The 72089-nt window shown below is 30.8% G+C and overlaps 8 protein-coding genes and 1 non-coding gene across 10 annotated transcripts in view; 3 read left to right on the top strand and 6 right to left on the bottom strand.

The window, feature by feature from the left end:
• Positions 1-1887, bottom strand: part of LOC114176916 (homeobox protein SBH1) — a 4961-nt gene extending 3074 nt beyond the window's left edge. Inside the window, exons 1-2 of the mRNA XM_028062118.1 lie at positions 537-1887; positions 1-169 (exon numbers count right to left, since the gene is read on the bottom strand). The exon at positions 1-169 is cut by the window's left edge and continues 75 nt beyond it. Coding sequence (XP_027917919.1) covers positions 1-169; positions 537-968 — 601 coding nt within the window. The 5' untranslated portion in view covers positions 969-1887. The remainder of the gene's footprint in view (positions 170-536) is intronic.
• Positions 1888-12860: 10973 nt separating this feature from the next.
• Positions 12861-14199, bottom strand: LOC114177155 (uncharacterized ENTR1 family protein-like). Its single transcript, XM_028062410.1, has one exon. It carries the CDS (start codon positions 14069-14071, stop codon positions 13190-13192), a length of 882 nt encoding a protein of 293 aa, XP_027918211.1. The 5' UTR covers positions 14072-14199; the 3' UTR covers positions 12861-13189.
• Positions 14200-24320: 10121 nt separating this feature from the next.
• LOC114178219 (pyrophosphate--fructose 6-phosphate 1-phosphotransferase subunit beta-like) lies at positions 24321-30751 on the bottom strand. Its single transcript, XM_028064002.1, has 16 exons — positions 30453-30751; positions 30198-30359; positions 29974-30095; positions 29435-29488; positions 29232-29338; positions 28839-28944; positions 28333-28396; positions 27288-27376; positions 27059-27190; positions 26763-26933; positions 26552-26667; positions 26228-26339; positions 26000-26084; positions 25392-25436; positions 25006-25074; positions 24321-24822 (listed from the first exon to the last, which is right to left on the bottom strand). The coding sequence occupies exons 1-16, from the start codon at positions 30646-30648 to the stop codon at positions 24746-24748; spliced, it is 1707 nt and encodes a 568-aa protein (XP_027919803.1). The 5' UTR covers positions 30649-30751; the 3' UTR covers positions 24321-24745.
• Positions 30752-39325: 8574 nt separating this feature from the next.
• LOC114179108 (baculoviral IAP repeat-containing protein 8-like) lies at positions 39326-40275 on the top strand. The gene has a single exon (XM_028065326.1). It carries the CDS (start codon positions 39465-39467, stop codon positions 40053-40055), a length of 591 nt encoding a protein of 196 aa, XP_027921127.1. The 5' UTR covers positions 39326-39464; the 3' UTR covers positions 40056-40275.
• A 9716-nt stretch (positions 40276-49991) lies between these two features.
• LOC114176120 (1-aminocyclopropane-1-carboxylate oxidase-like) lies at positions 49992-51631 on the top strand. The gene is made up of 3 exons (XM_028061057.1): positions 49992-50259; positions 50361-50921; positions 51061-51631. The coding sequence occupies exons 1-3, from the start codon at positions 50155-50157 to the stop codon at positions 51349-51351; spliced, it is 957 nt and encodes a 318-aa protein (XP_027916858.1). The 5' UTR covers positions 49992-50154; the 3' UTR covers positions 51352-51631.
• A 4566-nt stretch (positions 51632-56197) lies between these two features.
• LOC114178842 (protein CLMP1) lies at positions 56198-59217 on the bottom strand. The gene is made up of 2 exons (XM_028064962.1): positions 58945-59217; positions 56198-58820 (listed from the first exon to the last, which is right to left on the bottom strand). Exon 2 carries the CDS (start codon positions 58805-58807, stop codon positions 56483-56485), a length of 2325 nt encoding a protein of 774 aa, XP_027920763.1. The 5' UTR covers positions 58808-58820; positions 58945-59217; the 3' UTR covers positions 56198-56482.
• A 282-nt stretch (positions 59218-59499) lies between these two features.
• LOC114179992 lies at positions 59500-59626 on the top strand. Its single transcript, XR_003603572.1, has one exon. It is a non-coding gene; the product is annotated as a small nucleolar RNA snoR111 (small nucleolar RNA).
• Positions 59627-60313: 687 nt separating this feature from the next.
• On the bottom strand, positions 60314-63105 carry LOC114178843 (probable tyrosine-protein phosphatase DSP4). Its single transcript, XM_028064963.1, has 5 exons — positions 62701-63105; positions 62507-62600; positions 60945-61002; positions 60801-60844; positions 60314-60707 (listed from the first exon to the last, which is right to left on the bottom strand). Exons 1-5 carry the CDS (start codon positions 62901-62903, stop codon positions 60522-60524), a joined length of 585 nt encoding a protein of 194 aa, XP_027920764.1. The 5' UTR covers positions 62904-63105; the 3' UTR covers positions 60314-60521.
• A 6664-nt stretch (positions 63106-69769) lies between these two features.
• On the bottom strand, positions 69770-71642 carry LOC114176929 (small ribosomal subunit protein S13, mitochondrial). Of its 2 annotated transcripts, none has more exons than XM_028062133.1 (4): positions 71443-71642; positions 71116-71349; positions 70380-70532; positions 69770-70112 (listed from the first exon to the last, which is right to left on the bottom strand). In XM_028062133.1, the coding sequence occupies exons 1-3, from the start codon at positions 71500-71502 to the stop codon at positions 70380-70382; spliced, it is 447 nt and encodes a 148-aa protein (XP_027917934.1). In that variant the 5' UTR covers positions 71503-71642; the 3' UTR covers positions 69770-70112. The 2 variants fall into 2 exon arrangements, with proteins under 2 accessions (XP_027917934.1, XP_027917933.1); XM_028062132.1 differs by having other exon boundaries at positions 69781-70123; positions 71443-71640.
• Between the last annotated feature and the right edge of the window lie 447 nt (positions 71643-72089).

The raw sequence follows: 72089 nt of genomic DNA, 5'->3' as shown, positions 1-72089 counted from the left end.
AGGGTTTGGAGAGCTCTTGCTCGTACTTGATCAGCATCTCACAGTAAGCCTCCATGAACTGGTCCAGCGCCGGATCCTCACCGATTCTAGCGGTTCCACCTGCCATAGTCACTGCAGCAGATGCACATGCTTCTTCTAGCCTTGCCACCACTTCAGGTGGCGCCCCAACCTGCTAAGCAGGTTCATCAACTGTATGAGTAAACCCTTAAGACCGAATATCATGCTTATCATTAATAGTTAAGCTAGCCATCTTTAAAGGGTTTATACTTCTACAACAACTTCTTTTACTTTAAATATAATAATAATACGTAGTTTGTGACTGGTATGAATGGATTACTTACTTTAATAAAAGAATTACTTCACATGTCACAACTCAGATCCGAACTTACCAAGGAAAGAGTGAATAAATTAATTAAGCATCGTTTTCAATCACTCCGGTTGTCTATATTTAACTACTTTTGACCCGAGTGGGGAACGTTGGGTCAATGGATATCATGAGTTAAGGTTAACCTTTTGTGTTTTTTCCTTCCCCTCACCTTTTGACAATTGACGTAGGCTGCCAAGAGACGGTGATAGTGAGGATGGGCCATGATCTTGGCCTTCACAGCAGAAGAAGAAGAAGAGGAACTTCCATCGTTGTTGTTGCTGTTGTTCGTGTTGCGGTTGTGGATCTCCATGAAATACCCTAACTCAGAGGTGTTGGTGTTGTGGTTAATGTGGTGGATGCTACTGCGGTTTGGGTTTGGGTGGTGATTGTTATTAGTACTAGGCATGGGAAGGAAGAGAGTGTCTGTGTTCGTGTGTTCATTAAGATTACGATTAGGATTATTAAGATTAGGATTTAATGGATGATGACCAGCATGATGAGAAGTCACTAAAGGCATCATCATCATTGGACAAACCCCACTACTACTTGTATTCTCTCCAAAACCCATCACACTGGAAGCCTCGTTAGAACCACCCTCCATTGCCTCCTCACCAATTCACAGACACACCCATCCACACTCTTATCCGTTCACCCTACCTATTATATTCAGAAATTTACAACTCAGCTTATCACATGAAGAGGAAAAAATAAAATATTAAGCCCTTCTCTCCTTTTTCTCTCTCCCTCTACTTTTGCTCCCGAGATGAGTTGTCTTCAGGGTTCCCCCGGATTTTATGCTTCAAGTTTCAGGCCTTTTACAGAAAAATCCAAAACAGTGATCTTGTTGCTGTAGTTCTGGTCTGATGCACGAAGTGGAAGAGCTTGTTTTTTATTATCCCCTACTGTGGCTTTCCTGACAAAATCTAAGCAATTTTGCTTGGAAAACGGGTGCTGGGTCTTTCTTATAATAAACCTTTAACACCACCCATTGAAGCTCTCAGTGGAGCATGAGTAGAGAGAGAGAAAAAGAGAAAGATGCACGCATAAACTGACTGGGATTTGTTGTAGTAGAAGAAGAAAAGAAGAGAGTGGTGGATGGTGATGTAAATGGCTGAGGAAATGGTGCAACTAAAGGGTGGATTTTACCTTCCCAATGAAACTCTCCCCCTCGTTTCCTGCACTGCAAAGAAAAGCAGGAGAGAGAAACAAACAGCGCAAGCAATTCTTTCTCAAATCTCAGTTCTCAGAAGAGAGAGAGAGAGGAACGATCAAATCGAGGGAGAGGCAACAAGTAAAATACTGACGATGATGGATGACACGGAATCAGCCTTGCAACTATTTTCACAGAGACTCTTTTGATAAAATTTTGAGTGAAAAAATGAAAGAGATAAAGTAATGGACATTGTTACCTAGTTTGAAAATGGAAAGAGATAATATATGAGTTTTCTATAATTGAGAAGTTGTGTGGAAGTAGACATGATTATGGTTCCTTTTGTCTGAGTTAGAATTGAGTGAGTGTGGATAGTGTAGCATATAGCATCTAATATGAGATTATTGTTGTTGTGTTGCAGTTAAGTAAATAAAGCTGGTAAAACTTGTGGGACAGTCCGAATGTCTCTTCTTCTCTGCACTGCACTGTAATTCTCTCTCTAGTCTTCTAGCATTAGCATTATAGGTTATGTCTCTCATTAATAATCCCAAATAATAAACACATGTGCTACTCTCTACCTAAATTAAATTCTGCTTTTCTTCAGATTCTTATCCCCCATTTAATTCTTCCCAACCTACACACCCCATCCATCATTTTCTTTTTCTCCTCAAAATTACCACTCATATCTTTTAAATTATTATACTATTTTCTCTTCCTATACCTTTTAAATATGAGATGATGATTGAACCCAGATCAAATAAATTACAATAATAATTAAAAAAGAATTTACAACTATACCTATAAAATATAATTCATAAATTTCATTTTCGGTATCTTCGTTACTTTTACTTTTACGTATTCGAAATTCTTTTCAATTCAAATAGTATCTATCAAATAAACATTAAAATAATGAACTGTTATCATGCAATTAAATATAATCGAGACAAATCATTTAAATTGTATTAAATTAAATATATAAAATAAATAGAAAAAATCTTAATTAAATCAATCCACGGTTTTCTAAAATTAATAGTTTTTGCACATTTTTCAATTAATATTATATTCTGATAAGAAATATAATTGTGATAAAAAATAAGGTTTTTTTTATACATTCGACTATATTGTGACATTACATCTTTTAAATTTATCTCATATTTGTGCAAAATATTTCTTGTAAAATATTATTGTTTCCACTCTCAATACAACAATTATCTTTAGAATTGATTTTCTTTTTTTCATTCGAAAACCGTAGGTATTCTTTACTGTATATTATATTTAAGTAAGAATAATTTATTCATTTAGTTCATAAAAATGGAGAAAATTCATACATCTGAATTTTTTTTTCTGATTTTCTATCATTCTTTCGGCAAAATCTTGAATCTAAAATATAACTTTTCGTGTAATAATCCAAAATCTGTATAATTTCTTCCTAATCAAGTATCTACATTGTTTTTGGCAGCTAAAAGTTGTGGCTCCCAAAATAACTTTGGTTTCATTTGTTTTTGAAATATGACTTTTTGATTGGTGAGTGAATTTTAAGAGCAATTAGATGAATAGGGGTTTGTTAGTTATGATAGTAGGACATAATAGATCGATAGAACTGAAAAAGTTGAAATTAGGGTTTTGAAGAAGGGAGGGTGGGCGAGTAGGCGAATCTGTCAACTAGGCGTCTACCTCTATAACATAACATAAACATGCTAACGAGTACTTGCCAAAGTTTTTTTTCTTTTTTTTTCTAAATAAATTTCCTTTTGTTTTATGTCACATTCATCAACAGTTTTATGATTGAAAAAAAGAAAGCCATTTTATTTGATTTTTAATTAAAATAATAAAAGAATGAATGGACGGATGGGACGGACGGAGAAGACAGTAGGTCAGTGAGTTCGAAAATGATGCATGGATGGAGATACACAGAGCTGTAAATAAATTCTTTAAATTTATATCATACTACATAATGTAAGTAAATCAAAACGAGATCATTTATTAAAAGTTATATTTAAATATATATTTACTCTTATTATTTTTATTTTTATTTAATTTAGTTTTTTTTATTAATTTGGTATTTTTGATCGAAACTGTTTAACTAAATAGTTAATGTTTTTAAATGATACATGTCATACTGGTTTTATAATTTATTTTTTTTAATTTTTTTAATTTATAAGATTTTATCTACATGTGAAGTCACAATTTAGTTTTGATAATTGATAAGTGACATAATTATAATTTAATACGTGGATAATTTTATGATATTAAAAAATTTAAAAATTGAAAATGAAAAATAGAAACTGACATATTTGTACTATTCAAAAACATTAATAATTTAAACACAATTAATCAACATGACCAAATTAATTAAAATTTGACAAAAATAAAAATCTAATTGAACAAAAATATATATACCTAAAAACTATTTACACGAAACAATATTTATTTATTATTTATAAAAACAACTTTCTGTCCATTTTTCTCCTGTTCATATAGTCGTTCCTAGTAATATCCACTTTTTCTTTCCCATTCGTTTTAGATTACAAAACAATAATGAAAATGAGATTTCACTGCAACAAATTTCTTTCAAAATCAAAATTTGTGATACTCTAAGAATAACAAATCTACAAATTAACAATCACCATTAGCTTTTAATATTCATGTACCTATCACAGAAAAAAAAAAATACTATGTAAAAATGAATTTGAAGAAATCCGAAAGTCAAGTTTTACATCGTTTGTTTGTTTTAAGAGATTAGAAAATAAAAATAGAAATATTTAAAATAAAAATGTGTGAATAATTAAATGTGATAAATAAAAAATTAATTGATTAAAATTTTAATTTTATAATTAAAATTAATATATATATATATATATATATATTACTGTTATTATTATTATTATTTCTTTCTCTATTGTAATAATTAATATTATTATTTTATTATTATTTATTACAATAATTTTCTTTTTACGAGTTACTTCAAAGCAATTTATTTTATTCATTTGAAAGGGTGGTTATGGAAAGGTTTCTTATGTATAACATGTTATTAATTTAATGTTTGGCTTCGCATAAGTATTGTTTATATATAAAAATATAAGGTACGGAACATGTTTGGTTTAACTGATCTAGAAAATTAAGAGTTCTGAATTGCGAGTAAATTTCAAATTTTCACACTCTTTCACCTAAAGAGAAATGCAAGTAAAGTTACTTCATCACATTAAGAGCATGTTTGGGAGTGGGTTGAGAAATTGATTTTAGAATAATCAATTATGTTGACGCACAAGCTAATAATATAAGCTTATATTTGAATGTGAATTTTTCAGTTTAAAATCAATTTTAAAACCAAATCTAACATGATTTTATGTTAAAAAAGCAATTACACGTGATATCTATTGTTGAAAAACGTTAATTACTTAAATATCGTTAGTCAAAATGACTAAATTGACCAAAATTTAATAAAAATGATGACTTAATTGAAAACAAAACGAGAATGAGGACAAAAATTAAATAAAAAAATAGGAATCAAATGTATATTTAAATCTATAATTAAAATTAATTTTTTAATAATATTATTAATTATTATAATTATATTATTATTCTTGAGAAACAAAATTCAAATAAATGTGATTTTGTAATTTGTTATATGTAAATATTTTTAAATAAATTAATTATATAAAATAAAATAAATTTAAATATGACCAGATATATTTTTTGTTTGTTAAATTAAATTGTGTATATTATAAACTATTTCATGTTATTATTAAGAATATTAATAAATTATTTCAGATTATTAATGATAATATAAATAAATTATATTCTTCTAATTTTAAATAACAATTTTAATTTATTTTAATATCATTTCTCTTACTTATATTGAAGGGTAAACTGGTAATCATACAATTTAATTTATTAAAAATAAAATTTATTAAATTTTACAAATCACATCATACACAAACTTTAAAAAACTTTACACTCATATCCACTCAAATCATACTATATTTTTCTTAATCTAAACAACCTCATATTCACCTACAAGCCGACTCAAATCAACACAAATCTACTACCCCAAATTCACACCCCAATCGAAACACAACATAAATCAGTACTCAAAGTGAAGGACAATGGGGTGAATCACAATGTATAAGTAAAATATTATCACTTATCTCACGATTTTATGAGAGAAGAAAACAAACTTTACCAACATATTCACTAATTCATTTTCAGTAGTACATTTATGGCTTTTTAAATCGAACATTATGTCTTAGTTCTTGCGAAAACGAGACATATCGAAACGCAATGACATTTTTCAAATTTTAGCAAACATTTATGTCTCGACTATCATAATAATCGAGGCAAAAAAAGGTTTTATGCCTCGGTTATCCACTTGCATAATGCATGTCAAACGCTCTTTTAAACTTTTTAATTTAAACAATGAAGATTTTTCTTCGGTTCCTTTTCAGCTGAGGTATAAAAGACTTTAAACTTTGATTTTTCACACATCCGAGAGAGATAAGGTCATTTAATTCAAAAAATTTAAACTTTTTTAATAATATTTCTGCATGTTTATGCCTCGATTGGTTGTATAACTGAGGCATAATGCATGTTTATGATTCGGGTTAGTTGGACCGAGACAATAAGATGTTTTATGCCTCGATTACCCACTTGCATATTTGCCCATTTACACAATAAATTAACAAAAAGAAACACATGCTTAAGAAAATGAAAAATAAATAAATTACATAAAAAATAATTTATATACTTTTTTTTATTTTTACTCCATCGTTTATCTAAATATAAGATAATTCTTATTATTTAGTGTCTTTAAAGTATGATTCTAGTTTCATTATATTATATAATTGTTACCATTTTCTCATTTTGTCATGATTCCCTAATTGTTTTTAAATTACTTTCAAAACTAATTTTAACATCTGAAATTGTTTTTTAATGTAAAGATTTAAATAAAAAGTGAATATATTATTAATTTTGGAATTACAATGGATATATATATATATATATATATATATATATATATATATATATATATATATATATATATATTGTATATTATATTATTTGCGTATTATATATTATGTAAATTGTTTTCTAATGAGTTCTAACAATCTACAAATAATATTATATTCAATAGACATGTATCAAGAATTAATTTTATATTTATTTTTGTAGCATCTTGTATAGTAAAACTTTTTTTTATTTGTATTTTAAATAATTGAAGTCTAAATTATGGTTAAAAAGTAATTGAAAACGTTATCAAAGCAATCGACATTGAATTTAGAATTGGAAATCTTTTGTCGGTTTGAACTTTTTTATCGCCCAACTATTTAGTTGGGTTTTAGATCTGAAACTTCAAAATAATAAAAATTAAATTACTTAAAAATTTAATTCGGACTATTCTAAACATTCGATCAAAATAGCATCATTTTTAAATATTTGATAAAAATGAGGATCATCCGCAACAAATACTACAAAAATGAAAACCAAAAAGTATTTAAGCCAAAATTAATTATATAAGTAATATTATACTAACTGTTATTAAAATCACATATCATAGACATATGTAAGAAAGAACAGTCTAATGTATATAACTTTGTTGACCCTTGAGAATCAATTTGTGATATAAAGAAATAACAGGGTATATTTAAAGGAGAACACGTGTTTAATAATTACCTTAAATATTACAATTCAAATAAAATAACATATTTAAATATAATGTACTAATATTGTATTCTTTTATTACATTAATATATATATATATATATATATATATATATATATATATATATATATATATATATATATATATATATATATATATATATATATATATACTTCATCCCCACTATTTGCCTGTATTAAACAATCTAACCTATGCGTAGTAGTGCTTTAAACATGGAGGTTACACAATGTGCTATAATTATTGATAATTTTTGTCAAAAAAAAAACAGGTGATGAGTTGATGAAATTAGACCAAAATAATATGATTGGAGTTAAAATTTCCTTGGTATAATACTGATTTTTCTTTTTTTAAGGGATTAAATATGTTTTTATCCCTTAATTTTCAGTAAATTTTGAAATTAATCCATTTTTAAATTTTAGACCAATTTAGTCTTTTATCTTCGAAATACGTGAATTTATTCTTTTAATCAAATTTTGTTAAGTTTATTTGACATTTCAAACACGTTTCATAATAGTATTTGATTTAACATTAAAACAAAAATATGTCAAACAATATAAACAACTCAAATATAATTTTGAAATATATACGAAACATCAAACAAACCTAACAAAATTTGATTAAAAGAACTAAATCCACATATTTCGAAAAATAAAGAACTAAATTAATTCAAAATTTTGAAATATAATAAATCCAAAATTCACTGGACAATAACATTTTTAACTTTTCTTTTAAGTGGGAATTCAGAATTTTGTCTATAATAGATATTTTTAAATATTTTTACTCAAATAAAATGCAGATTAAGTAAATATAAATATAAAAGTGACCCTTCATGGTTTATGGGTCTTGAAGGAGGCAAGCATCTTGTATATAACTGTGACTATTGAAACAAACAGTTGAATTTGACATGAATCCCCAAGATTTAGCGATTTAATTGGTTAATATTAAAATGACAAAGTTATAATTAATGTTTTACTTTTATGTTGATGATTATTGTGATTTGATTAAGGAGTCATATCTATACTCAAATCATGATAAAGTTGCGTCCTATTAGGGGAAAAGATATTATTGGCCTTCTGTTTATGGCATGTCTGTTCCTGTTCATAGCATGTTACGTGGTTCCACTCATTTCACTTCACATATTCTTATCACTAATCCACTCTCTTTTACTTTACCATATGTATTTTCATTTTAGGCTTTCATATTCAAATTTCACTAAAATTATATACATCTACTTTTATTTTAGCCTTTCACATTCAAATTTTACTAAAACAATATGTTAACATATATCTAACATATGAATGACTCATTGATGTGAATGTTGCATAATTAATTTTAGAAAAGAAAATAACTAAAATAAAATAAAAAAATTGATTGATGTTGAAGTAAAGGAATTTCTTAAGCTATAGTTTAATCCTACTTATATTATTATGTAGTATGTATGTATATGTATCATGTATGCCATAACTTATAAATACAACACAACCCTACTTTAATTACTATTCTTGTTTTCTTGTACTACTCTAGTTATTACTTAGTATTCTCCTCCACTAACGTCACTTTTGTTTTATTTTTTTTGAACTTAATTTAATTTGTTACTAGTTCAGAAATTGGTGCGAGACATAATTGATGTTTCTTCACTTGGTTCACAATTTTCCAACATAAAGCAAAACTAAAATCTTGCTTTCTCATAAGCATATTTAGCTTTTCGTTAATGGAAGAGCACCACTCCTTCATCTTTTTTTCCATATTTTTGGGTCTTGAGATAAGACAGAGGCTATTTGATACAGAAGAATTTGAAGTACATTTTTTTGTTGTAAAATATAGTAATATTTTTTTATGTTGGAATGCTTCAGAATTTATGCTGACCATACACGTGTTCACGTGTAAAGTTGATTAGTAAGGAGTTGGAATGGTGGAAGATGAATTGGGAAGGTGGTGGTAGCTACGGTTGCACAACGGAAAACTAAAAACTAGATTTGATGGGGTAATCATTGTTAAGTTATGTTTAGTTGTAATTAAGAAAGATAAGTATTATATTAACATGAAGCAATTAGTGATGATTGGTAATTGGGTTATGTTGACTTGATGTGCTATTGTGTGCTCTGTTGGACAAAAAGTAGTGCTTCCATCAACCTATTTATATATTCATGGCATTAAAGATGGTTTTTTTGCAAAAATATCTTCCACATACAGTGATTTAAAATTTACTTTTCTCTTTGACATGTATATCTATATCTATATTTATCTTAAACCAAAAAACACATATAAGTAAGAATATACAATTTAAATTAAAATATATAAAATTTACTTTTCAGAGTTGTTTCTAATTTTAAAATTCATTAAAAATTAAGAACCAAAAATATATTTAATCTAAAAATAAATTATTTTTAACCCTCAACTCTTAAGCCAATGTACTTACGATAATTAAAAATATAACAATGATAATAATAATCTATCTTAATTAAATCAATAAATTATATTATTTAAAATTACAATATAAAAAATTCACTGTCCACAATTTTAAAAATATCAAATAATCATCCAAAATTTTAATAAACAAATTACAATATTTAAATTTATTAGGAATTCAATAATAAGATCAAAATTTCAAATGAAAATATTAAATAATATAAAAAAAATCCATAAATACATTTCTTTTTAAAAGTAAAAGTTATATCATAATATTATATATGTTCTTTCATGAGTAACTAGTTTCCAATCCTTCCAATGTCTCTTTTAGAAAAAAAAAAATCTAAAATAATAAAACCCAGCATACAACTTGAGACAAAACTATAAATAATTTAAAATAAATATTTTCTGAAATACAAACTAAAGTTAAAGTAAATTTTAAGTTAAAATAAAAAAAATATTATAAAATTTAATAAATAAAGAATTTATGTTTTAAAAAACTATATAAAAATAATTTAATTGGCAAAATATCAAAATTTAAATTAATCAGTTTTATTTAATTTATTAATTTATATTTATCTTTCAATTATTTTATTTATTATATGAAATAATATAATTATTAATAATAATTTATTATTGTTTTTAATCATTACTGTCTTTTCACTTAAATACTTTCTCGTTGAAAAAAAGTTATATATACACTTTCCATTTTTTTATATTTAATATTCTTATTTTATTTTTATTTTATTAGCCCATAAACAACATATGCAATTCTTTGTCATTATTATTTATTTATCAAGGGACTTCCAATCATTTGATGTTTAAAGTTTGTGATTAGCTTCATTTTGAATTTCATCTATCATATAAGGAAAATTATGATTAGATCAATTTTGTTTTGATAAACTTGAGAAAATTTATATAAATAAAATTAAAATAATTTTTTTAACTAAAATAAAGTAATAAAATAGTACTTTTTTACTTAAATAGTTAGTTTTTCAAAGTTTATAAATAAACTTTGTTAACCTATCATTTTCTATCATATAAACATCATTTTTGTTGCCTAAATTTGATTCCTTTTTGTTACTGGATGCTCATTACACCTGGATAAGTACTAGTTTTGCTTTTATGAATATAATGACCATTTCTTACAGTAAAAATATAAATACTTATAAGTTGTGAATAACATGTTCTGATGTAATATTTATTAGAAAAAATTATCTTCTCTCATTATTTTTGCTTTCTTTATAATATTACAAAATATTCTAAAATTTAAATACATTATTTAAAAAATTAGTTATAAACTAATGATAATGATAATAATAATAATAACCTCAATATTAATATTATTATTATAAATAACATATTGTTAATAATAGTTTTATTAACTATAATAATTGTTAACATATAATAATAATATGTTAATAACATATTGTTAACATATAATTACTATTTTATAAAATATAATATCAGTTTATCATTATAAGAATAATAATGGTGATGTTAATATCAATTTTATTATTACTAAATTTCATAGCTAATATATGATTAATTTTTTAAATAATGTATTTGAAGAGTTTTAATCCTTGAATTTGTAAAGAATGCTAAACAAAAAACAGAAGAGAAAAGTTGAAGGAGAGAAAAAAAAAAATCAACAAACATTATTATATCTTAATGTCAAGATGCACGTATGGACTTACCCTGTCACTTATTCACATTATTGGGCCATGTTGCTCTCACACACACCTTGCTACTCACACACCCAATCTTTATACAAAACATAATTTTTGACACCCTAATCTGGAATATAAACTCTCACTACAAAAGACAGTTTGATTCATTCCAAAACATACGAGAAGTAAAAAATAAATAAAATAAACTTCTTCATGCAGCTCCATAATTTTTTCATGCATGCACTTCAATATGTTTTAAAATTTTAATTTTATCCCCAATTTGTTTTGAATTACAAAATATACAATTTGAATATATTTCAGAATCTGAAATAAATTTAAATTATAAAATCTAAAATCTAAAATAAAGAATATAAATTGTATATTCAGATTATACAGTTTCAAATATATATTTTTTATACTCAAAATTGTATCATTTAAAATATTGAGTTGCATGAAGAAGTCGCCGGTTTCGTTTTCTAAAGGATCCGCAGTTGGGCTTAAATTAAAGACTGGATTATGTTTTTAGACAAAACAAACCATATTTTGAGGTTAAACTTCTTGAACTTTATAAACATGGTATACCACATCTTATTTTGAAAAGAGAATTTCAAAAGTTAAATGATTCAAAATATTGTCAAATGTTACTATCATATTGTTCAAATAGATCGACTTATTAAAACTAAAATATTTTTAAGTGGTGTCAAATTTTTTCTTTTTCATTAAACAGACATTTTTATAAAAATTTCTTTATTAATTTATTAAATAGTTCTAAAGAAATTTAACTTTCAAGTGATCAGCTCTGTACAGGTAGTGCAATTAATTCTCACCGTAGCTATCGAATTAATAGTACATAAACTAACACTGTTAACTTTCTTTTATTCAATAACACATGGTTATTATGTATAGTAAGTTTATTTAATTTTATAAATTGTCAATAAAAATGTGTCTTATCTAATAGCTAGAATCATTCTCTTGGCATCCAAACCCTCTTTCACCATCCTTGTTTTTACTTCATTTTAGATAAATTTTCTGTTTTGCTTTTCCTTTCTTTTATATAGTTTTACATGTCATACCAATCATTTAACATTTCTGTAGAAATAAAATTTTCATAAAAACAATTTTCAAAGATGCAATTTTCAAAGATAAATAGAAGGAGAATAACAATATTAAGACTATCTAAAATACTTTCTCTTCCAAAGATAAAGATGAAAAGGTTTAAACATCACAAGAATAGGTAATTTTACTCGATAAGAATTGCTTAATAAATACGGTTTCTCTCAATCACAACTCAAACTCAAGTCCGTGTCCAATAACTAAGTGTATAAAACTCGTTACCAAATTGAATTGGTAACATAAAGATTTGTTGCTAAAGTTAAGTTGGAACTATTATACGCTTTAAATATATTTAATAATTAAAATGAAATTATCTGAAAATAAACACACATGCTGCGGTGAGCATTGGAATATACTCTGCTCTCTCGAATACCAAAATCAAATCCTCTGGCGAGTTCTGACCACAAAGACAGAACGAAAAGGACAAATTGAAAATTTTGTTTTAAAAAATATAAACAGCGAGAAAGGAGAGAGTCATAACCCCACTTGCAGATATCAAGTGGGAAAAGTCAGAATACAATTAATAAATACATTCTGATAAAGCATCGCAGGAACATAACAAAACACAAAATCTAGTTTTAAATCCTAAGTTGTAGCCTCAAACAGCTACCTTTTTCGGTTACGCGCAAAGCCTGTACCAAAACATAGACTCCTAGCTTCATTTTTTTTTTCTTTCACACAAAAATAAACTAAACTCAGAAGAACATCACTAGTAAACTAAATACTAAACAATTCACATATTATATGATGATGTATATACTGTGGAAGGCAGAAAAATCAGAAGAATGAAGGAGAACGAACTAGTGAGAGGCTACAACGCTTTTTTTGGTGAAGAGGCTGCGCAGGTTAAAAAGCTTACCCCCAACATTGGCATGAGCTGGGTTACTGTTACCACTGTTACTGTCACTGCCAGGGATGTTATCCGAAGCGCCTCTGACACCAATGGCACTATTCTCGTCACTTCTGCACGTCAAGTGATGTCTGTAACCGATGCACATTGGGACATTCAAATTCAAAACCTTTGTTTTTGGGTTGTTCCACCCGCCCCCGCTGAGTTTGCTCCGGCGACTTTTCGGTTTGTTTTCGTGGTGGAGAGGCGGAGGTTCTGGATTCTTCCCACGGCGGACCTGCCAGACTGGGCTGCTTCTTCCCAGATGGACTCCGGCTCGGCCCGGACTGCTGGGCCACTTCCTTGACTTGGATTCTCCGGCCGAATTGCTCCGCGAGCACGGTGCGCTGTTTGCTTTACGGGCTGCCGGAGCGAATAATTTGGGTCGGGTCCCCGCGTTACCCGCGGACCTGCTCCGGGAGAATGGCCATATGTTGATGTTGAGCTCCGCAGAAGAGGCGACGCCGTTTTTTTTCTCTTTCTTCTTGGCGTCGTTGCTGCTTTCCGCGTTTTTCTTTTTGAAAATGTCTTTCCAGCGCTTGGAGGGGGTGGCGGCGGATGTGGAGTCAGTTATGGCCGGGGAAGGTTCCGGTTCTGGTTTTGGTTCTGGGTCGGGTGGGGTCTGTGACGGGTGGGGTTTGTTTAGGAGGTGGAGAGGAAGGAGGACACCGTTGACGAAGAGTTGATCTGCGGAGAGAATGTTAGGTTGTGGAAAAGAGGGGTTTCGAACCATCCAGAACTCGAATTCTGGTGAGGCACAAGGACTGTTTCTGCTTCTTCCATTGGTGTCCATGGAGATTCTGAGAGTGAGAAATGAAGGTGGTGAAGATGATAGTAACAATATTTGGCCTTTTTGAAGAGCTGGTGTGTGACATGTGAATGTGATGAGAGAAAGGAAAATCTTTCCAATTACTTTTACTACACTTAACTCCTTAACTTCTATTCTTTTAACAAGAAATAAAATTAAGTGAAGAGAAATATATTTTTTAAATGAATTTATTTGTAGATAATGTCAAATTTTCAATCATTTATACAAATTAACACAATTAATAGAATATGTACTTAAAAGAAATGAAATTTAAAGTGTTAAATGAGGTTTCATCTTATTTGTGAGAGAGGACATGTGTCACATAAAGCATGCCATTTGGCATATAGTTATTGGTTGGAAAGAGGATAATTACTCTGTATTTAATTAAACAACTCAGCCATTCATATGCTAAAGCTTTGGTACACCTAACCCCACTTTCATCTCCTTCTGCAATGCTTATTCCAAGATGTGACATCACATTATCTTTTCTCTTCCCTTAATCCTTCCACTATTAATTTTATCCAACTTTATTTTATATATATACATATATAATTTAATAAAATAAACTAATCTACCAAATAATTTTCAATATTTTAAGTCCTTTTTGGTTCTAACTAAAGTTAAAAAAAAAAAAATATTCTCCTCAAGTAACCAGGACTGTATGATTTAAAAGGCGTGATTGGAATTAATATGATTATAGCAAGGATTTTTACCCATATTGTACACTTTGAATAGGAAATTATCGTGGATTCTACCTTCGTACATGTATCATTTCAACAAATGAAATCATAACACGTCAAAATGTAATGACGATGGATTAATACGATTGTATGTAAAACATTTTTAAACTAAAAAAATAATTTTTAATTTTTTTCCAAAAAGAAAATTCATAAAGAGATAATGGTATTTTTATTTTTTATTTTTTACTTTTAATCTATTATTTTAATTATTCTTAAATCATCACTTTATATTATTAAAAAAATAAAATAAGTAATTAAAAAATATTGAAATAATGAATTAAAAATGATTAAAATATCATTATTTTATTTAAAATCATCGATCATAGTTTCTATATATTAATATTTTATGTTAATACTCAGTTTTTGAAAAAAAAAATTCACAATGTTTTATAAACTTATCAGATTATAATAAAAACTGCATAACAAAAGGGTAACATAAGGAGTATGGCATTTGTTGTTTCATACTTTTGGACCCTTATATAGGGCAAGTATCTAATTGTATTCTCTTTACTTTTTGCTTTATTTATCTCTTCTTCTTTTTATCATTTATAGATTATTTGTAAGTATAATTTATTTTTCTTTTCAATACTTTTTATTTTATAACGATATTATTATATTTTAGAAATTATAACTAACAATAATTTATAATCATATGACTATATTAATTTGTAAAACAAAGTGATTTTATTGACATCTTTATATTAGATCTAATTTACATATATTATATATATAATTGATAAGTTGCATTTTATTGACACATATTGGGTCTTTTTATTATTTTTATTTTCTTGTATTATCATTATGGAATTCAATATATTTTTAGTCCAAAGTTCATTGTTTAGGTGTATTACGTAAAATTAGATACAAATTTGATTTTCAGAGTCACCAACTTTACTAGTATACATTTATCTTCTTGGATATTCTATTATGATGATAGAATATGATAGAAAGGAGTCCTTTTTTGTAGTTACGTGTTTGCAGATAACATGAATACAATGTTTTGTATGAAAATAGAGAAAAAGGTTGAATCTGAATCTTACACCAATGCATATATGGTTCCTCAGTTGTAGAATAATGTCATATCAACAATATCATGAGACAAACCATAGTGTCCAATTGGTGAGTGTTGACTTTTATCCCTATTATTACACACCAATCATGCTCTGCTGAAAATTTTTCATCACATTTATCATTTATGTTCTTGTTGATAGAGTATTTTTGTTTTTGAATTTAAAATTTTTGGGCACACAAAGATATGTTAATAAAATATGAATAGAAATTTTGGATAATTTTTGTGTTTAATAAAATTGAGCAAATAAAACAAATGAATCATTAAATTCTGAAATGGCGACATGGGATAGGGTGGATGCATCAAAATGAGACGGTTATTACGGTTGTCATGTAGTGGCAGAGAAGTGCCTAAGAATAAACCCAAACGTAAATGGGCTCCAGCTCAAGCCCATTCGTTTCGTAAAATCTAAAGTGGGCCCCTTACTAGTGGACACAGAAGTGGGGCCCACTAAAGGTAAGTGGAAGGTAGTGTTAATGGCGTTTGTTTGTTTGGGGGCAAAAAGAGGAGTCATGTGATGCCAAGGCAAAAACAATGCCATTTTTTCTTATGGATAAATCACGCGTTTGCTTACTAATAGTGTTGTAAAATTATTAATAAAATTTATAATAATAATAATAATATTTTTCTCATAAATAATTTATGGGAACACAAATTAGTTTTTTTCCATTTATAAAATGACTTGTGATTAGTTATTTTTATACATATAAGTAATATGTATAGAATGACAAATAAGAAATCATATTCAAACGGATAGAATAAATGGGAAATTTTTGGGAGAATCATCTCCAAATTTTAATAGTATGCTATAGTGTGTTATATTAGTTTAAAACAAATTATACGTTTTATTTTCATTTTTGGTTTAATTATGCCTTTGGTCCCCATTTTGGAGTCAAAATCTCAAAATGGTACCCATATTTTTAAAAGTCTCAAAATGGTTCCCTTTTTTGTTGAAACGTCTCACGTTTGCCCTTACCGTTAAGTCAAGGTTGACGCCGTTAGAGGAAGTGCCCTTACCGTTAGTTATTTTTTTTTGAATTTTTTTTAAAAAAATCAAAAAATTGACATGTGTCAAGTTGTCATCGTGCCACGTGGCAGTGACAGTGACATGTGGCGTAATACTGACACGTGTCACTGTCACTGCCACGTGGCACGATGACAGCTTGACACGTGGCAATTTTTTTTAAAAAAAAAAATTTCAAAAAAAAATAAAAAATCAAAAAAAAAAATCAAAAAAAAATAATAAAAAAATTCAAAAAATTGAGGAACTGACACGTGACACTCCCTCTAACTGCGTCAACGTTGAATTAACGGCAAGGGCAAACGTGAGACGTTTCAACAAAAAAGGGGACTATTTTGAGACTTTTAAAAATATGGATACCATTTTGAGATTTTGACTCCAAAATGGGGACCAAAGACATAATTAAACATTCATTTTTACATGCATGACTATAATTTTTTTTTAATTAGCATACAATTGACAAACTTATTATATATAATAATTTATTTATATTTGATAATGTAAGAACTTTTTACACTATCGACTATATATACTCATAATTTTTGTAAATAACATACGAGTGACTTTTATGTTTTTGGAAAACAAAACTACATGTTTATATATATACATACACGTGAGTGTACGCTTTGAAGCAAACCCTAACTTAACATTGTACATGTAACATCATAAAGAGACATAAATTTCGATTAAACATTAAAAAAGTTGGTAACATCGGAAGACATAGAGGTGATATATGAAGTTATTTGTTGTTAAGTATCATTTATTTTGAATTTGGATTCTATGCTGATTTTTTCTACTATGAACAACACAAAAAAAGTCAATAAAAAATCTGAACTCCACGTTCCTTCTCGTTAGACATAAAAAATGAAAGAAGCATAACTATATATTGAAGACAGCACAGGACAAAGGACCTATATATAAGGTTTGGGAGGGTATATCGGAGGGCATGGCTCCCAAAACTAAGGCATGGTCGTTCTCGATTGCCTCTATCCATAATTACCCTATTGACTTTTATGCTCATTTTTTTCCCTCTTTCTTTCTGATTCAATTCAATATTCATTTCTGAATGACTTTTGCTCTCACTCTTCTTTCTTGTGTTGTTAGTTACGATGTGATGCTCACCAACCAACTCATCTTAATGCCCATTAAGCTCACAACCAATTATCACTGCTTCGGGAAAAATCACATGCTACCCATTAACCATTTCGAAAACATCAAACACATTTTTAATTTCTTCTTTCAAGTCTTCATTTGTTAAGTACAATCCTTTGGAACTTGTTCTCTTCTTACTACTATTTTAATCCTCAATTTTCTCAATCTAACTACTGTTTTTCTTCGTAATACTTCAGTTTAAGATTATTGTAATGCTTGGTATTCTCGCTCTGAAGCTACTTCATTAGGTTTTATCCAAATTCACCCATACGGAAACGATGAATATCTTTGTCTAAATTCTCAGCAATCATATAGATTTTGAATTTCCTGCAATATTTGCAAGCAATGTCTATGTTTGGTGTTTTAATAATTAGGATTCAATGTTTGAGATTTTCATAATGATATCATTAAATCCGACTCACATGCAATCAAATCTTCCTTCTCTAGGTTTCATAAGATTTGCCCTACTCTATCAATATGAGTAGAGACTGAATTTTATGAAAGACAAAAGCTAAGTTTTAAATTTATCAATTTGGATTTTAATAAGTTTGAGTTTATGAGTAGATACTAACTACAAACTATCAAATCCCATTTGTTCATTTTTATAATTCAAATGTCCTAATTTGATGTCATTTTTGTGTATTTTAATATTCTCAATTTTATGAAATGGGAGAGAAAATTAACGGTTCTAAAGTATTCCATCATTAGTATTAAGTGGGACTAATGCTTGTTTTAGATAAATATATTTGATTGATTGATTTATTTTTCAAAAAAATAGGACAGAAGATAACTATTTTCTCTACAATAACCACACTAAGGGTGTGTTTTTTTTGAGATGAATGATTTTAGGGAGAGAAAAAAGATTGATTTGGGTAGATTTGAGGGTGAAGTTTATATTGTTCTTTTTAAGAGATTTGTAGATGATAATGAAGTTGATTTGATAGTTAAATTTGTGAAGGATTTGAATGATATGACTAATAAAAATTAAAATTTAGTAGATAATAAAGTAAGATTACCAAATTGTCCTTGATGTTAAAAGTAATGTAAAATGATATTTAGATAAGTTGTAATTAATTTTGAATTTTTTTTATGATAAAAAAATTAGGGTTAAATATGTTTTTGATCCCTCAAGTTTCAGTGAAATTTTGAATTAGTTCCTCTTTAAAACTTTTAACAAATTTAGTCATTAATCTTTAAAAATGCGTGAATTTAATCATTTTAACAAATTTTTGTTAAATTTATCTGACGTTTCAAGCACATTTCATAATAGTATTTGAATTATTTACACTATTTAACACATTTTCGCTTCAATGTTAATTCAAATATTATCATAAAATGCGTTTAAAATGTCAAATAAAGTTAACAAAATTTAGTAAGAAAGACTAAATTCACGCATTTATAAAGATGAAGCACTAAATTTGTATAAAATCTGGAAGCATGACTAATTTCAAAATTCACTGAAACTTGATGGACAAAAAACATGTTTAACCCAAAAAATTATTAATAATATTTATAATTTGAATAAAATAAATATTATAATATAATTGATTTAAAAAATTAATTATTTTATTTTATTTTTTCTTTATTAACGCAAAAAAAATAAATATTTGTAATAATAATATTTATTATTTGAATAAAATAAATATTATAATATAATTTATTTGCGTTGCAAGTCATGAATTTGTAATTAATATTTTAATTTATTTGTATTTCATTCAAGTTAAAGAAGAAAAGTCATGATTTTGGAATCGAATACAAGAAAAATGGAATTGGGTAAATGCACCAAAAACTTTCAAAGTTGGAATTGGATCCAACTAAAATGTATCCAGATCCATTCACTCTTTCAAAAACACACTTTCAGTAATCCAGTTTGACTTTCTCGCTATTGCTGTCTTCGTGTCTTTCCGTCAATGACCAACAACGATGGAAAGATAGGGAAATGCTATGGAACATCAAACATCAAAGGGAAGTAGAGTGTTAGGACATATTGATGAAATGTTAAAGATCACTCTCGAATATCGTCTTGGTAGCAAGATGCAATATGGTGAGGTATCTCCCAAATCAGCACGTTGCATTCCTTTTCATTCATTAAAAACGAACACGAAAAATCTCTCAAATCATCACTCTCTATCATCTTTCAATAGTAATTCATCTTAAAAGAACAATTCCTAACCATTAATATGCTTCTTTGAGTACACAATATGTTCAGAATATCCAATAATATTTAGAAATTATATTAAGTTATATAATGTTGAAAATATGTAATTGTTGAAGAATGTAGAAAATCACCATATAAAGGGAAATAATAAGAATATTATTAAATTTTATAAAAATAAATTTTAAAAAGATTTAGCTTTTATTTTAATGTTTTTTCATAAGATTACAATTTAATTTATAAATATAATGATAATTTAAAGGGTTAAGTATGTTTTTGGTTTCTTAATAAATATTAATAAATATCAATATTAAATATTATCATAATTGCTTCAAATTGTCATATCTAAACCAAATGGTTGATGTTGAGAAAATATTATTGTTATTATCCAATAATTATGGCAAAGACAAACCAAAAGGAAAAGTCACGATAATGAAGGGCAAAAGTCTAATGATTTAAATGTTTCAAATGGTTGCTATCAAAAAAACACTTTCACTTTCAGTTTCACTAATGCATCATTCATTTGCTACAGTTTTCTTTCCAATCATATTTCTCAACAACTCATTTGCTTTTTTACTATAGTACTATGAATGAATAAATTAGTGTAGTAACTCTTAGAATACACAGGAAAATAAAATTGATAAAACGGACTCAACGTAATACTTAGTTAACCGAGTTTTTGAACTTTGTGTTAACTTGTGTTTAGCGAACTCAGCACACACGTTGAATCTGTTTTATTTATTTTTGTGTATTATGAGAGAAACAACAAACACTAGGATCTAAATCCATAATTTCACATTATTTGTTCATCGTACAATTATGGATAGAAGTTGGTGTAGTTGTTCAATGTTGTGGAAGAGGTGCACAAAATTAAGTGGTATATATTGGCAAGTGGTAACCAAAAAGATCAATAGTAAAAAGCATCACAAAGAAACGCCTTTTATAACAACATTACAAAAGCAACACTAAAAATATCTTAGGCTCCATCCATTGTGTTTTTGATATTTATTATAACACACGTTTCACATAAAATAAAATAACTACATGTTAATTTTCAATTTCCTTGTTTAATGATTTAAGTCAAAATATAATGTGTCCATAGTGTTGGGTTATATATATTTTTTCATATGAGTTATGGTTATAGTCATATGGAAGATTATGGTTCTATTTATATGATATTAGTCTTACACATATAAAATATTTGACACCACTTTTATATCCAAAATCTCCAATATGAGACTTTTGACTCACACTTGGACTATTCCCAACACAAAGGTATATAATATACACACAAATTTTTTAAAATAAAAAAAAACTAATTATTTTACATGTCAATCACTTTAATTAAAAAATTTATGACTTAAAAAGTTATAATATTTGTTAAAAATTTTATATTGACTAAAAAATTTATGACTTAAAAAGTTATAATATTTGTTAAAAATTTTATATTGACTAAGAATGTTAGATTATAATATGTAAATAGATACAATAGTTTGGGTGGTGAAATTGAGGTGGCTTATTATGTCACTCACACTTTTATTAAATTACCTACAGATACTTAATCTCATGTTGTATAATATTATAAGTTAATTTGTTGTATTTTTTTTATTTTATTCTATTTAAAATTTTTAAAAAAATCTTGAGAATATTAAAATGTAGCCAAACATATTTTAAGTATATTTATAAATAACATTCATAGTTATGATATTTTTGTGGACGTGGGTTGTTGGTATAAAAAAATGTAACATAATTATGATATATCGATACTTTAATTTGGGTCATGTATCCATGTATATAATTTTTTATGTTGACAATTTTTAATATATATAATTTTAATTTAGATTCACACAATAACAATGATATATTTATCATGTTTTAAAGAATTATCTTACACTTTTCAATATATATATATATATATATATATATATATATATATATATATATATATATATATATATATATATATATATTTCGTATCATATCGTATTATTTTCAAAATAAATGTATCAACGAATCATATATATGTTATATCCAATACACATATCGTATCCATACATCATAGCATGATACTAAATATGTTCTTATGTTTAAGGACTAAAATAATTTTAAACTAATAGTTAAATTCAAAAAAAAAAAAGATTTTCTTATAAAGATCAATATGATAAATAATTCTTACCCTTAGAAATGATATTTTTGTCCTACAAAATATATTTAAGAAAATTTAGAGAGATAATTATATGAGTTAAATATATTTTTAATTTTTTAATTTTAAGTTTAATTGTAAATTCAATAATCTATTATTTTTAATAAAATGTCATTAAAAAATTATTTATGTGACGAATATCATATCATGAATATTCATATGTTTGTTAGAAATTCAAGTGTGAGTCTAAGTCCCACATTGACTAGAAAATGGCAGAAAAAGAGTACTCGTAGTTGGGAATGCTTCCGCTGGAGGGGGGTGTACTAATGTGGTTGAAGGAACTCACCCTTGAGGGGATATTGTTGGAAATTCAAGTGTGAGTATAAGTCCTACATTGGCTAGAAATGAGAAAATAAAGCACTATATAAGAATAAAGACCCATAAATTCATTGTCTTAAGGTTTTTGGGTTGAGAGTAGTATCAGTGCCTTATTTGGTTAGGCTCAGGTCTCATTGGAGTTTGTTCTCCCCGTGAAATTTCCTTTGTAAAAACAATGTTGGCATAGACACATATAAGATTCAAAGTTTAAAAAAAGAAAAAAATTAATTTTGCATTAAAAGTTAGAAGATTAAAAACATTTAATTTTATATAATACTCTGAACAATATTATTTTTAAAAGACAATATTTATGAAAAATAATTTATCAGATATAATATACAGAATAACCCATCGATATTATTTTGTCAATGTCAATGAGTTCCATCTGAACGGGACACTCGTTGCTCCATGCACGAATAACAGGAAAGACCTTTACTGTTTTTGTACCCTCTTTCTTTTATTGTAAAAGGAAAAAAAAAAAACCTTTCTTTTTCTCTTTAACACAGAATAAGTAGCTAAAAGATAACTGAAGATAGTTATTGACACTGACTATTTGAGTGTGCGTGTGTTGTGTAATTATTTGAGTCGTATACCTTAAAGTTGGTTGAGTTGATAGATGAACAGCATGTGGTGGCTGTAGCTGAATGTAAGATTCTGTATATAATTTTATAAAGAAAAAGAAATAGATGCGTACGTTTTGATGTACATCTACTGTCTCTAATTCTTGCATGCTGTTCATGCAACACACTTAGGTTTAGCTGTGATTGAGTATAGCTTCAGATGGCTATGGCCTTGAACGTTTTCGATAAATATTCAGCAAGATGGGAAAGCATTCACTACTCAATGTTTCGTTGATTTGAATGCATGTTATCAATCTTATCACCTCAAATTAATATGTATAGCGCAATATACCGTATATCTTATTAATATTTATTATTTTTCCTCTAATCACATTACATTTTTTTATTTTTTGTGTACGAGGATGATAAACTTATTGTTACTAAATGAGCATGGTTCCCTAGTAAGATAAAAAACATTTTCTTTTTCAATTTTACACTTTTTTTTTCGATAGGATTGTAAAATAAAAAAGTTGTCTAAGAAAAAAAAGTTGTCAACAATCATTTTCCCATTTTCAATTTTACATTTTTTTTTTCCGGTAGAAGGAAATCTCTACTCTCTCCAAGCAGAAAAGAAAGCGAAACAAGGAACATTCATGCGCAAGCAAAATAAGGTCAGTTACCACGCCCAAAACAGAAAACAAATAAAACTCCGATTGTTACACTTTGTACGCATGCAAATATTTATAGATACAGGACAGTTGACTTTCAAACGAACAGAAAGTAAAGCAATGAATTCCTGTCCATGTCGGTTGGAAGTATAAGAAAATTACATTCTTATTTCCTTAGAAATTATTTTTACAAGCTACATTGAATTTATGCCAAAGAATATAGACCATCAAATCCAAAGTTCTAGGCATATGTGTGGAAAATAATATTTCCGAAAACCAACTATTACATTTTTCAAAAACTCTTTTAAAATCTACTTATATTATGTCTAAATAAACTAATTCAAGTAGTTAGCAATAAGGATTTTTCTTCTGTAAATTGCGATAATCACTACTCGATACTGTTGGTCAACTTCGCAGAGTTTTAATACTCAGCGTTGAAACAGACCATTTGGTTTTCTTGTGCAAACACAATCCACCTTAAAATTCGCACTAAATTTACATCACCATTGCGGTGGTGGCACCTAAATGGTGAGACAAATGAACATTGAACTAGAATATCACGCAGCGAAATATTCCCAGAACATACACATAAGTCGATGATGCTGAGGCAACAGGAGTTTACAATAAATACACATCGACTAAAGCATAAACTCTTCTATAGCAAAGTTCCAAAGTGAAAAACACAACGGCTTGACTAATCTCCGGTCTATTATATTTGCAGTACTTCCCGAAAAACATTAATTGCCACCATCAAAAAAGGACTCGCAATATATCTAAGCTTGTGCATCAAGCTCCAAGAGTAAAGTTTGACTGATAGCATCTGATCCTGGCCCAGTGAATTGAATCGGACCTACAGTAATAATTATCATCAGCGTTTCTCCACTTCAACATTCAAATAAATTGCAACTTACCGCGTTATTTTATAGTTTCTAACAAACAAAAACGACAACACAAGTTATAAACTAAAGAAAAGAGTATGGCAGGTGCAAAAAAATAAAATAAACAATGAGTGCATAAACTTGTCAGTGCATACCTGGACTGATGTAGCGATTTTTTAGGGCCCACTCATCCCGCAAGGAGGCAAACTTTTGGAAGGGTGCCCCTGAAGATTCAACGTGAAAAATGTATGTAATCGATCAGTATCCAACAAAATTGGAGAATTTATAGAAACAATCACAATAATATCTGACACAGAAAAGTTCTTATTTATAAAGAACTGAAATTCTGCATACACGAACTTGAAGGTTGAGCAATCAACCATGTCATGGTTATTAATATGACAAGGTAAAAAATATTCACCCATAAAAAAGACTAATTTTCTCTCCTTCATTTCATTGCTATCCCTTCCATGCGAACGAAAAATATAGTTATCAGTGAGTTTGGGGAGCAAAGAAAGAATGAACATATATACATACATACCATCAAGCTCCACCATTGCCTTCTTGATCACAGGCTTGAATTTACCTAAAAGGATAACCTCACAATTTATTAACAGAGAACATCGGAGAAAGCATTCAAATAAATGAAATGCACACAAATTCTCAGGAATTTTAATATTGCCATCAGTATCAAAAGAAACAATTCCTTGTGATTGATAGTCCATAAAATACATCTAAAAATATATTTCTAATTTAAAATATATTAGTACTGAATACTAAACTATAAAAACATTTGGGCATAAACATGGACCAAACCCTTTGTTTGGTAAAAGGGAAATAGAGTGGAAAGGTGAAAGATAGGTGGGAAACACAACATAATGTGTTTGATTGAAGAGAAACGAGAGGCGAGTTGTGAAACTTATCAGGTACCTTTCCATTTCTCACATATTTATCTTTCCTATTTTTCTTAAAGAAAACACCTTCATTTACACTCTATTTTCCATCATCCTATTTTAGTATTTCTCACTTATTTCTTTCATTCCTATCAAATGGACCGTGAGTATGGAGAAAAAATGTGGTGTAACGAATCAAAACAAAAAAAAAAGGTTTTGGAGCAAAACAAAAGGTCCAATAGATCACAACGCATACCATGTCTCCTCTCCACGTCCATCAGTGAAGTGAGTGCAGTTCCACCAACAGTCCACTCTTCTACAGGAGCACACAAATTCGCAACCTGATCAAAATATCATAGCAAATCCAAATACTGAGTTGATGGCCCAAGTATTATCAAACAAATCAAAACAACCATTAAAACCAATCTAGAAGAGATATTTAATTTGAAATCATAACATAAATGAAAAGAACATTGGCACAAACTGATGATATTAATCCAGTCTTCCCAAATTGCAGGAGGGCTGCAGCACCATAACCCAATGCATAGCAGTAAGAAGAATCAAAATTAGTTGGCAAGCCGCATCTCCCTTCGTAGCTGCATATTTTAAGAGTACAGGTAACTATAACCTCTAACAAAAGAAATCAAAGATAATGATAGCTATTGTATGGTTAAAAGAAAGTTTTCTTAACCCAGGATGAAGACAAATTGTAAAGCACAAACACAGAACCTCTTACTTTTCATTTTCATAACAATTCATATCATCAAACCTTCAAAACCAAAGAAATCATCTAAACTAGATGGAGTACCCAAAAAAGTGGGACTGCCCCTTAAATCCCCCTTTATATGTGCCTTGTTGCTTTCTCTTCTCCAACTCAGTTTCAACCATTTGAATAAGCATTTTCTCTGTTTCAATCTTGGCAACCTATTGGAAAGAAATACCAGCATTGACGTTCAGTCAAATTGCATTACAGGACAAGATAAACACAGCAAGCATAGCACTATAACACCATTAAGCACCTGAACATTTCCATGCGGATCTCTTTCAAGCATTAATTGTTCTTGAATTGCTTTAGGTAAAAGTTCAAAAAGATTTAATGACTGATCAGTGAGTTTCTTCTTCCACAGCCCTCCCTCATCCACAGTATCATGGGCCAGAATTTCATTGAGTTCTGCAATAAGGTGTTGGACCTGCAAACAAAAAGAATATAAAAGTGACATCATTGACCTGTGCTTCCGTTTGATTGTAGATGAACAGATCCAAAGCATCATCACACAGGGAGAAACGAATGATTATGATTAGCAAGAATAGCTACCTCTGGAATGAAATCAATTAGACCTTCAGGGATAAGAATAACTCCATAGTTATAATTATCCTCTGCTCTTTTAGAAATGATATCCACAATGTAGTCAGTGACATCTTTCAGCGTCATCTTCTTGGCAGCAACCTGAAATAAGATATTTGCATGCCAAGTCAATTTTTTTATGAGAGCCCTGACGAGTCACTGATCAAACATAGATAAAATGATAAGCTTTATTAGAAACCTCTTCTCCAATAATAGTAATGTTTGGATGAGTTTGCAAAGCACATTCCAGTGTAATGTGTGAAGCAGCACGTCCCATCAGCCGAACAACTGCATACATGTGCCATCTCTTACCCAATGTTTGAAACTCAGTACAGCAAAAATGAACAGGTACACACAGTGCGTGAGAGAAAGACTGAGTGAGCAAAATGACTTAATAAAACGTCATGAAATTTAAAGATTTTCTTTGTCGTTATGAATTGTGCATTTAATCACAAAAGTAAATCCTTTCTTTATAATCATTCAAAGCATAATATAGGGAAATCTTATAATGGCTAATAAAGGAGACTATCCTCATTATCAGGTGTACATATTTCCCTAATTACTATGATCAAATCATATCTTTTACACTTCCCTCAAGTAGGAACACATGTATGTCATACTAGTTAAACTTGTTAAAAATGTGATCAATATGAGGGTTCTTCAGTGATTCAGTGAGTATGTTTGCATGTTGGTCCCCAGAGTTCACAAAGTCAATGATGATTTCTTCTGAGGGCACCTTCTCTCACAATAACAATCAATTTCAATGTGTAGTCTGCTCATGAAAGATTGGATTTGATGCAACGTGAATGGCGGGGAGTATCTCCAACTTTAGTTTCTACTTTATTTTTCATCTATTTCTCTACTCTTCCGACTTATTTCCATCTAACCTATTTCACTCTTGTCTATCAGACAAAGCATAAAATTCAGATGGGTGAACAGGATATTTGAGTCAAAAGAATAAGGCATGTGCAGCAAATAATGGCCTTTAAGCACAATACCATACTTTCATCGTTAGGATAGTTGATTTTGCAATTTTAGAATCCAAAGAAAGAACATTGAAACTGACTTCATATTTTCGCATCAGAATCAAAAAGAAGTGGTACTCGCAATTGGTACATATCCAAGTAACGGAAGCAAACATGAATGTCCTAAGTTAAGCATTAAAGATTGGTAACCCTCAGCAAAGCATCCAGTCTATAATTGCTATAGTTCTAAAATATTTCCATCTTTTTTCAGATACTTACAATGGTAATATTTTCCGGTTGATCGGGCATCTATCATAACATTGCCAATCATTTCTGCATAAATCTATATAAAAAAGTAAACTGGGTCAGAACATGCAAGCATGAAATGCATATTTAAAAGAATAAGCACTACAAAACATTATTTAGAGAATTTATGGGAATGGGGGTTTTAAATATCATAAGACTATTCATCACAAAAAGACCAACCAGATGGCACACCATATGATAAAATTAAAAAGAAAAGTACCACTCATGGAACATACAACAAATTATATACAAAATCAAGGACCACATTAAAGGTTAAAAAAAATTCTATGAAAATGTTGACTGCATTGCTGAGGAAAAATGTAATGCATCCGATTCTCTCAAAAACTCCCTGTTTATATAGTAAGATATTCCCATTCATAGTTTGTGTTATGCAAATTATTCATGTTGCAAAGATAAAATTGCCTTTTTTACATATTACAATAGCATAAAAGATTAGACCAATACATAATTATACACACCTTGCATGCTGTATCAAACCCAAAACTCGTGGGAACTTCTTTGCATTTCAAATCACCATCAATGGTTTTAGGGCACCCAATCACACGAGTTTTCATATTTTTACTCCTGTATAATTTAAATCAGTCGAACAATAATTAAACAGAAACAGAAACATTGTAGATCAATCACAAATTAACAAGCAAAAATCATGTTTTGGTTCCTGGAGAAGTAAAGATCCCAAAAAAAGGTCAAGGGGTATTGAAGACCCCAACACTAGAAATAGCATTGACTAAAAGTTAAAATAATGGACCTTAATGCTAAAGACCACTACATGCGTATAAAAATTAAAATGTTGGGAAATCCATGTTCCTGGATGCAGATCATGCCAAAAGTAAAAGTCCATTCATAGAAACCTGAAATGCTCAGCAAGTAGGCATGCATTTGTGTTTGAGTCATCTCCACCAATAACAACAAGGCCGTCCAAGTCTAGCTTCTGAACTGTTTCTTCAGCTTGTTTAAACTGTACAAGTAAAATAAATTACTATTCAGACTTGAAGATGTACAAGAGTTCAAATGAACAGTTTAAGCAGCAGAATGACAGACACAGTAAGCCAACCTGCTCTGGAGTTTCAATCTTGTCCCTCCCACTACGAATCATGTCAAAACCACCCTGCCAGAAGAACTTATTCTTATTAGCCAACACAATCCCCTGATTATTATTTCTAGGGAAAAATAGCAACAACATGTCAAAACCACCCTGCCAATAGAACTTATTCCCACTAGCCATCACAATCTCCTGATTATTATTTCTAGGGAAAAGTAGCAACAACTACAGCAGGACAACTCAATTGGAAACATTTACAGACACGACTGACCCACAGAAGGCATATCAAAAGCATAAAGTTTACGGCATCAGATTCAGAAGTCAAGAATTACAAACAACATCACAGTCAAAGACAGATGTTTATCCAGAAACCTTACTTGAAGAAAACAAAAGGCCGATGTTACCAGTTAAAGAGTCAATGTACAAAGGGAATACGTGAAGCTCCAATTAGCAACTACTAAATTTTTATTCGAACAATAAAATCAATAATAATGACGATGACAAATTGTGCCCAACTACACCTATAGAAAGTTGTAACTAGGAAAATAAACCTGGTTTCTATAAGGATAAATATATTCTGAGGTGAGTTCAACGTATTTGCACTTCATGATGCCAGCTGGACCACCCCTGAAACCATACAATGTGCTTCCTTCTGCTTTGTCTTGCAGGTAATCTAAAACGAAAACCAAACGTTCAAATTTAAACCTAATAAATATAAAAACATACACATTAAACACTCTGATTAAATTCAATTGAAATGTAAATTATCCTTTACCGAAGATTCCAGAAATCACATTGTGACCGCCAGGAGCCTGACCACCGGACAGAACCACGCCAAGCTTCAGCTTCCGATTCACATGCAGCGGAGCGGAATCACTCGGCACCAAACTCGCCGACGGTTGTCCGAACAGGTTCGGGAACAGTTTCGCGATCTCATCTGCAAAAGAAGAGATACAGATAAGATCTCAAATTACATGGAAATGGAAGTGTTGACGGAAAATTGAAGTAGCGAATGGAGGGAAAGAGAGACCAGGATTGCCAGCGGCGGTGCTTTGGGGACCGTCGACGATGACGAAAGGGTTTTTGAGAACGGAGGGGAGAGGGAGCGCGTGGTCGATTCGGCTGTTTTGGACCTCGCTGTAGACGGCGGCGAATCGGCCGGTGTCGGAAGGAGGAGTGATTCTGGTGCCGGGAAAGCCACCGTTGATTGCGAAAGACGGCGCCATTGAAATTTGTTGGAGAAAGTGTGAGTCGGTGTTGAAGTGAGTAACTGTGTGAAGTGACCAGTGCAAAGGCGAAGTGTAAAATGCAAAATGAAACACTTACCTTACCTTACCCAACTTTAACTCAAAAAAAATATAAATAAAAAAGGAACAAAAATTAGGCTTACCAAATTATAATTATTTAGTTTTGGGTAAAAAGAGGTTATCTAACTTAAAGAGATTAGATGAGATTAGATAGTTGAGAATCGTGAAGCAACGACATTTGGTTGGTGAAGCATTTTTTGCTGTCAATGATTTATGAATTGTTTTAGAAGCATTCCGTCATCAGTTTTGGCTTGTCTGGTAACCAGCGGATTTACGGTAACGGCGATTAAAAAAGCAAAGTCTGATCATGTGAATTGCTTTTGATTTTGATTATTATAAACAATTATGTACTTTCATTTTCCAGAATGTAAAAGAAAAAATCACTTTTAATACTAATATTATATAATACTAGTTAGCTGTGTCAAAAAAAAAAAACATTTCAGATGATAAATTATACTAGTATGGTGCAGTGTTAACATAAATTACCCTAGTTGATTTAGGAAAACTGATTTTTGTTCAAATTAATTGATATTAGTTGAGAAATGTATTCTCGGCTAATTATTTTTCTATTATCGTAATTCTTTTAAAAATTATATCAATAATATTTTTAATGATTAACAAGTTAAAAAATTGGGTAGTTACAATGTATAATATTTTATAAACTCTTTTAAAATTATATCTTCCAGAAGATTATTACAGTGATTAATTTTAGTGACAAAAAATATATTTAGATACCACTTTTATAATTAGAGACTAATTTATAAATCAATATTTGTGCACTCAAGACTCTAGTGATGGTAATGACTAAGTTAGAAACAAATTCATAAACTACTTTAGTTAGGAATGTCAAAAAGAGTCAATCTGCCTCAAACGGGTTGCCTCACTACAGGTTAGTTAAAGATGAGTCAGCTCAACCCGACTCACTTTTCAGTAAGCTAAAAATTTTATAACCTGGTCAGACCCATCACGAATTGGTGGTTTAGTGAGTTAACTTACTTACATACATTTTTTTTATAATTTATTTTATATATGTATTGCATTGCAATGAAAATAAATTGGCTTAATATCACTAGTGGAATTAAAGTGTTCATTTATTTCTTGAAATTGAAATATTATAATATTAATTATAATGATAATAATTAAATATTAAGGTATCAACATATAACGTATATAACATGACAAACAAATTAATTAAACATTCAAACTGTTCCAATATTATCGAGCAACATTATAACATTTAAAAATATGAAATTGTGAACCTATATAATTATAAGTACTAAATAATTATAACAAAATAAATTTATAAAAATTATAAAAAAATGTTGGTGGGTTAAGTGGGTCAACCCACTTCAATCCGACTCAAACCCGTGGGTTAAGTGAGTTGGACTTAATTCAACCCACTTATAAAAAAAGAGAATTTTTCTCGAGACCAACCCAATTCGAACCTGATGAGTTAGGTTGGCTCATAGATTAAACCAATATTTACATTTCTAATCTTAAATATGAATTTAGAGACTAATTATAACTTTTTATTTATAACAAAAAAATTTATTTATCAATAATTTTTAGTTTATAAATTAATATATAAATAAGTAAGAATTAATCATTTTGTCACTAAAATTTGTTGTTATTTAAATATTTTTTTAGTGTGAGTTTATTAAAATTCTTTGATTAAATAACTTTTCGGTTTGTCAGTGACTTTATTGGAATTAATTCATTTTAAAATAATAATTTTAACTTTTAATAAATATACCAATTTTATCCGAAAATAATTCAATTTTTTAATTGATAATATTGACTAATTTTAGTAAATGGAGAAAAATACTTAAAAATATAAAAGAGATGGCAAATTGTGCAATTTTGAAATTGTTGGAACTCCCAAGCTTCTTCAAAATGGTTTCTCTCTTTCACCTTTAACAATTATTCATCTTAGGTGCACTTCAAAAGTTACGATTATTTCAGTCTTTTTCTCCACTATACACTTTTCAAACAAATATAAGTAATAGAAGTTAGCAAAAAAAAAAAATAGAGTAAACAATCAATTTTTATCTATTTTTAGTAATTTCTCAAAATGATTAGTAGTGGTAAAAATTAAATTTTTATGTTGTCTGTTTCTGGTTCAACCATGCTATATGGTGATGATTAATTTTTCTGGCTGTTTGATAGGGTGTAGGAGTTACTAAAATGAAACTTTTTTCTTTTAATTTCATAATAAGTTACGGTTGGATAAAAAGTGAACCATAACCTATAGTCATGAATCAATTACGATTTTTTCATTCAATCGTAACCTATTTGAATTTTTAAATTTTTTTTAAGCCTATGGGCTAAAATTTTGCCAAAAATTGTAGTCTAATGTATAATTGTTTACGACTTTTATTATTAACCATAGTTTAAAATCGAAAATATCATGGTCATGATTAGGAATGTCAACGGGGCAGGTAGGGTACGGGCCCGCGTATCCTACCCGCTGGAAAAATATTTGCCCCGTACCCGTACTCATATCCGTCGGGTATCTGTTATGCGGGTACCCGTATATTTTTTTCATATCCGCGGGTATCCACGGGTATCCGCGGGTATTTACAAAAATATTTTAAAAAATAAATATTTAACCATAATTAGTGCTTAGATCAACAAGTCTCCTTTCTCCGATTGATTCTTGAAAAACAAACAAATAAAAAATCACTACCAATTTATATTGTAGTTTATTTTTGAATAAAATATTAAAGAAATTATTAACTTCATCAATGTCCACCTCTTGCAACATTGTATAAAGTTTCATGTTGTCCAATTTTAATCTAGAAAAGCCTTAAAACATAAGAAGTTCAGTCAAAATTTCTAACAATCACTTAATTAAAATATCTAAATAAAAGTGTTAATTTCATTACCTTCCATGTTGGTCCATAACCAGTCTTAGAGACACATCAATACCTCCACAGTATATGAAAGTAATTTACTCATTTGTGGGGTAAGAATCTGACCACCATTAGTGGATGAAGACTCATAATGTTATTTACTAATATATATATATATATATATATATATAAGGTAAAGTTTAGCGGGTACGGGTATCCACGGGTATGGATACTATGATACCCGTACCCGCCCCGTTAACATGCGGGTATCAAAAATACCCATACCCGTGAGTAGCGGGTATCCATTTTTAATATTCATTTCCTACCCGTTGCGGGTTTTATCCGCGAATATCCGCGGGTACGGATTTTTTTGACATCCCTAGTCACGATAACAAAAGAAAAAAAAGTAAGTTATTGAGATTTTTGAATTATTTTTTTATGATTCATTTTAGAGGCTGATTTGTCTCATTCAGTTTTAAAACTAAAAAACTGATAAAAGAACATAAAAACAAAAACAAAATTGTATTAAATTGATGGTAGAGTTAGATATTTGAATTTCAAGATGAACTTTACACTTTGTAGCGATACAGTAACTTTATGCTGTTCAAATAAAATTACCTTTCATAAAAAATAATTATAGTCTCCAATAAAAAAAAAAAGTTAAAGGACTTGTTTTAATATTATTAATGACATTATCCATCCCTAGGGTAGATGGTTATGACTCGTACTTGAAAATATAAAGAAAAGAATATTACTAATGTTGCTTGCATGAGTCATACGAGTTCATTCATTGTTTTCACCCCGTTGCTTATTCTAAAGAAAAGCAATAACTTGAGACAGTCTGTCTTCATGTTTTTGGGTATTTTATGATTAGTGAGTAAGAATGATTATAGCAACATGTGCTTGGAGGCATGCATAAACAACTTGGTTGTACTGATTAATCACATTTAATTACCTTCATGATGCACAAAAACGAGGATCATATTTTTCACAACATGGCTTAGTCATCAATGATAATCACATGCTAATCACCTCCATCGTCACCTTTTGCTTTACGTAACTCTGTAGCCTACAAACACGAATCTGTTAAAGAGATTCTTAATTAGCTGTGTGTATCTTTTTTCGGATTTTCTCCATAATTGATCAGCAACCATTACAAAAGCAATTCCATGGAACTGAAATTTCGATCAACAGAAAACCAGAAACAAATGCTAGGAAGTAGGAACTTGTTTGATTCATACAACGAATTTAGACATCAATCTTTATACTTTATCCATTGCTTTCATAACTTTTCTCAATTTCAAAGAGAAAACTGGGTCAAGGACTAAGCAAAGTGTGGTAGAGTTCTACTAGGCGCATGTCATCAACTAGCTCTTAATAAAGAGGTTTATTGGTCAGATTTTAAAAGCCAAGACACCTAATCATATCCTAAAAGGGTTGAGATCATGATAAGTGTAGTTAAAAATGATGATCTTTGGCTCAATTAACTATAGGAATGTCCCCCATCTGCCCATCAAGCTAACACCTAATCTATAGTTTTGAATGTTCATAAAACAAAACATAATCATTTACTCGTTGCTGTGCCCCCACTTGTGAATTGTGCATAAGTGATTATTTTTACACAAATTTCCCTTCAAAGCATAGTCTTTGTGTCCTACCATGAAAGCTTCAAAGCAGCAGAAGCAGAAGCAGAATCAGAATCAGCTCCAACAAAGAGGATGCAAGGCCTTGTGTTGCAGCTGCAGGTTCAGTGTTTCTTCTTCTGAAGAAGCAGAAAGCTCAGCGTCTGATAGGTTCCCTTCTGTTTCAAGCCTTGCACACGCCATGGTGCAAGAGAGACTTGACCAAATGATTAGAGAAAGAGTGGAAGCTAGTCATGTAGAGAGAAGAAGACAGCAGAGCAGAGAAGGAACCAAGTTTGTTGTAATGGTAGCAATGGAGAAGAGCTCTTATGATCCAAGACTAGATTTTAGAGAGTCCATGATGGAGATGATAACTGCAAATCGCCTTCAAGACGCCAAAGATCTTCGTAGTCTATTGAACTATTATATCTCCATGAACTCTAATCAGTACCACAGTCTCATACTTGAGGTTTTTCATGAGGTTTGTACTAATTTGTTCTTATCATGTAAATGTCATTGGTAACGAGATAGGACTTCCAAAAATAAGCGTCAGTACGAGTCATGATGAAATAATAAAGAAACGCTTAATTCAGAGGCATCTGTCTGTGGCCAGATTATTACAACTGCATGCACCATGGCAGTTATTTTTGTAACCCCAAAGAATCATTTTCCCACACTTTACCTACGAGCATTTTGGTAAAAAGAAAGTAGTGCATGTTTGGTTTTTCATTGGGAAATTATTTATTGCTTGGTAACGACGTGTCATGTAAAGATGTACATCGGTGGTTCTGAAAGTTACTTTTACTAACACCTTATCCTATCAAAGCAAGACAACCACTACACCTTACTAAACCCTTTCATCTATCACTGGGTGTAAAATGAGCTTTAGTTGCAACCAGAAAACAGCATTTGAGTGGTTTTTAAGAAATCATTTTCCTTAACAGAATTTATTCAATGGCAATATTAAATAGAAGTATTCTTATTAGTGCAATTGGAATAAATTTTAATTCTTGATGCCCTTTAGAAAAGATAATCCAGCAAAAAGTTGTATTACAGTAAATTTATTTATTTTTAATGAAAGTGGAGTTAACATACTTATCAGACTTTAACAAAAGGTGCATGACGAAGAAGATAAACTGGAGACACCCTCTGGTGTTGAAACAGCTGCACTTGCTAAGAATTCATTGGTCTAATGCAAAGGATTCTCATTCTCTTCTTTTTCTCACACATATTCTAATTCTCTTCTTTCCTCACACTATCCATATTTTTATATATTATAGTAAATAATTTTGGATTTTACATTAAGGGTAGGAAATGATGAGTAAATGAGAGAATAGAAGCAGTGGATGAATTAAAACCCACCATTGCAGAGGAAATTCACAGAAGGGTTTGGGAAAAGGTGGTCTTTTTATCCAGAGAAGATGGCATGCCTAAATATGGTGGAGTTTTATGTCAATTACTGTTGATGTTCCAATAAGACAATCACAAAGGTTTGTGGGGGAGAACAAAAGTCCTTCCCTTTGATGTGTCATTGGAAACGTTGTTGAATTGGCATGGCAGAGAGGTAAATGTTGGCTTCTTTTGAGATATGAATGAGACATGCACCTACCTATAATAACAACGTTACATAAATAATCCATTATAATATTTCATGATGTTTTAGTGGTTAGATCCTTAGCGTTTCCTTCATTAATCAAGATTAGGTGTTTCAAGTATGTGAACAGAAAGACCGAGAAGATAACAAATATAAGTATTATCCTACATGCATGTTTAGATTTGTTTTTCTCTTACGTGCTAAAAGATGAGCACAAAAAATAAAAATCTTAATTTTTAGTAAACAACGAAAAAACTGTTTGGCGTGTTTCACAGGTTTTGCAGTATTGTTGAATGAGAAGTTTGAGTTTCTTGACACAGTGATAAGATTATGAAGAAAGTCCAAGAAGTGTTATTATAAACAGTAGTATAGCAAATAGGAGGTTGTGAAGTTGGACTTTTTTGGTGTATGTTCTCAAACAATTTGAATTTGAAGAGGTAAAGGGTTGATTAAAGATTGATTGAAAAGAAGAAAAGCGTGAAGCACTTGGCAATCCATGATCACGCGCCGGCTTCAATGGTCACTGGTTTTTGACTTCTTCCTTAACGCCGGCCACCACAACAGCCATGAACTAATAAACAAAAATGTTATAAAATATCACTCTTCATCTAATATATTTTTACATTAACTTGAACTAAACATTATAAAATAATACATTATATAACACGGTTAAGATCTATTTTTTTCTCTATAATTATCTCTTCTATGAATATCAAGTGTCTTTCATTATTTGAAAAATAGATTCCAATTCGTGAGTTAATCTAACTCATCACATATTCGAGCTGAATTAGATCGAAAAAATTCATTTATTTAAAAATTGGTTGAATTAAACTCGACTCAATTAATCCAAAAGTTAAATTGAATTAAGCCGGGTTGAAGATGGACTCGAACTGGATTGAAGGTGGGCTGACCCGCAATCTATCAATAACAACACTATTAATTTTTTATTTTTAGTTTTATAATTTTTTTTATTATAGTTATTTACTACTTCTACTTATAGGTTCACAATTTTTTGATATTTCTAAATAGTAACATGTTGCTTAATAATATTTGAATAGTTTGAATGTTTAATTATTTATTTGCCAAGTTATATATTTTAATACTTTAATCTTTAACTACCATCTTTATAATAATATTTGGAGAGAATTTGGTGAACACTTTGATTTTATTATTATACATAATAAATCAAACCAATTCACTCACATTATAATGCAATAAATATAAAAAAATAAATTGCAAAGAATAGGACATTCGTAAGTGAGTAAACTCATTAATCCACCAACCTGTAATATGTCAGATCGAGTGACAAAATTCTTAATTCACCAAAAAGTAAACTAAATTAAAGTGACCCATTTTTAAATCACTTAGTGAGCTAACTTATGTGAATCCGATTGATCTACTTTGACACATCTATAGACTATTTGGAATGCTGGTTAATTACCATTATATAATACTAAGAATAAATAATTGTACTTTTCCATTTTAGGGAAAAACAATATCAATTTTTGTATCATAAACCAAAATAAAAACTTACTGGATTTATAACTATATATTTTGTTTTCGAAATATCAAAATTAGAACACAAAAAATATGTAAAAAAAAAATCCAAAATAAACTCGTTCAGAAAATTTCTGAAAATAAACTCTTTGTTGGATTATGCACACAAGGAGACTTTTTTGGGAGCCCAATTTTAACCCTGTTTTTAGTTTAAAAAAATGAGAAAATATTAAAATATTTTTAAAGTAAAATCAATTAATATATGTTATTTAAATTTTTATTGCGGTACTTAAATTTAAGTGATGTTAAGAAAATAATAATGTAAAATATTAAATTTTAATTTAATAGCTTAAATTAGAAATATTAAAAATAACAGTTGTATTATTATTAATGTTATGCTAGAAATAATACATCAATAATTTAATTATTATTAACTGAAAAAATTGTAATTGGCTATATTATTAATTAAATTTTATTATTGTTAATGAATTAACAAATTTGTTAACAATTAAAAAATATTACTAAAAAATTGTTAATGATGGATTGGTTTATGAATAAAATTATAAATAGACTGATAAATATATTATTAAAATATAAATTTTGGTTATAATTAATTTAAGTTGGCTTAAATATACTTTAAGTACTCCAAATTGGAAAAACTATTTCTTTTAGTATTTTAATTAAAGTATTTTAGCTTTTTAGTTCTTTAATATGTTGTGGAATAGTATTTTTAATTTTTAAGATTAAATAGTTTTAGTGATGATTATAATATGACAAATAGAGTTTAGTAGCTGTTTCTCATATGAATTTATAAAAGTGAAATTCCAACCTTGAATAAACAAGTCCATTTTAGTTAATATTTTGACAAATATAGAATTTGAAGATTTGTTTTTCAAAAAATGATTTATTAGGGTAAAAATCTGATTAAAATTAAATTAAACAAAGAGAATATAAATAAATAGAGTAGAGTGTAAAAATTATAAAGAAACCCCATTTGGTGTTTTTGTTTTCTTCGTCTCTTCCTTCTATTTTGTCCTGCTTCCCTTTCTTCTTTCATTTCTCAATTTCAGTTTCTTCTAACTTCCCTCACTCACTCTCTCTCTCTCTCTCTCTCTCTCTCTCTCTCTCTCTCTCTTCTGTAATCTCTGATCCCTTCTTGACCGAGTCGATATGAGTCAACTCGGTCTCATTTTACAGGAATCGCTCCGCACAGAGAGAGAAGCAAGAACAATCCTGGGTCTGTTAACGGACCAAATGGACGCCGTCGATGGAGCCCAACGGAGGAGACGCACGCTCAAAGAACGCCTCAGATTCTCCGGAATGGGCTGCTGCGGGGCCACCTGGGTTTTCCGACCAACCCTAAGGGACGAAGGGGGGACACCACAACCACCACAACTACAACAACAAACAAACCCGGGTCAAGATCCGAACCCGAACAGACCCGAATGCGTGGGTCCGAGGGGGTCGGGGTCGGGTTCGGGCATGAATCTTGCGGCGGCGCTGGCGGCGGAGAGGCAGCTGCGAGAATCTGAAGAGGGAAGGATGTCGTTGATGCGGCTGTTGGAGGAGAAGGAGGGTGGTGAGGATGCGGCGGTGGATAATGATTCGGTGTGCTGCGTGTGCATGGGGAGGAAGAAAGGGGCGGCATTTATCCCGTGTGGACACACTTTCTGTAGAGTGTGTTCGAGAGAAATGTGGTTGAACAGAGGTAATTGTCCCCTTTGTAACCGTTCCGTTCTCGACATTCTCCACATCTTCTGAAACTCCTCCTCATCATCCTCATCGTCCATTTTCTTGGATTCAACGGAACACGAATAGTCTTTCGATTTCGAAAAAAAAAAAAAATTAAGTTCAATTTTTTTTTTTTTTGCATTTTGTCTTTATCTTCGCCTCCCTCACATTCCCCTGTACTTTACACCCTACAAAACGCAGACACAACAAACAATTCGAATTCGTGTATAATAATAAATATTGCAATTAATTTGGCGCTTCAAAAATCAAATTTCTAGACTAGTAGGAGGGGACCATATTCGGTTTTTTTTTTTTTTAATTTTATGCTCCATTAAATATAATTTATTACCGAAGTTTGCGAAGCACATGAGGTGTTTGATTATTACATTTGTGGCATGGTAACATTCGCATGTACATTACGCATTAGGCTGGTATTTTGGTAATAGTACCTCTTTTCGGACAACCACTCTACATCATGCTAAAAGACAATAATATTTTCCTTCATTTAGGCCTCGTATATACAATTTATTGAATTAAGGGGGTAGATGAGGGATATAAATTGAAGTTTTAATACTGAAAATTGTCCTATGAAATTATTTGATTTAAACTTAATTTAAATATATTTTTCACTCTCGTAAATATTACGATTGGATTGTCTAGTGGACTGGGTCAATTATTCAATCAAATGATATTGAGCATGTTTCGCATCTCTTCTTGAGAAACAAGCAGACTATTTTTTTGCAAAATTGTGCTCAATTTCATATGTGGCAATTCTGTCAAGATCTCTTCATTAGTTGGAGGAAGAGTCCGCACGAATCGAATTTTTTGAGAAACATGTCATGAGAGAATTGGATTTGGTGATAAGCCGATACGTGAGACTGGAGAAGTGGTTCAATATGAGAGGAACCATAGTAACTACACTAACCTAGAACATCAGAGGCCATTTTTATTACCATTTATTTTATATCTAACAAAATGTTATGATAGTTATAGAAAAAAATATACTATAAATTTTATTTTTTTATTCTTATCTTTTATTTTTTAACTTGACTGGATCATTAATTCTTTCAAAGAAATAATGATACATTAATCAATAATTCACACTAAATAAAAAAAATAAAAGATAAGAAGAAAAAACAAAAATTATACCTAGCAAAGCAAAATAAAAGTTATACAGCACAAAGAAAAAAGTTGCAGGAGCATTGGATTTCTAAGAAGCAACCCGAAGGTTCCAGTATCGTAGTTGGGCTCAAGTGTTGGTTACAAACAAAAGAGGCCCAGGACCAATTCAAACACATAAACATTATTTTCAACTGTTCACTAGTTTCACAGAATTAAAATTTGTTACTGATATTATTTTGTGGTCCATACATTTTCAGACATTGCGATGCTACAAAAACCTTAAATGAAGGTTTGCACAAGAGTGCAGAATAATTCCTATTATGTCACAAAAACAAGGTTTAGTTGTATTTTTTTCAAAGAAAAAAAAATTATTTGTTCTTTTTCAGCCTCTTCCGTTCTTGTTTAAATAATATTTTTATTTATCTTTTTCTACGCTACAAATTTCCGTCCTTTAGTTTTTTCTTTAATTATTTTTCAATATTTTAAATTTGGAATTTATTTTACCTTACTTCATTTATGGCATATTTGACGTGAAATGTTAATAAAAGTACACACTTTGATGAATCATCTGTTGTTGTAAGTATTTAGTTAGTATTGTGAATGAAGCATTTAAAGTTGATACAATGTTACTCCACAACCCTTCTCCCTATTTATAAGTTGATAAATACAACGAGTTCTTCTAATTAATTATAATAGTTTGAAAAAATGTGCAACCACAACGTTTCTCTTTGATTAGAAGTAACTTTAAGTAAATTAGTTTGAATTTAACTGTATTAATGAATGAAGAGTTGGACGTGGATGTTTTCCTGTGTAGTACAAGGAATAAGGCATATATATGATTTTGATTAATAATTTGAGTTAGTGGGTCGGGTTCATTAATGATGAGGATTAGTAGTTCTCATCCATGTTCAGAAAGATTGAAAACCCTTTTAGCAGTCTCATTCATTTTTCTGAGATCCAATGTGGAAACCACGTATTTGGTGGAAATGTGCAACTTTAATCTTTTCTATTTGATATGTTGTGACGTTGATGTGTGTGTACGATGTTACTTATGTGGTTATTCCCCCCTCACCCAAATTAAGGTACTGTGTGGAGCATTCGGCAATGGTTGTGCGAATTAGTAGATAGATAGAGAGCAATATCCTTTTAATCTTTATCATCGCTATGCAGTGTCACTGTTTGGGGGAGATTCCTGTTTTAACGTATGATTCCTTCTCAACCTTTTTCAATAAAAAGTTAAACATTCTTAATTTCGGTAATTCAGGTTTATCTAATAATCTTCTTCAAGCCAATCACTGTGCGGATTTTACTATGTGTTTCGGGTGTAGGAACCAAGAGCTTACTAAGAACCTCTTCGATCTTATTCCTCTCTTCTTGAAATCTCCTCTTCCCACAACTGTAATAACTTCTTCTCCAAGAAATTTACCTCCTCGCTCGATCGGTCGATCAGACGATCAGAGTACTTGTCTAAAAGGCTTTGATGCTTAAGTCAGTTGATGAATGATCGGTGTATAAGTGTAACTGCAGTAATAAATGCGAAATTAAGATCCTCACCAACCTACCTTTGGGCCCTATTTATAGTTTTCGGTGTGGGCCTGTGATTAAGATTCCTTAATCACGGCCTAATGATCCTCTAATCAAGATTACTGACTTGTTTAACGTTAATTAATCTAGTTGACTGGTCTCGTTTGGTCGTTCGACCGATAGCCACTTGACTAGGCTGGTTATCTTCTGATTTTAACAAGTGAATAATTAATCTATATAACTGATCGACCGATGGTCATATAAGGCGCTACACGAATCACCTAGGAGACTGATCGACCGATGGATCTCTATGGGTTGATGCGCGATCGACCTGGAGGCTGATCAAACGATTGTCCTTTATAAGTTAAAGCGCTATTCGCGTGGGACCGAACGACCGATGGTCCTTTACAGAGTAATGCGTAATTCATACGTGGGGCCGATCGATCGATCGACCGATGGTCTCTTACGAGGTAATGCGTGGTTCATTTGTGAGACTGATTGACCGATGGTCCCTTACAAAGTACCATGTAATTCATACGTAGGCCGATCGACCGATGGTCCTATATAGTTCATCTGTGAGGCCGTTCAACCGGTGGACATGTTTTATATACGAGTCCTCCCAGCCTTGTTCGATGGACCAGAGGACTGGACATGGCCGATGACCCGATGGAACATACAGTACACTATGAAATTTCAAAAGTGTTATTATTAACAGCAAACACAGGTCATTTCTATATGCAGAGAAATTTTACATTTTTTTTTCTTCAATCATGTGTAACTTCATTCTCACGAATTTCTATATTAATAGGTAATTTCCTTAAGGAGATTATTTTTCATACATTTTGACTATTAAATTTTTACTAAATTTTGACAACTTTCTTTTATAATATGAGACATTACTTTTTAAGTAATTTTAGAATATTAAGAATGAAAAAATAAAAATATATAAAATTAATTAAAAAATACACTTAAAAATATAAGAGAAGTTGTCCAAATTTAATAATAAAAAAATCTTTTTTCTTATTTTTTATCATTGAAGATGGGCTGCCAAAAGCACAAAACAAGAAGGGAATAGAATGAAGAAAGGTAGCAGGAAATAAGAAAGCATAAAAATAATTGAATCACGTGTCGCAGACACATATTCGATACTTTACCGGTATAAATATTATTATAATAATTTATAATTTTTTATTTTGATAACGTTTAATATATTTAATTTTAATTTAGATTTATAAGGTAATAATTATATTTTTAACATATTTCTTTATAAACTTTTCGATATATATATATATATATATATATATATATATATATATATATATATATATATATATATATCCTTTACATAATAAATTTAGTCTTATAATTTTCAAACGATCGTAAAATTAACCTAAATCTTCACATACAAGAAAGATTTATTTAGACTTTATTTTAAAAATTTTAAATTTAAAGGACTATTTCTCAAATTAGAGAGGTCATACAAAGATAACATAAAAAATACACTATATCACATATCATAATTTTACACGCATAAATACACTAGTATTTTTTTAATTTATTACTACCCTTTTTATAAATAGTTTTTTCTTTCGATTTGGAATTCAAATATTAACTAAAAGAAAAACGAATAGTTTATTTATCTTAAATGTTGGTCATAAATCATGTTTTTCGCTACAACTCTAATCTTCATTAAAGTACAATGCAAAAGATTAACTTAGAAAAAATATTAAAAAAACCGTTTGATTTTCTTTTAATCTTCATTATTTATCGTCTGAAAAAATATTTTTAGAGTAAAGTTAATAAACTATTGAGATTAAAATCATGATTTTGAAAATAAAATTTATCTTTCGTAATATTTACTAATTAATAAAATTTATCTTTCGTAATATTTACTAATTGTTGTGAATTATTTTGTTTAAGGTTTTTCAACTTTAAAAAGTATTACAAAATTACAATATACCATATTAAAAATAAGTTAAACTACAATTACAATTGAATCATTGAATCACGAACTATAGTTTTGATCGGTTCAATGATAAAAATCCTCTTTATTATTGTTATTCCTTAGTAGTTTAAGAGGAAATTTTATAAAAGAGATTAATTTTTAAATATACTTGAAATAATAAAGTTTTAATTTAGGTTTTTATGATGCTAAACTTTAACAATTAATCGGAAAAAAAATTAAGAATTTACTAACGGATACTTAGATTTATAAGACCCGGTTTAAAGAAATTATATTCTGTGTACTTATTCAGCATCCTAATTATAATTATAAATTCCGAGGCACAAACATGTTACTTCCACTTTCGGTTTTAATCCAAAGGAAAAATCTTTACCTTTTTGGTCAGTGATTATATTCCCCATGAAATGGAGGATAACACACAGAACGTTCACTCTGAAAATTGATAAACCCCATTGATATGACAGCAATTGCGATGATTCATGATGATAAAGATAAGAGTATAAGTTTGAATACATATAAATGAATAAAAAAGTGACACAGAGTGCTAAATCTTCACAAGTTACAATATGGACAAGTTGAAAGGGAATTTCAGAACTGAAAATTCGTTTTGAACATCATAATATATTTGTTGTTGTTCCTAATTATTCGCTTTTACGACTACAGCTATATAAGTCATTGGAGGTCACAAATTGGTATGCACTCAGATACGAAAAGCAAGAACAAATTCATGGAATTTAGAATATGAGACAGTGTCATAGATCCTGCTTGCACGTGTGCTGTATGTGCCATTTTCTTTCCACCATTTTAAATACTTATCGCCATTCAGTGAAATCACAGTGAATTATTTTCATTCCTGCAACTTTTAACTTATCTAATCTCATTGGAATCTGTGGAAGAAAATATGCATATATATATATATATATATATATATATATATATATGATGATTTCACTGTTTACTAACTATACACCATACCAACTTCTTATATTGCGTATACGAATAATCGTTTTTAAAGTTATATATGTTTGGATTCACCAGCTGTTCATGCTGTTCAACTATTTGACTGAACAACAGAACAAAATCCTCTTGATAATGTTATATATCCCAACTTTCTCAGATACCGATAGTCCAATAAATCTAAAGCTTGAACCTTTTACTCTGAGTTTCGTGTTGACCCATATAAATGATTAATGAAGTTTTATAATGATTATAGGTTAAGCAAGGCACTAATGAGAGGTTGATTTGTTGAAGTGACATGAGATAAAGGGAAAGAGACAAGGGAAGTGAGTGGCATGCAGGTTCGTGTTTGTTTCCTGCAGAAGTGTTTAATATGGATGGAGCCAATTAATGGCGTGGTCGTGATTAAGAAAGGTAATTAAAAAGTAATTAGGCAGAAGATGAGACAGAAGCTGGCACTGCCACTACAGAAAGTAAGATTGCATGTGAGTCTAAGACCGAAAGTTGGTGAGTCCAATTCCCGTCAACTCGGCAGCCCATGCTTTGTAGTAATTAAGTAGGATTAACAACAACGTTTCTTTATCATACATTTTTGTTTCTTTCTGTTGCTACAAAGATAGACCCCACTGTTTAGTTGCATTCAGAAAGCCATGGGTACAAAGAGGGACAAACATGGGAGGTTTTTTTTATCAGGGGCAGTCGCATATCTAAAACTATAAGTCGGTGAGCACAAAATTAAAGAATTAAGGATAAATATATAAGATTAGGAGGAAAAAATATATTTTTTCAAATATTTGATAATAATTTTAAGAAAATTAGAGGGTACACATCAAAAAATTCAATATGAAAATGAGTTGTAAACAAACTTATACACAAAGTAGTGTTAGGTTTATAGAGGGGTCCACTAACACCAATGAAATCTGAGTTCAACCACATAAAATATTGACACCACTCTCAACCCAAAACTTTAAAGCAATGAGTTAGCAATGAGTTTATGGGTCTTTTATTCTTATATAGTGTTTTACTTTCTCATTTCTATCTAATGTGGGACTTAGACTCACATTTGAATTTCTAACAATCTTTCCCTCAAGGATGAGTCCCTTCAACCACATTGGTACACTCCCCCTCCAACGGAAGCATTCCCAACCACGAGTACTTCTTTTCTGCCCTTTTCTGTACCACCGTTCTTTTCTTAACAGGACACCCTTACCTGGAACCTTTGCCAAGAAGACTTTCGATACTAGGATCATATTGCACTCGTCTGAGCCGGTTTTAACCATAGACTCTAATACCACTTGTTAAGTTTATGGAGGGGGTTTACTGGGAAGATAAGTTCAAAATACCTTCAGATCTATCCTTAGAAATTCTCATACCAAGAATTTGCTTGACTGGACCAAGATCTTTCATTTCAAAATTTATAGAAAAATATACAGAACATAACTTCCAACCAAAAGCTTACGGTAAGTTTATGTTTTCTACTTTCTCATTTTTGTCTAATGTATGTTAGAAGTTTCACATCGAATAGAGATAAGACAATTTCATAATATATATATATATATATATATATATATATATATATATATATAAAAGTGAGGTACAAACCTTACCTTACAAACTAATATTGTGAGGTTAAATTAGGTTTAAAGTCCATTTTTAACCATATAAGACTTTAAATTCATCTTAAATTTCTAACAAAACACTTTTAACTCAATTTTACAAAATTGATTTATAAGATGAAACTTTTATATATATTTATTTGTGTTTCACCAACAACATACAGCACGAACGTGTTTTTGAGAAAACTTTCGCTAAAGATTGGTTAGTGAGTGGTTTCTTGAAATAATATAGATTTAGCTTTAAAAAGCTCTAAATTAATTACATATAACATGTAATCTATATTGTTTTTTAGTAGGGTTTTGCAACTTTTAATTATGAAGTGTGATTTGATAAGGGAATCAATTAACGTGGTTAAAGTACTACAATACAAGACCAGACATGCTTTGAGAGATTTAGGAAAATGTTTGCCGCATAATTTAATGCTGAATGGTCATGTTTTAACGAAAAATTCCTCGCCGGAAATTGCTAAATAGTCCATTTCAATCTTAATTAGGAAATGAATTCTTTATAATAACTTTTTTGTGCATGATTTTCAATTAAAAAATCATTATAATTCTTTAAAATTCTACATATTGGAAATATTATTATATTACAAATGTCACACTAAATTGAATGCGAAAATAATTAGCAGAAACTTTATTTTTTTCAGTAGTAGAGACTATTTTTAAGTTATTTAATATTCTCCTATTGAAGTTTTTTTCAATGTGGTACGTGTTAAAATTTGGCAAAGATATTAACTCATGTTGGTTCATGTAGCATTAGCTAGGTTTGGTACATTTAGATCCTCCATATTTAAATATTGCGAACCTTAAAAACAAGTGACGGAGTGAATTTTATTTAAAATTTGTTTTGACTTAAATGACACCAAGCATGAAGAAATGGTAGGTTTAATTTATCCTCATTAATGGTGTTGTGGGGGCCAATTTCAATAAAACTTAGTCAAACTTAGTTACGAAAGAAATACCAATAAAGTTTGAAAACTAGGTAGACAAAAAGAAATCCATAAAATTGGATCTAATCGTTATTTAACTAATCTAATCTATAATAAATCGTAATAATTTAAATTAAAATTAATTAAAGTTATATATATATATATATATATATATATATTGTAATAAAATAGTTTAAATTTTTATATTTTCAAATTCAAATAATTAGGATAATTGGAGATAAGACTTTGCTGTATTATATCTGGTATTGACCGTGTACTAAAATTAAAATTTATTTACATACTAAAAAATAATAGTTAAAAAATTTAAAAATTATATATTTTATTTTACATGTATACTTAGTGTATCATAATTTGACTAGAAAATCAAGTTTCACACTATCAATTGTTTGGATAAAGTTTAAATTTTCAAATTTACACTAATAATGAAATAGATAAAGAGAGAGGTGATTACTTTCCTATACCATCATCTTTTCTGCACTGAAGAAAGATGAAGACATCTTATTTTTCTTTCGATTGAATGATTATCGAACCACTACTTCCGCATTCTTCGATTTAGAGATTATGGGATGCAACAAAAATCATATGATTTTGACTAATTTTTATATCAGTTGTTTTTTCTTTTCTTTTTCAAATTAAAAAATACACTCATATCTCATGCAGAAAATATTGTTTAAGGAGATAAAAACAAATACTATTATTCATTAGAATGTATAAAATTAAACATAAAAAATATTCCTCAGCTACAAATTTTCAAATTTATGAATATAATTTAATTAAAAAACTGTATCTAAATTTCAGCATATTTCAAATATCTATCTTGCTTTAAAAATAACGTAGGAATACTTTTATTCACTATAATTAATGAGTTCTATCCACTTTATTCACAAGATATACCATACTCGCTGACGTACATAAAGTTTTAACTTGGAAAACGGAATAATAAAAAATCATCAAAACAATTAAGTCTAAATATCTTTTAATAAATTCGTTAGACAAATTTTCTAAACCTTTTTAGTATCAGACACTTTCTCGACATACAGTACTAATTCTTGGGAAAAATCTATGAAAATAAAAAAAGTTAAATATAAATTTGAAATGTCTTTGACTCGAGATAAGAAATATCATAAATTTAAAACTCATTATATAGTAACTAATTTTGTCAAACTTTTCAAGACATGTTATTTTTATCGTCCCAACGCCAACAACATGAATAAAAACAAACAAAAACTCACTCCCAAATTGTCAGTGGTGCATCAACACACTCTCACCTCTTTCTTCTAAAAACAATTAGATTACATGTTCTCATATTCATTCAAAATATTCAATTATTAAATCTGAACTTTAACTTTAATTTAATACAATAAACTAATTTATAAAAACAATATTTTCATTTTTCTTCTATATCATAAAAGATTAATGGCATCTCTATCCCAAGAATGTCTTGGAATCACCGATTTTCAACTTGAATATTATTATAAACATTCATTCCTTGCACACTTCGTTAAAGAAAGGAAAATGTTACTGTTCAATCGTACGTACATTATCACGCAATTGAAAATATTTGATTCTCATAATAATTATTTCGCGAATAAAAAAAGATGCAACAGTGTATAATTAAAAATTGTCTGCGACGTACATGTATATCAACTCCTAATTTTATCTCGAAGAAAGAATAATTCAAAAAATCAAATTAATATTTTTACAAAGTATGAACAAATCAGGTGAAATCAAAATCACGTTATAATTATAGGTTCTTACAAAAAAATTGTACGTAGTTTAATCGATTGGATACGAATTTATAAATTTTAATGGGGAGGTAGCCATGAAGAAAGCACTAGACAAAGCATAACTTTATCTGTTTTGTATATTTGAATTAAATAATTTGTTGATGAGGCACTCTCATTTCTATAAATTGCACCCTGCACGAAGGCTCTTCTCACAGCATACAGTTGCAGAGGTGGTAAAGTGAGAGAGAAAATAATAATAATAGAGAAATGGAGAATTTTCCAGTTGTTGACATGGGGAACCTTAACAATGAAGAGAGAGGAGCAACCATGGAGAAAATAAAGGACGCCTGCGAGAACTGGGGTTTCTTCGAGGTAGCCATTTCAAACTGTTTTGTTTTTTTTTTTTCTAAAAATGAAATGTTTTTAAACTCTTTTTTTTTGGGATTCATGTGATTTTGTTTTGCTGTGTGAAGCTGGTGAACCATGGAATATCCGTAGAGTTGATGGACACTGTGGAGAGGGTGACGAAAGAGCACTACGAAAGGTGTATGGAGCAAAGGTTCAAGGAAATGGTGGAAAGCAAAGGTTTGGAGTGTGCAGAGTCCGAAATCAATGACATGGATTGGGAAAGCACCTTCTTTTTGCGGCATCTTCCTGAGTCTAACATTTCAGAGATCCCTGATCTGGGCGAAGAACAGAGGAAGGTGATGAAGGAGTTTGCAGTGGAACTGGAGAAACTGGCTGAGCAAGTTCTTGAGTTGGTGTGTGAGAATCTTGGGCTGGAGAAAGGGTATCTGAAGAAGGTGTTTTATGGGTCAAAGGGACCAAATTTTGGGACGAAAGTGAGTAACTACCCTCCTTGTCCGAAGCCAGAGCTGATAAAGGGTCTGAGAGCTCACACAGATGCTGGTGGCATCATTCTACTGTTTCAAGATCACAAGGTCAGTGGATTGCAGCTCCTCAAAGATGGCCACTGGATCGATGTTCCCCCAATGCGCCACTCCATTGTCATCAACCTTGGGGACCAACTCGAGGTATTTAACGTGTTTTATGATAATATTTGAGTTGTTTAGTTCAATATTTAACGCACTTAATCTAATACAGAACGTGTTTTATGATAATATTTGAGATGTTTATTTTTTATGTGATTAATTTATTTGAGTTTTAAAACAGGTGATTACGAATGGAAAATACAAGAGTGTGATGCACCGTGTGATTACACAGAGCGATGGGAACAGAATGTCCATAGCGTCGTTTTACAATCCGGGGAATGATGCAGTGATAGCTCCAGCAGAAGCGTTGGTGAAGGAAGATGAGAATACCAAAGTTTATCCCAAATTTGTTTTTGATGATTACATGAAGCTCTATGCTGGGCTTAAATTCCAGGCCAAAGAGCCCAGGTTTGAAGCTATGAAGGCCATCCAATCATCCACCGTTAATTTTGGCCCAATAGCAACTGTCTAAGCCTCAACTTCTTCAACCTTCAACCTTCAACCGTTATATTATATTATATTATTAACTATAAGAATAATAATAATAATATATATGAGTACTTGTATGTTTGTTTGCTATGGGTGCCTCGTTATGCATGTGTAGCATAAACCAAATTTATGGTTTGAAAATAAAAGATTAGTTTGATATGATAATTGTTTATTTATGTAATGTGAGTGATGCTTAATGTTATAAAGTGTCTCTAAATGCCAACTTTAATAATAACTGGTGGAGGAATTTTTCGCCTTTACTATATAATCTTGTACTTTGCCCTTTCTTCAAGAATTTTGTTTAGTTATTTTTAACTTGGATTTGTATTAAACTTCAATATCCATATGATTTGAATTTAATTAAAAAGAAAAAAAAGGGAAAAGAAATAAACTAAAATACCTACTTGGATATAAATATTTGAGAATTTACCAACAGATCAATCGAGACAATAGCTTGTAGACGAATGTAACCGTGATGTAGTTGATTCAGTTCTCAATTAATAGATTAATAAATGACTAGATTAATAGAAAGCTTTTTAATGAAGAAAATGGAATTGAATGAAGAAGACTAAGAATAGATAATTTTTTTTGTATTTATAAAAAAAAATGAAGAATATTGTGACATAACTGTTAAATACTTTTGCGTGTCAAATATCATTATTCGCAGAAGAAACTCCTTCTTTGATGTTCATTTTTCCTCGATATCGGTTTGACTAAAGCAACAAAATGATTTAGAAGTTCTAATATCTACAAAATTATTTTTATTTATATTTTAAAACTTAAAATTATTTAATATAAAAATTAGTTAACTTCGAAAATATCTTTAATTCTTTCTTTCTGAACCAAACAGCAAAACTAATATTTTTTTCTCCCAACAAATACCTTACATCTCTTTTTAGTTAAATATAGAATGTTTAAAAGAAAATATGAAAAGAAAAAAATTAATAAATACAAAAAGTAAGATTGAAAATATGTTAAATTTTCTACATACATAATAATAACAAAAGAGTTTATTCCTTTTAACTATTTTTTTTAGCATGCATACATTTCTTTTATTTTAACTTTTAAATAATTATTTTTTAAAATTCAATGAACTATCACGATAAAAAAGTTACTTACACAGTAAAAAAACTACCTATAATAAATTTATTTAAATTATTTATTCTATAATTAACTTTTGTGAAACTTTTTCATAATTTAATAATATTTTTTTATTTTAATAATTACATTTTTAGTTTAATAATTATTATTATAGAAAGAAAGCAAAAAAATACATTTGCCTAATGTGTTTCTATGCTAATGAATATAAAGAAAATTAGACGAAAATATTATATACTTAATTATATTTTTAATTATATAATATAGTCCTGTTATAAATATTTTTTCGATATATATTACATAAATAATTATATTAAAACTATTATTAATATTTATTTTTTATTGCAATAAAATAAATAATTAAAATAATAATATTAAAAAAGTAAATAAATATATTTCACTCCTCACTTAGTTTCGTGATGTGATCCAAACCATCTACAATCGAAACATGACCGGGAGCTTCTCCCTGCACCCCCAAATCTTCTCCTGTAACCCCAATAATTACACCTTTTTGACCCTAATTAAAAGTATGAAACGGATTCCGAAATCCGTTTCATAAATTTTCATGTTTTTTATGAAACGGATTACAGAATCCGTTTCAGAAAAGTATGAAACGGATTCCGAAATCTGTTTCTAAAAAAAATTAAAATTAAAAACGTGGTTGTCGTTAATGTTGCTGAGGGAGGGGTCGAAGATAGTGTCGAACTCGACGGCGAAGGAGGTTGAGTTGGGGGAGGGTTGGGGGAGGCCCATGGAGAGGGCGGGAAAGTGGGTGGAGGAGGCGATGAGGAAGGCAAGGCCTTCGCCGGAGGGGCAGGAGGGAGAGGAGAGGATGGAGTTAGTTTGGGGGTCAAGAAAACAGAAGGTCAAAAGGGTAATTATTGGGGGTACAAGAGAAGGTTTGGGGTGCAGGAAGAAGTCCCAACATGACCTCTATTGAAACGTTCTTACCCATTAACTTATTTACCTTTTATAAGTCTCATTTTTTAAGTTTATTTATGACATGTTTAAAAGTCTAACCTAACCTAACATAAAAGTTCATTTTTATGATCAATCAGTCTTGTTCATCAAATAAATTGTTTTTTATTTTCTAAATACTATTATTGAAAGAAACAAAAAATTTCAAAAAATAAAAATTGGACAAACACATAAAGTAGTTATAAATTTAAACTAATTTAAATTAAATTAAAAAATTCAAAATAAGTTTGATCTAATTAAATAGATGTAGATGTCATCTCTAATATACTTTATGGGATTTAAATTGAATTTTGAAAAATTCAATTTATACCGAAGTTGTATAGGCGTAGGCAATTAGGCATAGCAGTTATTGTACTAAAAAAGGGAAAATTGTTTGTTGCTAATTCTTTGGAGGATTCTAAGTTTCCTCCTGAGGAAACAGATAAAATAATGCCATAAATAATGAGCCTTCCCTTTAAATTGGAATGCAACCAAACCAGAATGTTGATAATATTTAAGAATGAAAAGTAGGTAAAAAAACATCATCGTTGAATTTTGCAAACCAACAGTGTCACGATAAGAGTTCTAAAAAAGTAGGTAATTTTGGTTGATCGGAGAACTAACAATGGACTATGGTTTCAACTCTCCCTATTATTATCAAATACTGTCAATAAAAAAATAAAAAGGAGGGGTTTAAATTGAGTAAACGAAATGAAGTTGATTAATGTTTAATAAGAAAATTATTTACAAACTTATGTTATTATGAAATATGTTAAATTTTTGTGAATGGGAGAAATCCAATAATTTCAATTTTATGAAAGTTTTGTTTAGAAAATAATATGAATGAATAAAATGTGTCTAAAGATTATATATTAACTAGAGACAAGACGAATTTATAATATATATAAATAGGGATAAATATCACTTTATAAATTAGTTTTATAAGATTTATCTAAAGTGGTTAAATAATATTTTAAGAGATGTTTGTTAGTATAATTATCATATATTAATAGAATGTGTGACTAAATATTAGTAGTTTAATTATGTTGTAATATCTTTCAATACCATATATCAATATGATATATGCTTAACTAGGTAAAAAATTGCATTATTGTTATCATCTTACTAATTTAGTATATAAATGGTAAGTTGTTATATTTATTGATATTATTTGGATATTTTATGTTTTTATAACATAATTTATAGGGCTTATAAACCCTATAAATACACACTATTTCACCAAGGAATACACACTCTCTTATTATAATCAAATCCTAAAACTTTCTTACTATCCTTGAGATGTCATAGAGTCTTATGCAAGTGAATTTTTTCTTATGAGCAATGAGGGATTTTATTCCAGCCATTAGAGATATTTAAGTCACCATTTAGATCTTGTTACCTATCCAAAGGTCCACATGCTGAATCTATGTAAGAACATGAGTTAAACTTAACATTCATTTTTTAAAATCATTTGAAGTCTATCTTACTAAGATTTGTTGTTTGTTAGATTTATTGTTCCATTTATTATTAGACTAACATTAATGTCTAGTCACACTAGTGTATATGCCTCCGTGTGAAAGGTTTCGTTGGACATCAATAAAAAATAAGATGAATTTATAGTATATAAATAAAATGCAAACATCATCTTTTTTATAGGAATAAATTAGTCTTAAAATACATTTTTTATGAAAATGTGATATCAATTTTTTATTGTATTCTTTTGGATTCATGTTTCATTATTGTTCAAACAAATTTTGATGAATTTTTTTGAAGATTCAATGGTATAATTAGAGACTAATAAATATAACACAAACAAGAGAATTAATAGTTGGCAAAGTCTTTTTATTGAAAGTGATAAAAGTAGTCAAAGCCTTAGACTTTGAGTTGTAGTTATAATTTCTTGCAGACCAATTGTCATGCCCCTCAAACTTATATTTCATATTTGGGAAAGACTGATTTCTTGAAGACCTATCATTTATTAAATTCTCTACAAAACGTGATTACTTCTGTGAAGCAATGAACTCAAAGCAGAGGGTGTAAATATCTAACACATATTAAACATTCAGATTGAATTCAAAAGGAAATCTAAGATAATCAACAACATAACAAAATAACAAAAAAATTTCCCATTAAGGAAGTTGATTATACAATTTAATCTCCCAATTCAATATACTTGAAATGATTAAAATGAAATTCGGAAATACCAAGATGGGACGTAATGAAAGGGCTATAAGCTGAAACGTGGAAGATATTCTTGCTTGCCAATCACATTCATCAATCACACAACATAAGTTAACCAAGAAAATTGACCAATGCATATTCTGACAAAATTAGTATATAATGTTTGATAAAATATTACCACTTTCATATTTGAAGACATTTGTCATAGATAGTAGCCAATTTCAATGAAACAGTCGAGTCCGGGCACTCAAACTTCATGGTAATTCATCTCTTTTGTGTCCTCTTCTATATTTGCTTTTCACTTTTATTATTCTATTCATCACTATAGCTGAAAACTAAAGGTGTTATTTGACTTGAGGACCTCCAATAAAGTTCACATTACCACTCCAAAGTGCAAAAATTTCACTCACTCAGCAAAGATTACTGTCAATGATCGATACAAACAAACTCAAGACATGGCCCCATAAATCTCCATCTTATAAACTCAGCAACACATTCAGCACATTGATAAGGGCAATCAATACAAATGTCTGAAATTTAAGCAAGTAAGCAATACTCAAACTAAGTTGCATCCGCATTACTAACATAGCAGGGGACAAAAATGATTGGTCCTTAGCAAGTGAGATTGATTAATGATTGCGTAAATAATGTTAAAAAATAATCTCCCTTCATTAGATCGCTGAGAACTTCAGAGAAAGGAAAAAGAAAACGGGCACAGCTAACTAGTTAAGGCACCCTAAATTTTCAATTTCTATTTCCAAAAAAAAAATAAGATATCGCATCTAAACTCCAAGCAACAAGGATATTCTTTGTCCAGAGTCGTCATTTAACACTCAGCTGAACAACAGACGCAGAAGAGATTTCGAAGCCAACCCATCTCATACTTCATTAGCCTTATTGATATCTGGTTTAATGGTCTTATTGTGCCGTGTGTTCTCAACCTTTTTATCATCTCCATCTTTAGCATCACCATTTGAGGAATGATTCTTTAGAACCATGGAAATATCTGCTTCAGAAGCTCCTGCAAGCTTAAAGCGTTCAGTTGCAGCATCCAGGTTTTCCTTCCAACCACTCATTCCTAATTTGCATTCAACTTGGGATCTTTCAAAAAGCATATTACCCCAGAAGAGGTGAATTTGAGATCTCATGACAGCTGCTTGCTCAGCAGCTTCTTCTGCAGATATATCACCCTGACCAGCGGAGGACTCACCTTCACTAGTACCTCCTTGTTTCTTTCTTCTTCTCAATAATTCATCTTTCTTGGTTGCATTTGGGTCCTTTAGCTCTTTTGCTCTCTGCTCCTCTAGTTTCTCCCACATATCTGTTGCGGCTTTCATCTTCTCCTCGGCGCTGTCAAAAAGTTGAAGTGTCTCCTTAGAATCCCAGCCAGATAGATCTATCTTCTTAGCAAGTGCAAAAGACCAATGAAGTTTAGCCATTTCAAATTGCTGCTGCCCCAGAGCCAACAGTCCCTCATAAAAGTCTGATTTGATCGAGAGTGCTTCCTCGTACTTCTGTCTTGCCAACGAATACTTTTCCTTGACCCATTCATAAGCCACTTGAAGCTGCTCAGCCACAACCTCTTTCCCAGCTGACTCATCCAGAGGGATCCGCTTCCTAGCTGCACACATGTGAACATTACCCCAGTTGAAGAAAGCTAAAGCAGCAACCTCCTGAAACTTTGAAGCAGCCTTGTCAAATAGATCCTGGGCCTCCTCACTAGTTACTGTTTCCTCGAGTGCCTCAGAACAAAGCTCCATCCCAAGCTCATGCAAGTCAATATGAGCGTCTGGATCAATACCAACATGTGAGCGGAAAAGCTGAGCAAACTCAAACAACCAATCATCCATCTCCACCTCTTTGCTTTCAGTATCTCCAGTAGCTCCTTGCTTTTCCTTTGGAGCCTCCTTCTCTGTCTTATCAACCTCACTGTCAGGAACTTCAGAGGCAGATTCGCCTAGGGAAGAATGAGATCCGCTCTCATCTCCCTTGACCCCTTCATTCTCAACTGGTTTTTCTTCCTCTTCTTCCAATAAAGGTGGTTCCTGCTCCGGACTAACTTCAACAATATGCAGTCTCAGCATTGAAACAGAATCACTTTTAACTTCCCCAAGTTCTTTGAGGAGATGGTTATCAACACTAGACTCTGCCAGTCTGAGTTCATCAGTAGAGGTTATAGTCACCAGATCACCGTCGCAATCCTTATATTTGATCAGAACAGAACTTGACGAAGGAAATCTTTTGCTCACTACATCCCTCAGTACTCTAAAGTTGCAATTGACAGGCATCTGTGCGAGCCTAATGTCATGATCATAAACAAGCTTCAACGGTCTCCACAGAATTGCAGCCTGAGAACGCTGCCCATGAATGCCCGAAGACTGTTCCTTCTGGTCATCCTTCCCAGGGTTAGATGGCTTTGGAGAACCACTTGAAGGCTTCAACACCAGTTTTGGCAAGTGGGACTTGTTATCAGAACCATTTTCAGTCGGCAAAACCGGTTGTGCCTTGCTGTCTAGCTTGTTACTATTAGGCAACACAACAGATCCAACTGCTGAATTGGCTCCCTTCTTCGCCACTGGCCGGGCTGGCAAACAGGGCCCCAATCCAGCAATAGGGGCGCCACGGACGGCGGAAGCGCCAAGAGCAGCTGGAGAGGGTCGACTTTGGAGGTCCTGCTGGGCTTCCTGGCGCGGGCCCAACGCAGTCCTCAATCTCTGAGCGATCTCCAAAGCATCACGGTTACTAGGATCAGCACCCAACAAGAACTGCACATCCTGCACAGCCATTTCATACTTCCCGACAGCCTCGTAGGCACGGGCCCGGCGAAGAAGGGCCCGGACAAAGCGGGGCTGGACCTGAAGCGCCATGGTGCACTCAGAAATCACAGCTTCATAATCTATGGGCTTCATCTGCATCAAACACGCCGCCCTGTTGCTGTGGAAAACGGCTCTGTCAGGGTGCGTTTTGGGGGTTAAACGAAGGGCACTCTCGTACTGTTCAAGAGCACCGGCATAGTCCTTATTCTGGAACCTCTTATTCCCTTCCTCTTTCATCTCATTCGCCTTCTTCAAAAATATCGACGAATCCAACAACTCCGACCCACCGTTAGCCGTTGGGACACCAACACCTGAACCCAAATTATCAACCACACCCTGGTTTGGGTTCGAACCACCCTTCTTTCTCCTACCCCCTGATTTCCCCATGTTACTGCCCTTCCTACGCGTCATTATTAACTCAAATTCAAATCAACAAAAACTAGAATACTCGTTGCCATGAATCTAAAGCCCAAATTAACAGAGCAATAGGAGAGATTTAAAAAGAAAAAATAGTTAAGACTTACCGGTGAGAAGCCGCACGAAACGAAAACTGGGCCAAAAATTGGATAACCTGTGTCAGTAGAAGACTCTAGAAGAGGAAAAAGAAGATAGCTTGTGGCATTGAATAAAAAAAGAAGGTGTGGGTAGCTTGGTTTTGTTAGTTCAATGGTATTTGTTGGGTTTTGAGAACTCGGCGTAGGTCTGAAACCCTAGATAGTTTAGTTCCTTATCACAAGCACGTTCATTGTTTCTTCCTTATTCTCAACCCTATGATGTGATGAATCTGTTGTTGACTTCGTAGGGTTTAGAGGTATTTTCGTAAATAAAATAAGGAGGAGGGGTAATTTTGTCCCGTGGTAATGACAGGTTAGGGTTTGTATCGAATTGACGACTCTATAAATTGCGCCTAAGATTTGTTTCAATCTACACAATATGTTTTCGACGGCGAAGAAGGACAACCGGGTTAGATGAATAAGGTTGTCATAGTTGTTTGTATTGTCATGATAAATGATAAGTGCTTCGATTTCAATTGTCATTTGTTTTCTGTTTCCTGCAAAAGAAAGTCCTCAGTGGGTTTATATGAGAATGAAGAGACTGTTCAAAGTGTCTCTGCCATTGTTTGATCATTGAGGTATAAAAAATAGGCGAGTCATCGTTTCGGTCGCCCTTTTTATGGTTGGCGAATCGATTGTTCCTCGTCTACATTCTTTTTCTCTTGTTTTTATTTGTTCAGTTCGTTTTTCTTTGCCTTATTTATTGTTTTTGCAATTTGGTGAATGCTTTGATTCAGAAAGAAATCCATGTTCGATCAAATTAAGAAAGCAGAGGACTTGTTAGGAATTCAAGTGTGAGTCTAAGTTTCATATTGACCAGAATTGAGAAAGTAGAACACCATATAAGGATAAAGACCCATAAACCCATTCCTTTAAGGTTTTGGGTTGAGAGTGGTGTCAGTGTTTGGACTCAGGTCTCATTGGTGTTGTCTCCCCAGTGATACCCCTCTTTTAAACCTTACAGGACTTGTGCATTCTGTTTGAAAACTATTCGATAGAAATCAAAAATTTTATACTAAATTGAAACACTTTTGATTTGTGCGAACTTTTGATTTGTGCGATTTGGCTGTGACAATGTGAAGTGTTATCTACTGGACGCATTCGGCGAAAAATAACAATTTAATTATTTACATAAATCACTGTATTTCATTCACTTTTGCTCTGTTTTTCTGTAAGTTCTTAAAAATTTCTGGTCATCTTTTATTGACTTAGTATATTCTCTTAAGAATTTGTGTCTTGATGAATGAATACATCACTCTTTTTTTTTGTTTGTCTTGGGAGAAGACAAATATATATATATATATAATCTTTCTCCTGGGTCCTTTACCTTGGGGTCATGAGATGCGAAATCAAATGAAAACATTAGTTTTTTGCATGTTTCATCACAATTTGGTGGATTTGGATCCAACATCTAATAGGAAAGTATACATCAGGAAGCTGATCCTGCCGTTATGATTAAACTAATAGTGATTATGAAACTTCACTTCATTATGGAAATATTCCATGGGAGGAAGCAGTAACTTTCTAGAATAGACAATTTTTTGTTTCTATTTCCTTGAGCATGAAAATGGGAGTTGGTGGTGCTTCAAACAGGATATATCAAATAATTCGATGAACCTCTGGTCTGACACCCTTGCTTTGGCACCTGCAAACCTTTGGTACTCATCAAAAACAGATGATAGACACCATCTCTGCAATCTTCTTATGCATCCCACAAGGCAACCAGTGCGGTGCTGATCATGGTAAATCACTGAACAATTGAAGAATAACAATTCCAAAATAGTAACGAAAATAAACTCTCAAAAGAACAAATCCATTGTGCATACCTTTCCTCGTTTACAATGAATCAAAAGGGGATGGTTTTTAACATCTGGAGACAGAAAATCAAGCACCAATTAGGTCAGTAGTATTTCGGCGAAAAATGTCGAAGCTTTATTAATAGAATAGTGAAGTTCGAGATTTTTTAATACCGAGGGCTACTTTCAAAGCTTCCCGAATTGTATTATTTGGGATGTTGACAAAGGGTTCCTGCCCACATTAGTTTCAGGCATGAGAAGGCAGTTAGTGGAGAAAGGGGATTGCTATCATTAAATTGAGATAACCTAATTTTGAGATAAAGACCGATTCCAAAGGGATAATAACAAAAATAATCCGGCAATTATGAGTCACCTTAAAACTCCAGCAAAAGATTGATTTCGAAGGAAAGTAACTAGACAGGGTAAGCTACAAACAAGATTGGTGACTATTTCGGAGTATTTAAAGGACGTAAGACTACTTACATATTGAAAATAGAGTCCCTATTTTGTAATTAGACAAACTTTTGCCACCTTAATTAGACAAATTCACGAACACACAGAAGCATCTTAAAGTCATTGTTCCAGCAAGTCCTGGATTTGCCTTTAAAGCACCTACAACCGATTTTAGTATGAGGCGGACTATAATAGCTAGTATAATTGTTGCTAAGCGGAGGTGAAAAAGGTTAATTTATGCTAAACTTCTTAAATGAGGCAAGAGTATGCCGAGGGCAATAAATAATCCGAATGTTTTTGTCCTGAAATAGCTTCATACAGAGGGAATGAAGGAAATAATTGATTCCAGAACTGCTTCAGGACAAAGGGCTTACAGTATCTGACAAACATACCAAAGCGTATTGACAGACTTACAGTATCATCTTTGGTTCAATTGAAATTTACTATCAGTTGGTCAGTATGAAAATGAAATTAAGCCTGAAACTGAAGAGAAGCCATCCCTACAAACAGGCAAGAGAAACCCGAAACCCGATACTTTCTAGTGAGCATTGAAATTCACAGCCATACCAAATAATTGTTAAGCTAAAAGCACAGAAATTGGTCTTAAGTTGAGATTTTCTCTAGTCATCACAACTAACTGTTTTAGTTGAATAACCAATATGAGGCAAAAAAAAAAAAAAAAACAAAGGACCACGTTAAGACCTACAAGTGAAGGTAAACAGCCTCTTGGTCGATATTAATAGCGTGACACTTAATTATAGTGAATACAAGCCCTTAAAACAACTGAAAACAATTGGTTAATTTCTCCGATGCATCACATCCCTAGTCCATCGTATATTGCAGTTGCATAGTTCTAAATGTTTTTGATTTTATACCGCTCCTTCAAGGAACACTAGTAACCAACCACTAAGGACGCCTTCAAGAAATTTATGCAATCTCAGTAAAATAATTTTTATATATTTAGATCTTATTATAGTCGACCTCGTCTTCAAATAACTAATTGAATAGTGTCCAAGCACCGCAGCAACAGATCAAAATAATAGCCGAAACTAAAATTAGAAAACTATAAAAAAAATCTGATAAAATTGGATTGGAAAGCTGAGTAAATAGGGAAAAAAAGTTTATGCAAATATGCAGGACGTTCGAATCAAGTAACTCCAGTAAACAGGTAGACAACAAAAGGGCAAAATTCATCAATGAATAATAATTTATTATTATTATAATAGTAAAGAAGCATCTCAGGCCAGAGTACAAACGACGATCACAAAAGGAATAATACAAACCTTACAGCCATCGATCCCGAACTGATAAAGCCTTATTCCGTTGTCCTTCAAAAATTCCGACGTCGTTTCTGGATACGGTTCAGGACACAAACATCTGCACCAAAATATATACGGATCGAACTGAAATACCGTGAAATTCTGAAAGCCGGACTCGATGACGAGACATAGAAGAAGGAAGAGAAAATGAAACAGACATTACGGAACGAAGACGGAGCGATTTCAGGAAACCGAAATTAGCAGAATTGGGAAAGCCGGACCGAAAAATGCCGTTGTCGACCATGGCGAAGTTGAGGGGCGGGACGAATATCTCATCGGCTTCGGCGTCGGTGCTGTCCTCCTGCGGCGGCGGAAGGTGGGCGGCTAGGGTCGGCTGGCCGTTGGAGTTGTCGAACTTCATGGTTTTGGCGCCAAAATGAAGAACTGAAGTGCGAAAGAGGCGATTGATTGATGTTGTTACGTGGAGGAGCGAGTTGATTGATTCACGGGATCTCCAGTTCTGAGGATCTGTCTATGGTGCTATTATAGATTATTAAATAAATATAGATAAAGATTTGGAGGTAGGGTGGTGAGAAATAGTGTAGAATATATATAGAAAGCCGAAAGAAGAAAAAGAAAAAAGAAAAAGGTAAGAGGATCTTTGATAAGATGCTTTTGAGTATGGTGTGTGATGACTGAAGAGGGAAACGTACACTGAAGGAATATGCTCAAATTGGAAGCCACCACCAAAATACCAAACCTTTTGTATTTCTACGATCCAGATACTGTATTCGCCCGGGAGAGGACTTGTATTTTGAAGTAAAATACGTATAGTAGTACGTATCTAGCAAAAGTGGAAAAAGTATAGAGCAACTTTATGGTGCAGGAAGAAAAACAAAACAATGACACATGAGTTTTGTGAAGAGCATTTAATCCAGTAAAAGAAGTGCTTAGTTTTTTGTAATTGCTCCTCGCTCTAGGGATGGCAACGGGGCGGGGCGGGTACGGGTATCATGATCTCATCCCCATCTCCATAATAAAAATTCATCCTCATTCCCATCCCCAAACCCAACGGCTATACAACTTTTGACCCATTCCCATCCCCACCGGGTAACAGGTATTTTCTTATACCCATACCCATACCCATTTTTTTATTGTTCCATATATCAATTAAATATTTTTTATAAAAAAAATTTAAAAATCACACCAACGAAATCATGATACTATCAAAATATTCAATATTAAAATAACATACTCTTTTTGATTTTCATGATGTCAAATATTAAGAAAAATATTATAATAGTATAAATCTCAAATTAAAGTATCAAATAACAACTAAATAAAATTCAAATAATTATATAAAAGCTAAAAAATTACACATTACTAAAATTTTATAATAACCAAAATATTTATTAATTTTACAAATGATCAGTGGTTTCATTTGCATTCGATCCACCTACACATAGAAAAAAATGAAAAATTAGATATGATATAATAATTGAAATTGAAAATTTTAATTACTAGAATATAATGTACCTTCTTCATCAGATTCATTTTCACTCATGAGAACATCTTTTCCTTTTAATTTTTTAACACCTACAAACACCAAATGTAGAATATTAGATGAGAATTCACAAAAAATACTAACAAAAAATATTAATAAATTTGAGTAACTTACCTAGATGGTTTGAGTTCCATATTCAACTTCTTGTACACATCAAAGCCTCTATAGTAATATGATGAAGTCGACTACGGTGAGAAGTTAATATCTGACCACCAGTACTAAAAGCAGATTCAGAAGCTACAGTTGTTATTGGAATAGCTAAAACATCCCTTGTAATTGCTTGAAGGGTTGGAAACTTTAACCCATTTGTTTTCCACCATGATAGGATATCAAATTCTTGTGTAACCGGCAAATTATCTTCTTCCAAGTAATAATCCAACTCTGTTTTCATAACTGTAGTTCTAGATTTTTTCTTTTTTGCCATAAACTCTAAAAATTCATTTGCATCATTATCAACATCCTTTCCCAACTCCAATGATGTAGCTCTATAAGAAGAAGTTTCATTCTTTTTTTATTGATATTCCAAAACCAAATCATAGTACATTTGACGAATTCTACTAAGTTTCAGATCAAAATCATTACCATACAATTTATAAAAATAATATTCTAACATGTCCATCTTGTACCTTGGATCTAAAACTGAAGCAATTGCCAATATATCATGAATAACACTCCAGTAACTTTCAAATTTCTTTAACATTTGTATTGCCATATTTTGAATGGTTATCTCAGGAGATTTAACCCAATCATTTATTGCAATCTTGATCTCACAAATCTTTGGGAAAAAGATGTTGGCAGTTGGGTATTTGGAGCCAGAAATGATTTCTGTGATGTCATTAAATAATTTTAGCCTTCGACAAACATCCTTTGCAAATTCCCACTGCATATCAGTTGGCAAAGAAGTGTATTGAGCTTCACGTTGCTTTAACCTAAAAAACACATCCTTATAACATATGGCAATATCAAGCATCTTGTAAGTAGAATTCCATCTAGTTGGGCAATCCAAACTTAACTTTTTAGTGAAAGAAATTCGCAATTGTCTAGCTGTTTCCTCAAATTTTTCCATTCTTTTAGGAGTTGCTGTCCAATATGCTACACTTTCTCGAATTTTTTCCACCCCTTCTTTTAGGACGGCTAACCCTTCTTTCACAATCAAATTAAGGATATGTGCTGAACAACGCATATGAAGCAAAGACCCTTTCTTAATGAGTGTGTCCAACTTCAACTTATCCTTAATTTTTCCAATCATGCTATCATTTGTGCTTTGTTCCATTCTTTGTTTCTCCACCAAGCAGTTTCTTGCAATAGTTACATTTAGCTTTGTATTTTCCATCAACTTTTATCTTTTCAAAGTGTTCCCACACAACACTTTTCAATTTCCCTTTCTCAGGCTCTACTTGTGTTGTTGAATGTATTTCATCATGAACTTCTGAAGGTGTTTGCGTAGATGGATTCAATGGAGATTGACTGTCATTATTGGAACTTTGAAAGGGAGTTGGTTGTTGTGAACACTGTGGTGGACTTGGTACCTGCAAATCTTGATCTCCTGTGCTCATTTTCTCTAGAAACTAACATACGTAACAAAAAAAAATCAAACAAAGTAAAAAGGTTAATTTCTTTTTTAACAAAATATAAAAGGAAAACCAATAATCAAGTTTAAAAATATTTCAAATATTTTTTATACTATTAAAAATTTATATTATACCACTTAAACGAAATAGCACAAATAACAAAATTAAATTAATAATAATTCAAATTTAAACATAGATTCTTCATCTTTTGATCTTGAATTAAATTAAGGATTTATGCAATTGAGCACTTAAAATTGAGAATTAAACATTATCATGAAACAAAAAATAAATAATAAATAAAATTATCATAAAGGAGTAAAGATAATTAAATGTGTGACCCAAATTTGAGAATATCCATTTGAACATAACATAACGGAAAAAAAATGTATAATTAAGATTATGATAAAAGGAAAGTACCTTGAAGATCTGCTTAAACCTTAAAGAACAAGCCAAAACAATTAAAAGAGAGTAAAAAAGTGTATAACCAAAGTAACAAAAAGAAGAGCTACAAAATAAGAGTCAAACATTTTCATGAAAATAAATAAATAAATAAAGATAATCAAATGTGTAACCTAAAAATTATTTCATATAATGAAATTGAGGAACACCTATTTGAACATAACCATGTACAGAGAGTAAAAATTATGTAATAAGAAGAAGAAAAATTACCTTCAAAATTAAATCTTGAAAAACAAATCAGACAATTGAGAGAGTAAACAAAGTGTATAACAAAAAACAAAGAGAATGAGAAATATGTTATATATATATATATATTATATTATATTATATATTATATTACTATGTATATATATATTATATGTGTGGATATCTTATGTTTATATATATATATATAATTATTTATATATATTATATTATATTATATATTATATTATTATTACTATGTATATATATTATATGTGTGGATATCTTATGTTTATATATATATATTTATAGATATATATTTATTTTAAGTATATATTATATTATATTATATAATAATATAAATATAATAATATATATTATATTATTATGTATATATATTATATGTATATGCGTAGATATTTTATGCTTTTATATATATATATATATATATTTCTTTTAAATTTTTATAAATTTGTAATGTTATAAATTTGTTTATAAAAGATCTCACTAATTAAATGATTAATTTGTTTTATACGTATATATTATATTTATTATATTATATTATTATGTATATATATTATATTATATTATATTATATTATATTATATTATATTATATTATATGTATATGTGTAAATATATATATATATATATATATATATATATATATATATATATATATATATATATAAAAGTATATTTTATTTATATGTATATATACTATATTATATTATATTATATTATATTATATTATATTATATTATATTTTATGTGTAAATATATTATTTATTTATATATATTTTTTAGATTATTTAATAAATTATAAATAGTTTAGTAATTTAAGCGGGGACGGGTATTTGGGCGGGTATATATATATCCTCATCCCCATCCCCAGTTGAAAATTTCGGGTATTACCCATACCCATACCCATACTCAGTCAAAGCGGGGATTCTCCGTCAAAACGGGGACGGGTTCGGGTGATACCCACGGACACGAATTTATTTGCCATCTCTACCTCGCTCCCTGCGATTACTAAATTTCGCGCAGTTGGTTTAGTCCATTTCAGTCAAGTGGACTTCAACTCTCAGACCCATTCTTCATTTTCAACCAATTTCCTTTTTCTAAAAATAAATACTTAATTGCTAGCGAATCCAAGCGTGACAGTACACAGGCGTTATCTGGATGTTTATACCGGTCTTTGTAAATAAAAATTAATAAAAAACTGAATTCTTCGAAACATATTTTAAATGGTTTCTATTTTCAAATATATGTTGAGAAATAAAAGTTTGATGAATCGAAAGTAGAAAAAACTTTTCACACGAGTCAACTCAAAATTCTAAAAAAATTGAAAATAAAAATGAAAAAATCGGTCAGAAAAAGGAATACTGAAACAATTAGTCAAAAAATAAAAATTAGAAAAACTGGTCAAAATAAAAGTTGAATGAATCGAAAGTAGAATATATATATATATATATATATATATATATATATATATATATATATATATATATATATATAATTTGAGAGATGAGAAATATAAACTTTTCACACCAAGTCGTCTTCATTCAGTAGCTTTTCCACATATTATTTTATCCATTGCTTCTCGCAAACGTTGTATTGACGAATGTCATTAATGTGACTACATGCAATTTCTTTGGCTCTGTCTCGTTAATTATCATGACACGCGTTTTGCTCTTTTAACTTTCCAAACACACTTCATCTTCCTCTCTCTCTGTCTCATTAACCCACACTTTATCTTTTTGTTTCTCTTTCATTTGGGTTCTTTTCTCCTTCTCTACACAAAAGTGATCTTCTTTGTTTCTTCTACCAAATGTCTTGTTCCTTTTCGATAATGGCTTCTTCACTATATAGTGATCGGTAAGACCTCACTACGTAGTGTTTAAAAGTAATCGTCTTTAACCTTGTTTCCGTTTTTATGATAGATATGAATGATTCTTTTATCAAATGTCTTACTCTTTTTCGATAATGGTTTCTTCAGTACGATCTCACTATTTAGTGCTTAGACTTATCACAGACCTGAAACTTAATTAAACCTTTAGATGATAACATTTTTCCTAAAGTTCTTACTCCCTATATAAGTTGTTAATATTATAACAAAGAAAAATATTAATTGAATTTATTTAATGTAAATAGAAATTTTAATTGCTGATGAATACAAACAATAAACATAGGGTACATGAATTTAAATGTATTTAAATCCTTTTAAGTTTCAATTAATTTTTACATCAAATTTTGTTGTCAAAAAAAGGAAACCGAACCTACGGGCGTGTTTCTTCCGTTTAAAAAAAAAATCAAAATAAAACAAAAGTAATTGTTTAAAAAAAAAGAAAAATTAGGAATTGTGGCTATCTAATGAACAAAATGTGGTGACACTTCTCGAATTTCAAAACAAAAGGGTTGTATCTCTTATTCTTCTACTCCTACATAGCCTTTATGTCTCTCCATTATCTCACTCAGGCTTTTTTTTTTTCTTCTCTTTATCACTTCCCCACAACCATTGTCTTTCTCAGAGAATCTTGGACAATGACAACTTTATTTCGTTTTAGTTTTTCACTGGTAATAATCATCAACAGACCAAATTCAGTAATTGTGTGACTCGAAAAAAGAAAAATACACAACAGCATTAGACGATTGAAATTGGATGAAAACAATAAACGAAAAGCATCAAACGAAATACAAGTTGATGTAAAAGCTGGCAGGGGTGCCTGCTGGCTTCTTTGTCTGCACTGGCACTCAGGGTGGAGGTTAAGAAACCACAGCAGTGGAACCTAGCAATTATAGTTAAGTTAGTGAACGTAGTAGTACTGTTAGGCATTTTTATGACTACTATTGTAGTTGGACAGCAATCACACACTTAGTCCACCATGATGGAATGCTCTATGTTCCTATTGGTTACACCTTTGGTGCTGGAACGTTTGAAATGGACTCTCTATGTTCCTATTGGTTACACCTTTGGTGCTGGAACGTTTGAAATGGACTAAATCAGAGGAGGATCTCCATATGGAGCCCGAGTTTTCGCTGGCGACATGATCTTGTATACAGTTGCTTGAATAAAGAATGCTCAGCAAACAACTATTTCGACAGACTTAAAAGTGGTCTCTCATTCATCAACCAGAGTCCCAAGCATTGCACATTAGACCGTCTATTTCTTTTGTACAAAATCATTTTGTATAGGAAAGATGATTCAAAAAATTCAATTTGAAAATCTTCATCCAGATATCATTGGCGTGTTACTCTACATGTCACACTTGATTATGAGAATGCCTGGCAGAAATTGCAATTTTTTGACTGACTAAAATACGAATTAGAGATAGCTTATCAAAATGTAGAAAACCTAAAAGTTTATTTCTGTTTCTAAGCTTTGATATGATAACATTAACACCAGGCCCCGCTCATCTCATGTTAGTAGCTGACTAACACATTCAATCACCCAAAATCAGTGCATACCAAAACACTGACGACTAAAGTGTGCAAAATAATTGAGCTCTGGTTACCAACAAATGGGAAGAGAATAGGTGAAAAATTTAACTGCACTCAAGACACTGGAATGTTGGGAACTCACCGGTTCAGCATACACACATTCTATCTTCAACGTAAAGTGAAACTGAATCCGGTAAATAAGTAATGTAACATATGAAAAGTTGGTTATAATAACCAACTAACAAATTCCACTCTCAACTGATCCACAACTCTAAAGTGATCACATCAGTACTGAGGCTTTATAAATAGTTTGCAACCACAATATCAGTCCTAAAACGAAGGGTTTGTGGATATCCATAGCCGCTGGGACCACAATTGTGATGGCATCATTTACAGTTGTTTGTAAGTTTGCACTGCAACAAAGCTACAACCACAATTTAAAACCTTGCCCAGCATAAATGATTAAAAATTTTCAAATAAAGAAACACATTAGCTAGCCAATCAACCAAGACAAGAAACCCACCAAAATGCAGAATATGACCATTAAAGCTCTTGCAAAAAGAGATAAACCCGACAAAGGCAGATTGAACAAGTAAATCTCAACATTGATTTCACTTAAACCAGCTAAGTCTAACAAAACTTATTCATCATATCAGAATCATCTGTTTCTCAAGCGGTACCTATCTCGATCCAGAGAAAGTTTTCCGGCTCCTCCTGGTGCGTGCATTCGTATGAGTCCTTTGTCCACGGCAGGGTAAGTTATCCACATGCCTGATCCCTCGGTAGCACTGAATGCCCACCAACCTTACCACATCTCTCTCAACGCACTTTTTCTGAAACACACATACACATAACGAGACAAACAAGCTTACTTAGATAAAAGTTCTACTTAAACACATACAAGTAGAAAATGAGAAGGCAGAAATAAATTACACCTATTTATAAGTTAAAAGCAAATCATACACTACACATTTTATAGAAGCTCTTTCATCCGACTTCTCTGAAAACCAATACACATACGTTGATTTAAACCAACGAGAATAGTTTGATTTATTTTTCTTTGAGTGAATTATTCTGACCCAAATTTTTTGTCGAATTTCTCCTACCACCCCTCCTTTTTCGTCCCTAACAATCCTTAATCATCTGAAAAACATTATACTGACACCCCAAATAGATCACTCACTCGTTACACTAACCTTCCTTAGTTGTTTAAAAAACATGCATTACGGGGTGTACCACTGTACTCGGTAAAGGAGGTTGCACACAACGCTGCTGAATACAATAAAGAAGAATAGGAGTTTTGCGCAGTCCCGAAAGTAAGGTGCAATTTACTCTTTCTTTGTTTTTCGGTATTTTTGTGCAAACAACATAGAATAATTAATACAAAGAGGCGCCTAAAAGGTGGGAAGAAAATACCAAATCGTTTCCGATCAAGTACTTGGAGAGCAACTCGCGAATGGAATAGAGTTCCCTCTTGCTGAGATCCTTCACGAATTTGTTCTCAACGCCGAGCTCGCACACAATGTGGTGCGCTTTCGAGCGCCCTATTCCGTGCAGGTGCTGGAGAGCGTACTCCAGACGCTTGTTGTCGGGAATCTCGCCTCCCATACCGCCTCCGATGTTGATATTCTGCACGCGCACACCTCGAAGCTGCAAAAAAGGAAGAGAAAAAGGATAACGTGAATCTCCAGAATGTTGGACAAAGCCCTAGGCGAAGGCGAATTGTGCCGAAGGAGAATTTACCGATAGGTTTTGGCGGAGGCGGAGAGCGACGTCGGAGAAGATTCGCGCGGAGCCGAACATGTTGGAATGGGGAAGATTTGAAGATGCGACTAAGGAGAGGGAAAACGGTAAGAGAAGATGCTTTCAAGTATGGTGTGTGATGACTGCAGAGGGAGGGAAATGTATGCCGAAGTGGAAAGCCACCACCAAAATACCAAACCTTTGTATTTCGACGATCCAGATACTGTATTCGCCTACAGGTGAGGACTTGTATGTGTTGCTTGTATTTTTAAGTAAAATACTGTATTTTGTTGCCTGCTTTTAATTTTTTAATATCATCTCACTCACTCCAGATATTTTTTTTTCCTTTTATTTTTGTACTTTTATTATAGGGTAGTTAGGTCAAATTTTAAAGGAAAATGATATTTTAACTCATTTTTTTTGATTTATTTTTAACTTATCTTTTTCATCACTTTTAAATTATTTATTTTAATTTTTTGTAATGATGTGATGTGATGATCTAAAAGTGATGAGAGTGGTGGATTAAGAAATAAAAAAATAGAATTTCTAAAAGATAAATAAATAAAATTAATTAATATTTGTCAGATCAATTTATTTAAATGAAATAAAATATTTAATTAAAAATATATATATGTACAAATTAAAAA

This window comes from Vigna unguiculata, chromosome 3, assembly GCF_004118075.2.
Source record: "Vigna unguiculata cultivar IT97K-499-35 chromosome 3, ASM411807v1, whole genome shotgun sequence".
NCBI lineage: Eukaryota > Viridiplantae > Streptophyta > Magnoliopsida > Fabales > Fabaceae > Vigna > Vigna unguiculata.
The sequence above is the reverse complement of the archived record's forward strand: the minus strand, read 5'-3'. Positions and strand labels throughout refer to the sequence as shown.

What these genes read in the sequence shown, in the direction of transcription:
- LOC114177155 (XM_028062410.1), bottom strand. Translation starts at nt 14,071, where the DNA reads ATGGACACCAATGGAAGAAGCAGAAACAGTCCTTGTGCCTCACCAGAA.
- LOC114178219 (XM_028064002.1), bottom strand. Translation starts at nt 30,648, where the DNA reads ATGGCGCCGTCTTTCGCAATCAACGGTGGCTTTCCCGGCACCAGAATC. An exon ending in CTACTTGCTGAGCATTTCAG is followed by an intron (nt 28,945 to 29,231) that starts GTTTCTATGAAT and finishes TAAATTATACAG; the next exon opens with GAGTAAAAATATGAAAACTC. An exon ending in GGTTTGATACAGCATGCAAG is followed by an intron (nt 28,397 to 28,838) that starts GTGTGTATAATT and finishes TTTTTTATATAG; the next exon opens with ATTTATGCAGAAATGATTGG.
- LOC114179108 (XM_028065326.1), top strand. Translation starts at nt 39,465, where the DNA reads ATGAGTCAACTCGGTCTCATTTTACAGGAATCGCTCCGCACAGAGAGA.
- LOC114176120 (XM_028061057.1), top strand. Translation starts at nt 50,155, where the DNA reads ATGGAGAATTTTCCAGTTGTTGACATGGGGAACCTTAACAATGAAGAG. An exon ending in AGAACTGGGGTTTCTTCGAG is followed by an intron (nt 50,260 to 50,360) that starts GTAGCCATTTCA and finishes TGCTGTGTGAAG; the next exon opens with CTGGTGAACCATGGAATATC. An exon ending in ACCTTGGGGACCAACTCGAG is followed by an intron (nt 50,922 to 51,060) that starts GTATTTAACGTG and finishes GTTTTAAAACAG; the next exon opens with GTGATTACGAATGGAAAATA.
- LOC114178842 (XM_028064962.1), bottom strand. Translation starts at nt 58,807, where the DNA reads ATGGGGAAATCAGGGGGTAGGAGAAAGAAGGGTGGTTCGAACCCAAAC.
- LOC114178843 (XM_028064963.1), bottom strand. Translation starts at nt 62,903, where the DNA reads ATGAAGTTCGACAACTCCAACGGCCAGCCGACCCTAGCCGCCCACCTT. An exon ending in CTCCGTCTTCGTTCCGTAAT is followed by an intron (nt 62,601 to 62,700) that starts GTCTGTTTCATT and finishes ATTTTGGTGCAG; the next exon opens with ATGTTTGTGTCCTGAACCGT. An exon ending in TCGGGATCGATGGCTGTAAG is followed by an intron (nt 61,003 to 62,506) that starts GTTTGTATTATT and finishes TAATGTGGGCAG; the next exon opens with GAACCCTTTGTCAACATCCC.
- LOC114176929 (XM_028062133.1), bottom strand. Translation starts at nt 71,502, where the DNA reads ATGTTCGGCTCCGCGCGAATCTTCTCCGACGTCGCTCTCCGCCTCCGC. An exon ending in GCCTCCGCCAAAACCTATCG is followed by an intron (nt 71,350 to 71,442) that starts GTAAATTCTCCT and finishes CCTTTTTTGCAG; the next exon opens with CTTCGAGGTGTGCGCGTGCA. An exon ending in ACTTGATCGGAAACGATTTG is followed by an intron (nt 70,533 to 71,115) that starts GTATTTTCTTCC and finishes TGTGTGTTTCAG; the next exon opens with AAAAAGTGCGTTGAGAGAGA.